The following is a 72,089-nucleotide window of genomic DNA, read 5'->3' as shown; positions in this document are numbered from 1 at the left end:
ATTTAATTATCATACAAATAAATTTTAACAGCATGATATGTAAATTTAAGAACATGATACTACTTCCCCAGATGTGAACTATACCAACATGGTCTACAGGAGGCTCTGGTGGCATTGATTGACCGGTCACTCTGTTAGGCTCTGTGTGTGCATCCACTACTGTATGGCATAATAATAATTGCTAATTATCAGAGTCTGATCGAACTATCTTACAACAAATGTCAGAACACCAATCTATTTGTAAGGAAATAATATGAAACCCATCCCTTGAAGGTATACATACTGATTTGATCTCTATGAAGCTCTGGTTGTGGACCGGGTGAGGTGACTCCGCCTGGCTCGGGCTCTAGTGGTGTGGTGGCACATGGTGGCTCCCATGGATGGCTTGGGGGTTGGGTAGAGTCATCTGAGCTAGCCTAGTCCACATCTTCTGGACTATGGTATGAACTAATCCGAACATCGCGTGGCCGGCGAGCTCGACATGAATAAGGGACAAGTCTTCTACCACGGAATCCTCGGCCTCTGGCCCGACCTCGGACACTGGCTCCCACTGGGTCACCTACATTTCAACCACATTTCATTTGTGTTAGGATCATATCTAACAACCAGTTCATGAGGCGAGGAAAAAATGTTAGCTAGAATATCTACCTGGGCCGTTCATGCTCCTCGTGCTCAACATATCATTAGATAGAATTGCAATGGATTTTTTAAGAACACGACATCAAACTTGTTCTTCCTTCGAACCCAACCTTCACATGGATTAATATTGTGTCATCAATGTGTATCAAGAGACGTGGAATACCATCAAACTGCTCACCTTCTAATAAGATAATGCATTAAATTAATAAGACTGGTCGAGTATTAATTATTTATATGCAGTACCCAAATATTTGGCTTATCAGTATTCTAGTATAGTTATATCGGCTAATCATTTCATTGGCAAGTTGATGCTCGTCCAAAATTTATGTTACAAATTATTCAAATGTTGGCGTTTAAACCACATAGATTTGCATATTCTTTGGGTATGAGAATTAAGTCTTATCGATAAATTGTCAAAAGTTGCCTATTCTGAGTCGGACTCAGAGTCGATTGACTTGTCCTCATCATCTGAATACTCCCAATCACCATATGCATCTCCAGAACCAGATGGAACCATGCTATCATCAATAAAATCACCACCCGACTCCATGTGGTCTCGTGCATCAATATGGGTAGGTTCTATATCAGTCCTACTAAGTGGAGTTGACACAGGACATGCATCACAATGCAAAAGTGGATAATCATATGATGACTCAATCTCTTGATAGGCATCATCGTCACTTGATTTGCCATCATTACCTTCTAAAACCCTGTGCACTAGTGGAATGTCATACACATTCCTATTATTGTACTTCTGCACAACAAACCAGTTCCCTTTCGCCCTTATATCCCTAATGTAAAAACACTGGGAAGCCTGACATGCCAGCACATATGGTTCGTCCTTATACCAAGTCCTATTCATATTGACACTAGTTAAATGATCGTCTACCTGTACCCCTCGCCTTTTATCACCAACATCAAACCAATCACAACTGAACAAGTACACTCTCCGACCTCCCATGTAGTGTAACTCTACAACATCATTTATAACACCATAAAAATCTACATTATCAGTTTCTTGATCACCAGTTACCAACACTCCGGAATTTTGGCTTTGCCGGCGAAGTTCACGGCTCTTGGTATGGAACCGTTTACCATTTATTATGCAGGTAGCATATGTTGCGACCCAATGGTCAGGACCGCAAGCTAACGCATACAAATCTGGGGACACATCAAGTGGGTTGTTGTTATGCTGGTCCACCACCTACATGAAGATCGGGGTAAATGGTGAACTTAAATAGTCGATATACATTGTCATATGCTGGTCGGGTATATTCTAAGTAGATAACTAGCAAGCTAACTTACACGTTGCTTGAACCAATTTGGAAACTCAGTTTGTTGCGTGCGATCAATAGAATTTGGGTTTGACACCTTGCATTTGTCGTAGTGTTCCCTGCATTTGTAGCAAAGAAATGGGGGAAACAAATTTAGTAAGTGTCCCACATTAAATGGTGAGGTAGTTTGTTGAAACATGGAAAGCAGGAGTTAGGTAATGATTGCTTACTCTAAATAAGGTCCAATCTCAATGCAGTTTTTAAGCACGTACCAAATGGCTGCTGTATGGAGTTTATCGTGTAATTGCACACTATTAGCTATACCCAAAGGACGAAGTTTCTGGTTGAAAATTGTGAACCCATCTAGAGTCTCATCTTCTACACCATCAATGTTACGGTCCGGTCGATTAAACTTCGTCTCAACATCTTTGAGATACATTAAGCAAAATGTCAAACACTCAATGTGAACCCAGGCTTCCGCTATTGAACCTTCTGGATGTGCTTTGTTCTTAACATACCGCTTGAACTTGCCAAGATACCTCTCAAACGGGTACATCCACCGATATTGAACTGGACCGCCAAGAATAGCCTCACAGGGTAAATGGACAGCTAAGTGGACCATAACATCGAAAAAAGATGGAGGGAAAATCATCTCTAGTTTGCATAGAATGGTGACGATATCAAGCTGGAGCTTTGATAGGTGATTCACATCTACGGTTCGGGCGCACAACTCTTTGAAGAAACTACTAAGTTCAGTCAAAGCCAATGCAATATCCCTCCTTAAGAACCCCCCCCACAGCAATAGGAAGTAGTGTTTGCAAGAAAACATGATGGTCATGGCTTTTGAGCCCAAAGATCTTGGAATCATGTACAGATACACAGTGCGTGATATTAGAAGCAAACCCATCAGGAAATTTCACCTCAGCGAGCCACTCACAGAATTTATTCTTTTCATCTCCATGTAATGTGTATGATGCATGTGGCATAATAGTTCGTTCACCTTCATGTTTCAGATGTAATTCCTTTCTAAACCCCAGGATCTCTAGGTCACGCCGTGAATTAGTGTTATCTTTTGTCTTGCCGGGGATGTTCATTAAAGTGCCCAAAATGTTCTCGGAAATATTCTTCTCAATATGCATAACATCTAGATTATGTCTAAGCCGCATTGTTGACCAATAAGGTAGTTGGAAGAATATGCTTTTCTTTGTCCAGTTCAATTCTTCTGCTGTGCGTTTTCTCTTCCTACAAGATTTTCCAAATTGAATATCTCCAAGCATTTGTAACTGAGTTATTAGATCTGCTCCTTCAACCAATGCTGGTGGCATGCGAAGATCTTCTTTACCGTTGAACAACCCTTTTCTCGTTCGCCAGATGTGATCGATGGGTAAGAGACGTCAATGTCCCATATAACAATGTTTTCTACCATACTTCAACCAGTTGGAATCTGTACTAGCATTGCAAGATGGACATGCTAATTTCCCTTTTGTTGACCACCCAGACAGATTTCCATAGGCTGGAAAGTCATTAATTGTCCACAACAATGCAGCATGTAACATGAACATTTCCTTAGTGGATGCATCATACGTAGGTACCCCATGTGCCCAAAGTTCTAGTAACTCATTAATTAATGGTTGTAAATAAACATCAATGTCATTCCCTGGTGATTTTGGGCCAGGGATAATGAGGGATGTCATAAAGAATGAATCTTTCATGCATAACCATGGTGGTAAGTTATACGGGACAAGAATCACTGGCCAAATGCTATAAGGTTTTGCCAGATTGTTGAAGGGATTGAACCCGTCACTTGCCAAACCAAGCCTGACATTGCGAGCATCCCTTGCAAACCAACTATGAGCTTGATCAAATGTCTTCCAAGACTCAGAGTCAGCTGGATGTCTCATACTACTCTCATCGATGACCCGCTGCTCCTTATGCCATCTCATGTCACCCGCTATCTTGCTTGACACAAAGAGACGCTGCAATCTTGGCTTCAAGGAAAAATGACGAAGCACTTTTTGAGGGATCACTCGTGACCCGTGTGTATTTGGCTTCCATCGCGATGCCTTACAGATAGGACACTCAGACAGATTACCATTTTCCTTCCAGAATAAGATGAAGTCATTAGGGCATGCATGTATTTTGTGGTACGTGAAACCCAAACCACGCTCCAATGTCCTTGCCTCCTCATATGATTGTGGCAATTCAGCATTAGGAAAGGTTGACCGCAAAAGGCTTAGCAGCATATCAAAAGACTTGATTGACCACCCACCAAGTATTTTAATATGTAACAACTTCACTACGAAAGAGAGCTTTGAGAAATTTGTGCAACCCTCGAACAGAGGCCGTCAGGCATCCTCTAATAGTTGGTCAAAAGTTGAGTTTGGGGAGGATTGAGGTATTGCTGAGTGAGTTGGTGATGTGGTGTTGTCTTGAGGAGCATCTCGGAATGTGGCTGCCCGTATGTCATCTAGCATACCATCTATGTCATCAATGTACACATCTCCACTTTCAACCCCGGGATCGCCATCATCGTCTATGGTGGGGAGTGTTTCCTCCTCCCCATGAAATATCCAGTGCGTGTAATTTGGATCTATCCCTTTTATAAACAAGTGGGACTCCACCTCAAGTATAGGCAAGAAGAGATTATTACAGCATATACGACATGGACACCGAATGCGATCACTTCCCATGGCATGGTTTTGTGCCATTGTAAGGAAATTGCGTACCCCATCAGCGTAAGCAGGTGATAAAAGTCTATCACCCAAAGTCATCCAGCTTTTGTCCATCTAATAAAAAGAATAATGAATGAGTGGGTATGATATTGAAGTTATAATTATCATAAGGTAGGGCAGAGAAGTAACTATCATGTGGAGAATAACCGGTTAGGGGGATAATAAGACAGTAGCACAAACTCTGTGAAAAACCTTTTCACAAAACTACATGTGTGACTCTTAGCATGAGCAGAATATATACTTTCAGAAAGAGCATCAATTATAAGGTAAGTACAGAAGTTATAAATTAATAGGATCATGATGCAGAATGGGTGAAGTTGAGAATTTGTGAATGACCAATAACAGATTTGTTAAATGCTTGCTCCAGGAATTGTGAGCTTCTATCAATGGTCATTGTATGTGTAGAAAGGGTAAGGGATTGAGTGGTTGGCTGAGTTGTGTTACTTGTTTCTAAGGAAAGTAAGAGCAAAGATGACACACTTATCTATCCCAAACTAATTAGCTCAGCATACCCAAATAAGTGGTTGTCATCCAATTCCGTAAAGAGAGGTATTAGAACAAAGGCTATCGGTTACCTATGAGAATTAGATACCCAATGAGGAGAGTAAAGAATAAGTTTCATATTATTTTTCCAGAGTTGGTAAAAAAGCTATAATTCTATGAATACACATTGTGCCAACCAGGATAAATTAAGTGAATACTTTAAACTGTTAAAGAAGAGTATGTTGACACATTTGAGGATAATAATGAAATCTATGGTGAGGGCCTAGCTTAATATACAACTCATTTTATGTTAAAACCTTCACATCTAGGAAGGGTAAGAATCTATTAGATTATAATGGAGTTTCTAATAATATCAAAGAAAACTCTAAAGCTTATAGTAGAGAAAAGAGCTAAGTTAAGAAATACACTAGGGTCTCGAAGCACAAGATACCTTCGGATATACAATGTCATGAGTGCCATGGTTTTGCAAAAAAATCACATTAAGTGCCCTAATTAGAAGAGAACCTGAGATGGAAAGTGGGTCAGCTCATCCTTGAGTAATCACAGTTTGAGTAAACACTCTGTTACTGTGTCTTTGTGAGCTGGATGGAAAAAATGTTAATTCCATGACCTTTGCAGTTATCTATTGGAGATAACTGTGATTCTAGTTGTAAGACCATGAAAGTCTGATTTGAAGCTAGCATATGAAAGTCTCTATGAGGGACGGGTCACGCAAGAAAAATATCAATATTGCAAATCTTAAGAAGCTAGAGTAATGTAAGGGGAGGAAAAAAATACATCACCTGGATTCTTTATATGTTGCTTGTGAAAACATAAAATCTGATATTTCTATGTTCATTGGAACAAAGATAAATCGGTTAATTAGAGAAAGTAATTGTACAGGCACAGTAAAATTCGGCTAATCAGATTTTCTAGTAATACACTTAATATATATTGTTCTCGGAAATCACCATCAACAAGTAGTCAATCTGGGGATTAATTCAGCTTAAGATTTGAAAGTCAAAATTATTTTTCATTAATTTTAATAGTATGAATTTGGCACAGAAATTTGTTTCTCAAATTTGATAGCTTTCAAGATGGCACCATTGAGAGACCGCATTACCACAACAAAAGTTCAGAAGTTCACTTGCCCAATCTGGTGAGAATGTAAAAGAACACAATAATATCAACAGCCATTTTCGAAAGAAAGAAGTACAGAATGGTGAAGAAGAGGGTGGTTGATTAAAAGATAGGAATCAAAAGCAGATGAAGGGTAGACAAGAATCACGAGGAAACAGCAACATTATTAATGTAAGGAAAGAGTACGATTTCCATTTACTCTTTTATTATTATTATTATTATTATTATTATTATTATTATTATTATTATTATTGTAATAATGAAAGCATTAAAATAAAATCAAGGATGCAAGAGGAGAGAGCATGTGGAACACAGCCGAACAAAAAGCCACTGGACATATAGACAACACAATGTGTATAGAAAGAAAATAAAATAAAAAATCGTATAACGTGCAAAAGGTTTAAACCCCATTTGCAGTCGACATTTGCAGTTCTCCATTTTGGGGATTAATTCAGCTTACACTTACTCAAATGCTTGCAGCTACAATAGAAAAAATTGGTACTTTAAAACTGATCAAGTAACTACATATAACAGCATTAACGGAAAAGGGCCATGCTTGTTTAGAAAATGCTCTATTTTTCCAAACACTGGGAAGTTCAAATGGGTTAGTGTTATGATACTACCTCCAAATTTAGAACACCCCGTATAGGAAAAAAACTAAAATTCGTGCGAAAGGAAGAAGATGGGGGAGCATGGAAAAAATGCAGTGTGCAAACAAACAGGCAAGCTGTGAAAAACAACAATTAACGCATGAAGGGGGAGCGACTATCATCAATAAAGGGAGAAGAAAACATTATACCAGCTCAAACAAAGCCTGCCCTGAAAAGGTCTGCTCTTGTCGATTCGCCAAAATGAACCCAACACAGTGAGAAACCAGGCCGAATATACTAGCAATTTCTCTTCCAAACTCGCCGATGGGTCTGAACTACTTGAAGGCAAACTTAGAAAGCCGCCGAGAAACACTAACTAGGGGGAGAAGGGGGTGGAATAAGAGACTCTGAAAAGGAAAATCGCCTCGTGTACGTGTGTGCGTTGTGAAATCTTCAAGCCGAGTGGTTAAACCAAGGAAAATGGAGGGGATTTGCAGAAGGTAATTACCGAAGGTTTTGCAGATGATGGGTAGGGAGTATGGTTTTGCCGAAGAGGAGTCGGGGGAATGATTTGGGAACTCCGGTACTGTTTGGGGCAAAAGTGTTGGGGGGAAATAAAGCAAACTTAGCTTATTTTCGCACCTGACTTTATCCCGATGTATAATGTAGCGCTATAACAAGTTTTTTTTATTTGCAGCGCCATTAGTTGTCGAGACTATAGAAAAAATCGCTGCAATAAAAGTTCTAACCTCTCCCGCTCCCGAACGTTTTAATTAGCGTTGAATATATTGAGCGATGACAAAATCACTGGAAATAATTATCATATGCAGCGAATTTATTCCCAGCAATTAAAAAAACGCTGAGAAAAGCACATTTTCTTGTAGTGATAGCAAGATCAAGAGCTCTAATCAGCTTAGTGTATGTTTAGCATGTATTCCTACCTTAATAAGAATCTCTGATGGGCACCAAGATGAACCTAGTTTTAAAGATCTTTTTCAAGTTTTAGATGAATCAATTACAAGATCAAGAGCTAAGAAAATCAAAGAAGCAATGTAATGATTAGTGCAATCCGCTTGGAATGAAGATAGCAAGAGTCCAACACTTAAGATGGGCTTGAAAGATAGAAAACTGGTTTTTATCCACATGATACAAGGTATTGAAGGCATGACTTAGAGTTACTATTTAGGCCTATTGTTATTAAAGGCTTCAAACTTATTTAATTCATTAAAAGGACTTATTTTATTAGTTTAGAATAATTGGATTTATTATGAGAATGACTTAAGGGGGCGCCTATTCAAAGGCTTGTTGGGAAAGCTATTTTTTTGTTGAATTATGGTTTTAAGAGATGCAATATTATGTGGGATTACAAGAGGGGCGTTGGCCATAGGGTTCTCTTGGGGGATAGAATTTGGCTAGGGCTATTTTTGGAAGACTCTCATTTTGTTTCGCAAGGGTTTTGTTTTGGAAAGCTATATTTAAACCTCTTGTAGCTTTATTTTAAATAGTTTATGAAATTTGATAAATTTTATTCATTGTGAGTTGAGTTTATCTCCTATTTTTTTAATGAACTGTTGAACTTATCAAAGGTAAATCACAACATCTGTGGCGTTTCTTCTTGTAATCTGAGTTCTTAAAACAGATTCTTTAGTAGGTCTAGATTTTCATATAATCTAGTTCTTAAAATGAGTTACTCAACAGGTCTAAATTTTTCATTTGCCTTGATTTTGACTTTCTAAGGTGAGTTTTCAAATTAATTGTAGATTTAAGGGATTCCATTCTCACGAGTTCATATCATTTGGTATTCAGAACAAGATTTCTAATCAAGTATGATTCTACCTTTTTAGTTCTTGCACCTTTATTTTAATTTAATTTTAAAGCTTCATTGTTTTACGGTTGAAAGAAAAAATAAATAAATAATAAAAATAAAGGGCTATCGGAAATTCCTACCATTAGGGGTTTTTTTTTTCTTTTTTTTTAGTGTCGACTGAATTCGTTGTTGATGTGGCTGCTGAAATTTCATCTTTAAGGTTGCCGAAAGCATCATCTTGGAGTTTGATTGATTCTTTTCTATTTTATTGTCAATTTTTGTGTGCTTGAATTCAATTGTTTGATTGTCGCAAATGAATATTGCTGTTTTTTTATTGAATTAGTGAGAAAAGAAAAAAAAAAAAAAAAAAAAAAAAAGAAGAAGAAAAGATTATAGAAAAAAAAAATTGTTGATTGAGCCTTATCATCAATGGGGTTTAATACATCATTATAGTTGATATATTATCTTGTAATTGCTCTTTCCCTCATACAAATTTCTTGAGTGTCATGTTATTTTACTCCTTCGTTATTTCTTGTTCTTTTTTTTTTTTTAATAAAAAACAAGGTGGTATTGTCTTGATTTAGTTTAACTAGTTCTTAAAGAACTTAAACAGGAAAAATTTTGAGGTAAAAGGCAAGAAAGTGTAAGACTATTATCGAGAAAAAATCAATTAAGAGTGAAACATGAGTGAAGTGCCATTATTCAAGTGTAAAGATGTAAGGGAGTGTGAGATTTTTTACTATTAACATTCTTTTTGTATAGCGTATGTCGATGTCTCACAAGAGTGATTCATCATCGAAGGGAATGGCAGATATTTATTCTTTATATTGCAAGCTATGCAACAACAGTTTGAGCGGTTGAATTTAGTGTTGGGGGAAGTAAGTGGTTGAATAAATCGATAAGATAAGTGATTAAAAATTTTCCTAGTGGGAGAGATAGGAGAAAACGTGAGCCTAGAATGAAACATGAGTATGAGAATAAAGGAAATGGTGAGGATGATGAAGACTTAACATCTGAAGTTGTGATGGGTCGGCATATAGGATTTTGGCGTAAAAGATGACTTAGGGGGAATTCAAGGGGTCGGGATGGAGTAGATAAAAACCTTGAGAGCATCAACATAAAAATACCATCATTCTAAAGTAGAACTGACCCTAAAGCTTATCTAGAGTGGGAGAAGAAGATAGAGTTGATCTTCGATTGTCATAATTATTCAGAGGAGAAGAAAATAAAGTTGGCGGTAATTGAGTTCATTAATTATGCTATTATTTGGTGGGATCAATTAATGACTAATAGGAGGAGGAATTATGAGAGGCCTATAGAGACATTGGGTGAGTTGAAAGCTCTCATAAGGTGAAAATTTGTACCTAGCCACTACTATAGGGACCTCTACCAAAAATTAGGAGTTTGGAGGCTTACCATAGGGAGATGGATGTGGTTATGATACAGGCTAATGTAGAGGAGGATTTGGAGGCCACTATGGCTAGATTTTTGTATTGTTTGAATAGGGACATAGCCAATGTAGTTAAGTTGCAGCATTATGCATGTGGAGATAAAAAAACATGGCTATGAAGGTGGACAGTCAACTAAAGAGAAAAGAGACAATAAGGTACACTTCGGTTTTTAGCACTACTTGGAAATCAAAGTGGGACAAAAATGATTTAACTATAACAAAGGGAAAGACCAAACCACCTAAGGGAAAAGATGAGGGAACTAGTAACAAGCCCAAGGTAGAATCCCAACTTTCAAGGAATAGAGATATTAAATGTTTTAACCGTTTGTGTTTAGGGCACATCACTTCTCAATGTCCAAACAAGCGGGTGATGATTATGCGTGACAATAAGGAGGTGACTGAGAGAGAATATTTTCCATACTATATGCCACACTAATAGCAAGGTATGTAGTATGATCATTGATGGGGTGAGTTATACTAACATGGCTAGCACTACTCTAGTTGAGAAATTGAATTTACCTACCTTGAAACAATCTAGACTGCAGTAATTGAATGATTGTGGGGAGATTAGGGTAGATAAATGAGTATTAGTTACTTTTTCAATTGGAAAGTACTAAAATGAGGTGTTTTGTGATGTTGTGCCTATACATACTGGCCATATTTTGTTGGAAAGCCATGGTAGTATGATAATGGGTGACCCATGATGGGTTCAAGAACATGTACAACTTTGTAAATGAGGGCAAAACAATCAAACTTGCTTCTTTAACTCCAAAACAAGTCCATGAGGACCAACTAAAACTGAAAACTGAGGTTGCTCAAAAAAGAAAGAGTGAAAATAAGAGTGATAAAAAAATAAAAATAAAAATAAAAGAGAGAGAGAGAGAGAGAGAGAGAGAGAGAGAGAGAGAGAGAGAGAATGAGAGTGATCAAAAAATAAAGAGTGAAAAAGAGATTGAACAAAAAAAGAAAGAGTGAGTGAAAATAAGAAAAAAATAAAGAGTGAAAAGGAAAATAGAGAGGTGGCTGAAAGTAAAGAAAAAATAAAGGAGCCACAAGAGAAAAAAGAAAGAGAGCTTGCAGAGAGAAAAGGAAACACAAAAGTGAGTTTATATGCAAAAAAGAGTGAGGTTAAAAGGGCTTTCTTAGTAGATCGCCCTATAGCTTTTCTTGTCTATAAAGAGTCTTATTTTAATCTTGATTAAACTAACTAGTCTCTTCCTAGTTTGATTGTTTCCTTGTTGCAGAGGTTTAAGAATGTATTCTCAGAGGAGATGATAAATGAGTTGCAACCCATTAGAGGCATTGAGTATCAGATTGATTTTGTGCCCAGAGAGGAGTAATCTAGAGGAGACATATGAGCTTCAGAAGTAAGTTAAGGATTTGATAAGCAAGGGGTACTTGAGGGAGAATATGAGACCATGTGCAGTACCAATGCTATTAGTGCCAAAGAAGAATGGGATGTGGAGAATGTGCGTTGATTACAAGGCGGTCAACAATATTATAGTAAAGTATCACCATCTCATTCCTAAATTAGATGATATACTTGATGAATTGCATAGTTAATGTCTTTTTAGTCAAATTGATCTTAAAAGTGAGTACCATTAAATTAGAATGAAAGAGAGTTATGAATAGAAAATTGCTTTTAGACTAAGCATTGGCTTTATGAATGGTTGGTTATGCCATTTGGACTTACAAATGCGCCTAGTATTTTCATGAGATTAATTAACCATGTCCTACATGCGTTCATAGGTAAGTTTACGGTTGTGTACTTTAATGATATCCTAGTGTACAACAAGGACTTAAATGAACATATTGAGCATTTGAGATGTGTGTTTGATGTATTAATATGTGAAAAGTTATATACTAATTTTAAGAAATATACCTTTTGCATGGAAAAAGTTATTTTTCTTGGTTATGTTGTTAATATAAAATGTATTGAGATGGATGAAAAAAAAATTAAAGCCATAAGGAGTGGCTAACGCCTAAGAGCGTCACTGAGGTAAGAAATTTTCATGGCTTGGCTAGCTTTTATCAGTATTTGGTTAAATATTTTAGCACCATTGTTGCACCACTCACTGAAGTAATTAAAAAGAATGTTGGGTTTTATTAAAGGGCTAATCAAGAGAATGCTTTTACTACTATTAAAGAAAGGTTGTCCTCTACACCTATGTTAGCATTACCTGACTTTACTAAAACTTTTGAGATTGGATGTGATGCTTTAGGAATAGGGATTAGAGCTGTTTTGATGTAGGATAGACGGCCTATAGCCTTTTTCAGTGAGAAGTTAAGTGGGGCATTCCTGAAGTACCCTACTTATGACAAAGAGGTTTATGATCTTTGTTGAACCTAATGTTTCAAGTTTTATGTAATTATATATCTATACATGGATTTTGATGATAACAAATGAATTCAAAGAATAAAGAAGTCTCAAGCTCAAGTTGTCTACACAATGGAATCAAGCACATCAAGGAAACAAGCATGAGCAAGAAGGGAACAAGTTCACATTAAAGTTATAGAGTAATGTTGTAAATCTCTTAAAAATTCAAAATTAGGATTAAGGCTCAAAATTAATATTTTATCATAAAGTATTAAAATACATTTTCTACATGTGCATGAATATTTTGAAAATTAAATTTGAAAATTTTGAAAGATGATTGATTGTCATCTTTCACATGTGCATACCTTGATTAAAGGGCTGAATTTTAAAAATATTAAAGATGATTGATTGTCATATTTCACATGTGCATGTTTTATTTGAATATTTTCAAAAGTGATTAATGCTTTTTTAGACTTATACAAAAGGTAGATGATTTTGTTTGAAAAATTTGAAAAGTAAAGTGTGCTCCTTTTGTCATATACAAAAAGTAAAAGATTAGGTTTGAATTTTTTAAAAAGGAAAGCGTGTTCCTTTTGTCATATGCAAAAAGTAAAAAATTAGGTTTGAATTTTTTGAAAAAGAAAGTGTGCTTCTTTTGTCATATACCAAAAGTAAAATATTAGGTTTGATTTTTTTGAAAAAGTGAATAATGTTATCTTTGACATGTGAATCTTTTTAAATTTGAATATCAAGTCTCATATGCCTATAAATAGATCATTTGAAAAATTCACATTTACAACATTCAGAGCATACAACATTCATTCAAAGTTTTCATTCTCTCTTCTCTAAACATTGAACCTTAATTCTTGTTCATTTTGAGAGATATAGTTTGTGCTGTATTGTTCTTATTCCACTCATTGAGGAGTGTTTTCTGATAACCTACCCACTATCAACTCTTGTATCAGTAAAAGGGTGTGTATAACCCTTGTGCGTGTAGAAAGTGTTCTACACAGGGAATAGTTGAATCACCATGTGTAAGGTAATTGTAAGTGTAGAGGGTGTTCTACACGGATCCTTTGTAGCGATGTTGTTCAAAGGTGTAATAGGTTTCTATCTCCACCTGAAAGAGGTTGAATAGTGAATTTGAGAATTCTCAAGGGGTAGCTTGAGGCGAGGACGTAGGCAGTGGGGCCGAACCTCATTAACATACTGAGTTTGCTTCTCTCTTACCCTTACTCTCTATATTTATTGCTATTTCGTATTTTGTTTATATTTTATATTATATATTTGATTTATAATTATTATTTTTCTTAATACAACTCAATTCACCCCCCTCTTGTGTTAGTCATCTGGGCAACAATCTTGTTTGTGCTTTAGAGACTTGGCAGCACTACCTGTGGCCTAGGGAATTTGTGATCCACATTAATTATAAATTATTGAAGCATCTCAAGGGTTAAGGTAAGTTGAATGAGAGACATACTAGATTAATAGAATACATTGAGGTCTTTCTATATGTCATCCATTACAAGCAAGGTAAGGAGAACATTATTGCTAATGTTTTATTACAGAGGTATGTCATTCTTACTTCTATAAGTGCCAAAATGGTTGGATTCGAATATGTGAAAGACATGTATGCTGATGATGCTGATTTTTTTAATGTGTATATGGCATGTGATAAGACGGCATTTGGTAAGCTTTAAAAGCATGATGTTTATTTATTTAAAGAAAGCAAACTGTGCATGCCTAGTTATTCTATGCATGAGGTATTGCTACATGAGGCACATGATGGGGGATTAATGAGACACTTTAGTGTCAATAAAACCTTAGACGTTTTGCATGAACATTTCTTTTGGCTTAAGATGAAAAGAGACGTCAATCACATTTGTGGCAGGTGCATTACATGTAGAAATGCCAAATTTAAGATTCTACCATATGGGTTGTATACACCCTTACCTATTCCTAGTGAGTCATGGGTAGACATATCTATAGACTTTGTTTTGGGGCTGCCTACGACAAAAAAGGGTGGAGATTCTATTTTTCTGGTTATGAATAGATTTAACAAAATAGCACATTTCATTTCATGCCATAAATTTGATGATGCCACAAATATAACTGACTTGTTTTTCAGAGAGATAGTACGACTTCATGGTGTGCCTAGGAGTATTGTTTCGGATAGGGATGTTAAATTCCTTAAGTACTTTTAGAAGGTGTTATGGGGGAAGTTGGGTACTAAGCCCTTAGTTTCAACTACTTATCATCCACAGACTTCCACAGACTGACGATCAGATTGAAGTAGTTAATAAGACTTTAACTTAGTTTTTACGCACTATTGTTCATAAGAATTTATAAACTTGGGAGGATTGTTTGCCATCTATAGAATATGCATATAATAGAACCATGCATACTACTACTTCATATTCTCCTTTTGAAATTGTTTATGGATTTAATCTACTTGCTCCTTTAATGTAGAGTTAATGAAGTCACTTATGAGAGGGTACGGCTTCAAATTGTTCAAAAGAATGAGACGTTTGCTTCCCAAGCCAATAAAGGGTGAAGGCATGTCATCTTTGAACCAAGAGATTGGATATGGGTTCACATGCATAAAGAAAAATTATCAACCCATAGAAGGACTAAGTTACATCCTCGAGGAGATGGACTGTTCTAAATTCTTGAGAAAATTAATAGTAATGCATAAAAAGTGAATCTTTCAAGTGAGCATAATGTGTCTGCTACTTTCAATGTTTTTGATCTTTCTCTTTTTGATGTAGGTGAAGATTCGAGATCGAATCTTTTTAAGGAGATGGGAAATGAATGATACAAGATGGACCTAATTTTAAAGATCCTTTGCAACTTCCAAATGAGCCAATTATAAGATCAAGAGTTAAGAAAATTAAGGAAGCAATGCAAGGATTGATACAATCCACTTGAGATGAAACTAATAAGAGCCCAACACTTAAGATGGGCTTGAAAGAAGGATAACCAGTTTTGATCCACTTGATACAAGTTATGGAAGACATGACTTAGAGTTATTGTTTGGGCTTGTTGTTATTGAAGACTTTCAGCTTGTTTAATTCATTTAAATGACTTATTTTATTAGTTTAGAATAATTAGGTTTATTATGAGAAGGACTTAAGGGGGGTGCTTATTCAAGGGTATGTTGGGAAAGTTATTTTTTGTTGAACTAGGATTTTAAGAGATGCAATATTGTGTGGGATTACAAGAGGGGCACCGACCATAGGGTTCTCTTGGAGGATAGAATTTGGCTAGGGCTATTTTTGGAAGACTCTCATTTTGTTTTTCTAGGGTTTTATTTTGGGAAGGCATATTTAAACCTCCCGTAATCTAATTTTCAACAATTTATGAAATTTGATAAATTTTATTCATTTCAAGTTGAGTTTATCTTCTCTTGTTATTGAATGAATTTTTAAACTTATCAAAGGTAAATCACAACTTTTGTGGCGTTCGTCCTTGTAATCTAGGTTCTTAAGACATGTTTTTCAACAGGTCTAAATTTTCATATAATCTGAGTTTATGAAACAAGTTTCTCAACGGGTCTAAATTTTCCATTTGACTTGATTTTGGCTTTCTTGGGTTAAGGGATTACATTCCCGCAAGTTCATATCAATCTCCCTTTCTACTTTATATGATGCTCTTCTTTTAAGTCTTACAACTTCCTTCATATCCTTGAAGTCTTTGAATGTTAGCTTTCTTGATCTTTCAATAAGAAAGAAGGCCTGAGTGTTTATTGTGTTATTTAAGTTCTTGCACACCCCATTGTGCCTAATACATTTTTTGATTAAGCTCTTGCACACCCCATACTTATTGGTATTCCTAGTAGAAGGGTTTTTCATCAAATGAAAGAATATGTATGATTCAAACTTTTGCCTCCAAGGTAACTTGGCAAACAAGATACTATCATCATCAAAGAAAATGCGGTGGACTTTAGGAGCACCCTGGCTAATACTACTACTGCCTATCATCCTTTTATTTCTTGTAGCTATCTCTAATAGAACAAGCAAAAAGACTGAAAAATAGAGTTAGGTAAGAGGTTTATATGGGCTGGGCTTGGGCCCAAAATGGTTTGCCTTCTAGAAAGGGTTGGGTTATGACGAACAATGCTAATTGGATAGAGGTTGATTTTTAATGGAACATAATCAATTTAATAGCTATATATGGTACATAATGTTTATTTTCGAGAATTAAAAAGATAGTTTTAGCACTTCTTAAGAAGAATCATAGCATCAAATAAACAAATAGAATGCTCGTAAGGAGAGGAATAACTTGTAAGAAAAATAAAATAAAAGTATGAATGCATAGGGACCCGAGTGATAAAAAGAAATAAACTTTTTGCTTTTGTGAAAGGAAAATTCTATATACCATATTAATATTATATTCTCATCTCATCATATAAGATGTGGTATATTTATCACCATTAGATTATTTTTTATTAGTTGATTCATACGTAATGAGATGAAAATGTGGTATATATCATTACTTTTTATGGAATCATGCACTATTTTGATATTCTTGTACAGTAAATAATCAATTAACTCAATCAACATAAAATCGTTTAAAATCTAACTTATTGGGCCCAGCAATATTCTTTTACTTAGCAACAAGGGAAAGTGAGTAGCAACCAAAGTATGTGATCTTAATCATGCTATTGCTCATGAAAAGCCATTGATTCATGTGTTGATCGTTAAACCCAAAGTGTATATGTCACTAAAGAATAAAAAAAAAAAAAAGTATATTAAGCTCTCTTAAATATAATTTCAAATCTAGCTGCAAAATTAATAATACTTTGTTTCAAATCGTCAGTGTCTCATATATATATATATATATATGACGCTAAGTTCTCTCTGTCTCTTTTGAAACGATGAGAAATATAGTACTTTGGGTTTTCATTGAGTCGCCATAGGGATATTGGGATCTCCACTATTCCTTTACCGTGGCCGTTTTTCTAGCATTTGAATTACAAGAACGGCCCCCGATCGAACATCTTGCAAAACTAAAAAGAGAGAGTTTAATCCCTACGTACATTAAAGCGAAGTACTTGAAGAAGCTGGCTGAAGCGCATATCTCCAAAGCGAGGAAAAGGTACAAGGAAAAAAACTGTAGTGAGCATCAGAATCTTGCTATCGGAGCAAGCAAAGTCCGGAGCAAGCTAGACAGACAGGAACGATCCAGGTGAATAGTGTTCATATATTTGCAATGTTGACCATGATTTAGGAATTTTAAAACAGTGTTTATTTTATGCTTTTTTTAGAGCATGAGATAGCCGCAACAATCACAGTCATATATAGATCTATCAGCAATATGCTTAACTTCCTTTATTCCATTTATATATATATATATATATATATATATAAATCAACAATATACATTAAACAACCAAAAATACCAGAAAATTAATTGTGCCAACTAGTGAGTACTCAACCGATCCTATGGTTTCTTCCATTGTGTGGCCTAGCTAAAGCGATCGAGACATTAATGTGAGATTTTAATTAATTTAAAATGATAACAATATTTTAAACATAAAATAATGAAATTTTATTGAAAAATTGGACTTAATTTTTTATATGCAAAAATATATTATTGGTTTGCTAATTAATCATTATATATATAAGGATATAAAAATTTAAAAGAGAATCCAATTTGTATTTAATTGGAGTGCTATCTCCTATGCGTTGGTAATACTTCCTTTAATACTTCATTTTGAAAAAAAAAAATCAAGGTCATCAGTACCAAAATACATACATATATATATATATCATATTTTAGAAAATATTCAAAAGTAATACATCATCATTTTTTCATTTCTATTCTATTTTCATCATTTTTTGAACATTTTTTACATTTTACGTAACATTTTTTTGAGTAAAACTTCTAAATTTACTGATTTTTTAACCAAAAATTACCATTTTAGGTAAGATTTTCCCACCTTGTATCTAACCTATCTCTTTTCTGTAATTTCTATTTTGAGGGTGATAATTTTTTTTTTTTTTTTAAATTATGGGGCCCTTGGTTGCCTAGCTCTAGCTCAACTTCGTTTCTTGACTATGAAATCTAACGAGTAATGCTAGATATAGTCTCTTAGGATATACAAGTACCGATCACTTCTTTTAAAAAGACTAGAGTATACAGTTAAAAGAATAATTTTTTCATGTAGGTACTAAATTTACTCACTTTTTTAAAGAAAGTATGCGGGACTTACGAACTCTAAAATTACAAATATCATTTCTCAAATCTAAAAATTTGCTGACTTTGGAGAGTTCAAAGATGGCAAAATATGCTATCTTGCTAGAATTAAGCCGCTATTTTGCCTAATGTGGGTTGGAAAATTCAAAGAATTAGAATCACAAATGCTGTTTCTATATGATTTCTTTGAAAGAAAAATGTTGCACTGAAAGATAAATTCTTCGTAAATAGTTATATGGAAAACCACAGGCCCACAAATATTAAAGGTTTGCATCAAAACATACATAAAATTCACAACAAAAATTGGTATGATAATTAATCTCTCACTTCTGATAAGATGGATGCTTACAATTTCCCAACGTTGGTTTATTTTTCAATGAGGAGACACTTTATTTTAGAGTAAAGTCCCATCATTCATGGGCTGGAAGGCATGCAAACCCTTCTGTATGCATGACTACTCATGAATTGTATACCAAACTTAAGTTGGTGAACATTTGTCAAATGCAGTGTAGCATCTGATGCCTTGCATGTTTCCTCTCTCACCCTCTTTATGTGGCGTGTCTTTCTTTCTCACAAGCTGGGATCCTCATTCATTGTAAAATACTATAAATAACAGCACACATTGGCTATCTATTTTTGTATCCCATTCCTAAGTCTCTAATTGCTTGCTTGTATTAGTTTTCTTTCAGCCATTTTTGCACATTTCATCTTAATAAAATGTCAAACCAACCAACCCGTACATTGTTCCGTTTACCTACCCTGGTCCGCCCCCAAGCCCCGGCTGCCACTGCCCCTGCTGTTCCGGAGCCACGCCCACAATTAGTTCGGCCTGCGTTCAGGCCATTGGCCCCGTCTCAGCCAACTCAATCTCAAGAACCCGCCCCACCACCATCTACTGCTGCTCGTCCGGTAATCCCAGCGGTTTCCTTGCCGCCGCCGCCACCACCAGCACCACCTTCCACTGCAGCCCCAGTTCCAGCTGCCACTACTCGCTCAGTTCCATCTTCTCCAACTGGGAGAGTCTCCGCTCCATCTGCATCAGTGCCTGTGATCAAACCGGCATCTTCAGTGCCATCATCACCTAAAGCCAAAGTTGCTGCTCCTTCCTCCTCAGTTCCAACCTCTCCAGTTGATAAAGCACCACTGCAAGCACAGACTATCTCCTCCACCAGATCTGTAATTCCAAGCACTACCACCACCACTGCTCGTGTGCCAACCCCTATCCCACCTTCCCAAACCATTAACCCTGTGGTTCAAACCACACCCAAGTCACCAAAGCCCAGGCCCACTGCCCCACCACCCTCTCCTCTAATCCTTCCGCCTTCCCAATTGAAGTCCGGGGTCGAGTCTGAGCAGAACATCCCAATGCCGCCAGTCGAGCAGAAAAATGTGCTGTTCCAAAAGACCATCGAGAAGCCTAAGCCGTGGCTTGGTGGGAATGGGGATTCGCGGAGGGAAAATGGTGAGGAAGCGTCGAAAGAAGTTCAGACCAAGGAGATAAAGGAGAAAAGTAACGGGAAAAAGAATTGGGATTCAGAAGAGATGGGTATGAGGGTTATAACAATTGCTGGCGAAAACAAAGGCGCCTTCATGGAACTCATTCGATCTCCAAAGAAACATGAAGCTGTTGCTTACAAAAAAGGGAATCATAAAACGCAAAGCAATGCAAGTCAGTCGGAAATCACTAGTGGTAGCGATAAGGAGGGGAATCCAGAAAAGGAAAAGGGTCAAAATGGAAAAGAAACAGGTTCAAAGCCTATTAGTGCATTCATGAACAGCAATGTGCAGAGTGTCAACAACTCCCTCATCTACAATAGTTCATGCACTCATCATGACCCTGGGGTGCACCTTTCTCTCTCTAGGAAGCACTCCGCCGAGACCTACGTAAAGGATCGCGTTAATGGCAATCATACTTAGAGAAAGACAGGCAGAGAGAGAGAGGATTTTCTCTTTGTTTTGTGCTTGAAGTTATGCTAAAAATACTTTACAACTGAATAAGCCGGAGTGATTAATGGAGTGTTTGATAATTATTAAACAGGGCATGGATTCTAATTCTTCATGGCTAGGTTCCACTTGCAGTGGAGTGTAGCTCAAGATTCTCCATCGCCATTGTTGGCAATAAAAGGGTTGGTTTGCTATGTATGTACGAATAAATATGTAATATGAATTATATGGACCAGTAATATCACCTTAATGAAATTTGTCTGTTGATTCCATTTGACCACTAGCCTATAAATTAATGTCACTATTATATTCGATCATGATCTGTTCATTTGAGGAACGTACGTATGGTCGTTCATAATTTATTGCAATAAGAAGGGAATTCTTATATATATGTTGATAGGAGAGAGTGACTACTTAATAGATCATGAGTATTCCACCAACATTCGTCTTTAGTGATGTGGGCTGAGAATGATCAGATTCTTGTTTCTTTTTTGGTCTTTATTAAAGTTACACGGTCTTTATTCCATTAATTTTTAGGATGGTCGAAAAGACTACATATATATATATATATATATATATGAGAAATATTTTAGATACAAAAAGATTATATAAAAGTAAACTTATAAATTGATGTGGTTTGATGTGATATATATCAGATTATAAAGTTATTTTTATTATAAAGTAGATCTAATAAATTACATAAAACTACATCAGTTTATGAGTTCATTTAGTATAACTTTTTTGTGTATGTAGCAGTTATATAAATATAGCAAACGGCTTGAATTCACAATAGTATTGGATCAAGATCTTGTAAGTTTTGGTCTGAATTTGTGGACTTCGGGTGGGAGAGGGTGACACAATAAACGGATCTCATTACAAGAAAAACGGGACTTTGCGACCAATTTATAGCAACGAAAAGACTGTTAGCAACCAATTTTGGTTGCTAACAGTCTTTTCGTTGCTATAAATTGGTCGCAAAGCCCGTTTTTCTTGTAGTGTCTTACGACATTTATTACTTCTAGTATAAATATTTTAATTAATATTAAATGAGTAATAAATGATATAGAATCTATTTTAGCTGTCATTTTCTCTCCAATTAATTAAGGCTCCCACTTTAAATCAAGAATTTGAGGAGGTTTTTTCACTCATAATAGCTTAAAAAACTACGCTATGAACATGATCGTATTAAAAGTTTGACCAAGTGAAAGATTTCCAAATATTGAAATATATTGTCGAAGTAATAGTATTTTCCTTCTATGATTTTTTCAGTCACAAATGTTTAGAAATCGATCATACTTAACACCTAAGAGAAAGGAGAGAAATAAATAAATAAATAAATAAAAGTTTGAGAGGAGTAATTAGTTCGTAATACATCCGTATGTATATATATATACCAAGTATGATGGGATCATATCATAAAGTCAAATCTACAGAAAAAGGTTTGATTAAGAGATCAACTTTGAGAGAATATATATTTTGCTAACGATAGTAGTTATTCACAAAAAATTCTGTGACTATATATATCATGAATTTATTGTCAAAGAATGTATGAAATGGAAAAGTCAGCAGAATCGTTTACAATAGGTAGGTAATGTAAGGAAGTCCTCAAATGCAACATTTAGGTTTCACAACGTAGCAAGCTGGGATGGATGCGTGATAAATTAATGCTATTTTCACACTCATGTATATATTGATCGAGTGTCTCTAAATAAACGATACTACTCGATAGATCCCTTGAATTCGACTCAAATTTTTTTTTTTTTTTCTTTATAACCAAACTTCAAACTTTCATTAATCAAAGGAGAAGATTACAGACATAAATCAAACCATAAGGTTTGAGATAAAAAGTCCGGAATACAATCCCACCACATGGTGATGTTATCAATATTTTTACCAAATTGGGCTAGAGAATGAGCAGCCCTATTTGCTTCTCTATAAACATGTTTAAACAAACAAACCCCAAAAAGAGAAGACAGCTTCTTAATTTCAGTGTAAACCCCACCAAAATTAGAGTTGGACATACTATCTTGATTTAATGCCTCAATCACTATTAAGCAATCACTTTCCACTTGAATATTAAGAAAGCCCATTCCTCACAGAGCTGCAGCCCTCGAAAAATAGCTAATAACTCAATATGCTCAACCTCATCCATTGCCGTTTCTGGTGAAGATGCTGCCATCAGAATACGACCTAAACTGTCATGCAGAATGGCACCCGTACTAGCACGTCTTGCTTCAATACACAAAGATCCGTCCACATTCAGCTTGAAAAAAATCTGGTTGGGGCAGCTGCCATTTGTATAAAATCTGACCTTGCCCTCTATGCTCCTTATACACACAACTTTATAATTTTTCAGCAAGGACAAAGCATGTTCAGCTACAATAAGAGGCGAAAGAACAACATCTTCATGAAGCAATTTATTCCGCCTGTACCAAAACCCCAAGCCACTGTAAAGGAAAGAGATAAAGTATCCCGTTGTTTATCTTTGCATATTTTAAAAGCAATATCAAGAATATTTGAGGAGCTCACTGTAGACAGACTTGGTAACACTTTAGACCAAATATCCGCTAAAAACTTGCAACCCACCAAAGCATGAAAGATGAATTCTTCATGGTCATTGCAAAAGCTACAAAAACCATTTAGAGGAACATGCTTTAATAACAGATTTTTCTTAGTAGGCAGACCATCCTTGCACGCACGCCATGCAAATATTTTGATTTTGTTAGGAACCAGCATCTTCCAAATATTTTTCCAGATCAGTCTATGATTACTAGCATTTGATGTTTCAGCTTCATAAGGACCTTGCTTGTTCATAATTAAATGATAGCAGCTTCTAACAGAAAATAAACCACTCCTTTCATGGTCCCATACCCTTATATCTCCACTATTCTCAGCCCCAAAAGGCAATTTCAGAATATCCCAAACTAAACTTGGATTAAAGAGAGCTCTAAGCTTATCCATATCCCATGATCTTGAGTTTTCAGAAAAAAGAGAATTCACACTATCCAGTTCTGTCCCCTCTCTGATCTCAACCCCTTCCTTCACTAAAGCATTATGGCCTGGAACCCATTTGTCTTGCCAAATATTCACAGAATTTCCATCTCCAATTCTCCATCTACATCCTTCTACAGCCCATTTTCGTGCTTCCCAAATCCTTCTCCAAGAAAAGAAGGTGCCCTGCCCAGACCAGCTGCCATGAAATTTGAAGATGGGAAATACTTAGCCTTTAACAACTTATGAAGAAGAGAACTCTCATCTTGAAACAACCTCCAACCTTGTTTAGCTAACATAGCCAAATTATGAATCCTCAACTTCTTAAAGCCCAAACCTCCCCACGATTTCATAACACACAATTTATTCCAACTCAACCAGTGTATCTTCCTTTCATTCTCTTTTTGTCCCCACCAAAACCGAGCCATCATAGCCTCCAGTTCGTCACATAAGCTAGATGGAAGAAGAAAACAACTCATAGAATAAGATGGAATTGAGAGTGCCACTGCTTTTATCAAAATTTCCTTCCCCCCTTGAGAGAGCAACTTTTGTTTCCAGGATTGCAATTTCTGCCATACTCTTTGTTTGATGGACTGAAAAGCTCGATTTCTGGATCTACCCACTATGGGTGGTAATCCAAGATACTTCTCATACTGCTGTATGTCAGAGTTACCCCATAAACTTTTAATCTCTTCTCAGGTTCTAGTTGGCACATTTCCACTAAACACCATCGCTGTTTTTTCACAATTTATCCGCTGTCCAGAAACTAACTCATATCTTTTCAAAATTTCTTGAACCCTTCGGTTTTCTTCTAACTCAGCCTTGCAAAAAATCAAACTATCATCCGCAAATAGTAAATGGGTGATATTAGGAGCCCCTCTACAGATTTTGACCCCATAAATTTGCTTCCTAATGCCAGCTTCTTGTAATAAAATGGTTAACCCCTCTGAACATAAGAGAAATAGATAGGGGGACAATGGATCCCCCTGTCTAAGACCTCTAGATGGGATAATAGGCCCCTTGGGGTCACCATTAATAAGCACAGAAAAAGAAACCGAGCTAATACACTGCATTATCAACTTTACAAACTCATCACTTCCATAATAGATTTTAAGAAACCCCACTCCACTCTATCATACGCTTTACTCATATCTAATTTCAAAGACATGAAACCATTATTTCCTGTTTTCTTCAGCCTCAGATAGTGTATTAATTCATAGGCTATAAGAACATTGTCGGTTATTAAACGCCCAGGCACAAAAGCACTTTGGCATTCCCCAATAATACTTGTTAACACCAACTTTAGCCTATTAGCAATGACTTTTGCAATCAATTTATAGGCCACATTACATAAGCTTATCGGTCCATAGTCCGACATTCTAGTAGGGGACTTTTTCTTTGGAATCAAAGAAATAAAAGTATGATTTAGAGAGGATGGGAAAGAACCTGAGTTGAGAGCTTTCAAAACTACCGCTGTCACTGAACTGCCCACCACATGCCAATATTTTTGAAAAAAAATTGGCGATATTCCATCCGGACCCGGGGCCTTAGAAGGATTCATCTGTTGCAATGCTACCTTGACCTCCTCTGCAGTGTATAAACTGGTTAGAGCCTCATTCATGTTTGGTGTGACTCTACCCCTTAAACCATTCAGAAAAAGAAGAGACTCATTCGGACTTGAAGTAGAAAATAAATCTTAAAAATAATCCAGAATGACTTTATCCATGTTATTTCTCTCATGCCACTACCCTTGATCATCTTGAATTCGCCTCAAACTATTTTTTTTCCTTCTTTGAGATGCTTTCATATGGAAATATCGTGAATTTTTATCCCCTTCTCTTAGCCATAAAACCTTAGATCACTGCCTCCACATTACTTCATCTTGCTCCAACCATATCTGCACCTCCTTTCTAGCCTCATTTATAGCTGAAATATCAGTCCCTCGACCATCATCATAGACCTATTTCAGTTTCAATTTAGCTTCTTGAACCTTCTTTTGAACATTCCCAAATTTATTTCTATTCCATAGCTGTAACTTCAAACCACTTTCCCGAATCATCCCCTCAACATCCTCCATTCTTGAGTGAGCACTACCCATACGCCATTGCTTTTGAATTAAAGCCTCACAATCAGAATTTCCCAGCCACATTTCCTCAAAATGAAAAAGTTTTTTCTTCTTATGAGAAATCTTGACCTCACCCTCTATATCTATCCAGATTGGTAGGTGATCAGAGTAAGCCACAAGCCCATGAACAACCTTTGCATTCGGATAAAAGTTCCACCAAAGTGAGTTAGCAAGGAAACTATCAAGCCTCTCATTAACACATAAATTACCTTCCCTTCTATTTGACCATGTAAATTTATAACCATTAAAACCCAAATCTCTTAACTCACACTCTTCAACAACATCCCGAAAAGCTGCCATCTGACTCTCTGGTTTAGGATTCCCCCCTTGTTTTTCATGTTGAAACATGATTTCATTTAAGTCCCCCATAACTAACCAAGCCTCCCCAGTTCCACGTTTTAAACTCCTTAGAAGATCCCAAGATCTATAGCGCAAATTAGGTTCAGGAAAGCCATAAATCGCAGTTAAAAACCACTGTCCCCCAACTATAGAATCATCACTCACAGCAGCATCAATATGAAAAGAAGAGTAACTAACAATAGAAATAGCTACATCCCTTCCCCAATATAAAGCAATACCCCCTTTTCTACCATTAGCACTCACGGCTAAACAATTCGAAAATCCAAGTTTGAACTTACAGTATTCAGCTTCACGTACACAAAGTCTGGTTTCTTGAAGAAACAGAACATCGGGCGCTTCCCTCTTCATCAAGTCGCAGAGGGTATGAATGCCTCGTGGGTTCCCAAGCCCACGGGCATGCCAGGCTAAGAGTTTCATTGCTGCCGGCGATGCTGCTCAACAGCCATCGCCGATAATGTTGAAGTTGCCGCCTGCTTAGCCTCATCAAAACTGAGAGCCATCCTTCCTGAAACTGGTTCATGCTTCATCCGCACCTTCCGGAGTGTTTCTGGTTTACCACTCCTCTGTTTTCACTTTTTATTTCCTTCCAGAGCTAAAGCATCAGAACAGAAATTTGGGCTGGTCGTTTCTTTCCTAAATGACAGCCTTCGACTCCATTTACGGCCATTGAAAGAGTCGGGTTTAGGCCATTCATCTCTCTTCATGTGGCTCAGCCCAGATGCAACCGGGACCTCAAAAAGCCCATCCTCTACAGCCTCTCTAGCAGGCCCATCCATTTCCTTCGTTACCCCATTAAGAGCCTCTTGATAATTAGCCCGTATTACCACGTCTCCATCAACTACTTTCATTCCCCCATTAACAACCTTCTTTCTCCCCGGTGAAAATGTATCCGTTATGTTCCTATTAATGGGTACCTTTAATTCCTGAAAATCAGCCTTCATTTCCGCAGCACTCCCCTTCAGTAAATCTGTAACTGTAACTGCCTCTCCATCACCAGAACCACCATCCACAGACATACCTTCTGCCGTAGCTGGAGTCTCCACTGCCAATTGACCGGAATCTTGTACCGAAACAAACAGTGTAGAAGGACTGACTTTAACATTCCCCTTCAGAGGCCCAGAATAACGATCTTGTACTGGAAGTTTTCGATCACTAAAGCTTACCGCCCGTAACCACGACCCATACGATTGTATTTCCTCTTGAGATTTCATTTCGGCGCTAACCTCCCTACTTTTGCAGTCTTTATCAAGATGGCCCATCCTTCCGCACCAGTAGCAAAAATTTGGCAGTCGCTCATAAGAGAAACCGAATCCAAACCGAATCACCACCTCCTATAGATAGCTTAGTTCCACGTAACAATGGATCATGCACATTAAGCTTCACCCTCACCCGCAAGTATTCGCCCCATTCCACTCACCCTTCTCCAAATCCACCTCTTCTACAGACCCAATTTTTTCACCAAGTTTCTGGCCTACATGAACATTGCGAGCCATGATAGGGAGATCATGAAGTCTAACCCAAAAAGATGCCGTCTCCAATTTAATCTATTGAACTTGGAGCCGTCTATCCGCCTCAGACACCAAAACCAGGTGCTTATCAAAAGACCATGGGCCCTCCCGCAATACCTTCTTCTTGTCTCTAATGTCTTCAAATTCGGCTAAAATCAACGTTGCAGAAAGATCCCGGAACCGAACACCCATTACCGTCCACCATATTTTCCGCATCGTACCCTTAAACACTTCCCGATTGAAATATTTCTCCGTAAAATGCTTCATGAACAAACATCGTCCCCCACGAGGCAATATATCCTCCAAGTTTTCTGAATCGATAACCACATCCTCACTTTCCTTATCCGTTAACGATAGCTTCATGTAGAGCACTGGAAGATCAACTTCTAGATTCATTTTTACCAGGCTAGGAGACGAGCCAACTGCACCAGGGCAGTAAAAAATCCCTACAAAGGAAACCCTAGGAGAGGAAATCTCACGACAATTCGACTCAATTTTTAAACCATACGCAACCCAAATAAAACTCTACTCAACTCATTTATATCTCTATTTATAATCATGAGAATATTTAAATAGATTTGAGCAAATAGCGTTTCTTATAATATAAATATATTACTTGAATCTTTATGAAAAGTCTATTTTGTTTACGTTGGTGAAATTACAATAATATAATAAAAATTACAATAAAGTTAAAATTAAAACGAAGCTAGTATGAACTGAGACACAGAAATCTCGCTTTCTTTAAAGAGATCCAAGCCTCTACGGTGTACAAATTCTCAGATCAACCGGTGCAGCAAAACTTTTCTTGACTTGACTCATCCAAAATACAACAGTCCAATTGATCTTCGTATAGCCCAAACCAACTCTACACAAGTGGTTGAGTCCAAAACTTCACTCAAAGAATACTTTTCTATAGTTTGTAAAATCTCTCTAAAATATTCACACTTTTAACTCTCTTTTTTTCTTCAAAAAAAAAAAAAAAACGTTACTAACAAATATTATTTATTAAAAAATACCAACATTCTCCCACTATTTTTTGAATAATAAAAAATAATATAAATAAGAGAGATATTTCCTGACAAAGAATGATTATTATGCATCATAAAGATGTGCTCTGCATTGAACCTTCACTTAGTGAAATAACAACATTTACTCCAGAGTCAGTAATGGTCTCATACTTGAACTATGATTTCTTAAGGGAAATAAAGAATTATTACTCACACATAGCAATCCAGGTGTTGACATGAGATTTATTAGCCAGCACATTATGACCTTGTACTAATCCCGATTTCATGAGTATATTTGAGAATAAACCCACTTTCATAAAGAGCGGCTCCACTCCCACACTCATATAGTTGAAATCTATCATGAGTGCTACTATAATTCTTACACCTTACTCATAAGAGCTACAGAATTTCATTAAGAATTTCTCCAAAAACTCATCCTCCACAATATTACAAGATAAATGCACTCACATCATAGGAATGAAAAATAAAATAAATAGTGAATTTTTACGATCATTATATGATTCATTTTTCCGATTAAACCCGGTTCTCAGGATCTCTGGTTCCCAAGTTGGGTATCCTCATACATGACTCATGAATTTATGGGCTTTAATCTCATTCTCTTCGATGTATTCCAGATCATTTCTCTTGTCAAGGTTTTGGTTAGTGGATTTACAAGTCACAAAACTTAAGATAATCCACATTAATAACACAATTAGTAAAAAAAAAATCTCACAATACTGTGTTTTTTCTCCAAAGATCTGGATTTACTGTTACAATAACGGTTTTGCACTCTACCAATTATACTAGTACTATCACAACAAATCATTTATATGAATGAAACTAATTTTTCACATAAACGAATAAATCTCTCAACTAATTTGCTTCTTTATTGAAGCCAAAGCATTTCAACTACATAATTGACCTAGGAAAAAATACGGCAGCCAAGCATGCAATAAAGCTCTTAAATTCTAAAACGGCTTAAGCAATAACATTACAACCAAAACAGTCCGAAGATTAACAGTACCATATACGTTTTAAACAAATCCAATAAAGATAATAGATATATGGATCCCACATAAATATTAAACCATTTGGATAAGCTTCATCTAAATGCACTAAAACGTATAATACCAAAATATTAATAACACTCGGCTTTATTAAGAAAATCTTCAAAAAAAAAAAAAAAAACTGAAGAAAGACTTACAAGCCAAAAATCCTTGGAAATTTTTTTTCTAAAAACTTGATCGGCCGCCACTAATTTTTTGGATTTAAAACCAAATTTTCTTTTCATATAAAAATAATACACCTCACTCAAAAACCACTTTATTCCAATATAAAAAAATGGACTGCTATTTTTTATTCCACATGTAAGAAAACTAGAAGACGACGTGGTTTCATAGAATTAAAAAATGCATTGCGACTATAGAAGTCAGCCATCCGATCCTTCATGCCCATTTTTCAAATGATATGATCGCATTTTTAATATTAGGCAAATAACCTTTGTCAGATTTGGAAATTAATCAAACTTTAGTTGCGATTGCAACATATCTACTATTAATATCACATAAACATGCATGCCAAAAAAAAAATTTAAAGAACAATGCATATAAAGAGAAACATTCTAAGCTTTATTTTCAATACTCAATTTAAACATTCCATCACAAGCATAGCATTTGCCCACAAAAATTCCATTTTTTGTAATTACATATTAATCAGATCCCATTGTTTGTTTGAAGCTCGCTTTGTTGAGTACAAAACTTGACATCAAATTATTTCTCATAGACGGTGTATAGAATACATATTTGAGCATCAGTATAAGTCCAGAGGTAAATTTCAGCTCGACCTCACCACTCTCAATGACCTTGGTTTTACTTGAATCACCAAGCATAATAGTCTTCTTTTCTTCAAATGGAGTAAAATTTTTAAACCAATTTTTATCATATTAGACATGCCTATTGGCACCAGAATCTGTCCACCACCCTTCAACAAATTCAACCATATTAATGTCTGTAATCATAATTATAAAAGATTCCTCAGTTAAGTTAACTTGAGTATTATTTTCTCGCTTCTGAAATTTGCAAATTCGAGCAAAGTGCCCACTTTTGCCATAGACAAAACAAGCTTGATTTTGTGAAGGGGGTCCTTGGTTCTTATCATTTAGGCTTTGAAAGCCCCTTTTGTGAGGTCTACTAAATTTTTTGAAATCTTTTCTTTGTAGATTCAAATAACTATTTCTTATATTTTGACTTTAAAAAAATCTTCACAACCTCCCAACACCCGAACACCCCACTTTTTTTTTAATTTTTATTATTTTATCTTTTATCAAATATTTAATATATAAATAATGAATAAAATAATTAAATTAATTTAAAAAGAATAAATTAAAAAAAATATTAAAAATTTGAAAAAATGTGGGGTTTTGGGGTGTTGGGAGGTTGTGTAGCAAAACCCTTTGACTTTTTGGCAAGCTATCATTTTCAAAAATTAAATTTACCTTTGTCATGGAATCCTTATTACCATTTTGAAACACCAAAGCATCTTAGCCTCTAGCTTCATCTTCTACATGAATACGCATGATTAAGGTCTCCAAGGAAGTCTCCTTTTGTTTATGACACATCGGCTTTTGAGACTCTCTCCACGAAGGTGGTAGCTTGTCAATGATGCCACAAATAATTAGAATGCCTCCAATCTTTATGCCTTTAGATCTAACTTCTGCTACAACCATTTGAAAATCTTGAGCTTGTCTATGACCAACTTTCCATCAATCATTTGATATCAAAACAAACGACTCGCCACATATTTCTTCGCTTTGGCTTCTTTTGTATCGTATTTACTCTATAGATCCCTTGAATTCGACTCAATTTTTAAACGATACAACCCAACTAAAACTCTACTCAACTCATTTATATCTCTATTTATAATCATGAGAATATTTAAATAGATTTGAGCAAATAGCGTTTCTTATATTATAAATATATTACTTGAATCTTTATGAAAAGTTTATTTTGTTTATGTTGGTGAAATTACAATAAAGTTTAAATTAAAAGGAAGCTAGTTTGGACTGAGACACGAAAATCTGGCAATCTTTAAGGAGATTCAAGCCATCTGCGGTGTACAAAGTCTTAGATCAACTGGTGTAGCAAAACTCTTCCTGACTTAACTTCTAGAGGATACAACAGCCCAACTGATCGTCATATAGCCCAAACCAACTCTGCACGAGTGGTTGAGTTCAAAACTCCACTCAAAGAACACATTTCTATTGTCTGTAAAATCTCTCCAAAATATTCACACTTTTAATTATCTCTTTTTTTCTTCAGAAGAAAAAACTCTACTTTGGTACGTAGAAAAATAATTCTAGAAAAAGTAATCGCCACACATGATGCCAATATGACTTCAATTTAAACAAAAAGTTGACTTGTATGCGAAGAATGTTTTTCAACGGAATGGCAATTGAAAGAAAGAAATAAAATGCCAACATTAATACTCTAAACTGAAAGAATAAATCAGCCACCACTAACGGATATTTTAATGAGCTTTAACACACCAACGGCTAAAGACTATAAGTTGGAAAATGGCTATAAGATCACCTTTTATATACATACATGCACCCAAAAGAAGAGAAATAAAAATTGAATTAAGGAAGTAATGGTAATAATCTCTTAAACAAAAACGTTACTAATAAATATTATTTATTAAAAAATACCAACAGTTTATCAAAATCTAAGATAAAGTTATAAAATAAAATATATACAATCTATTTTATCTAAATGAAGCAACTCGTGAACAAGTTCAAACTCAAATATTAAATGAGCTATTCATGAACATAAAATCCAACCTGATGAAGAGTCTAAACTCAACTTCTTTTCCAATAAAAATTAAGCAGACGAGACTTGACTATACTTTTTTTTTAAGAAGATGTGCCAATTTTATTAATAAACACTCACTTGTGATAGAGGAATACTCTGTACAAAAGGTTACAAATGAAAATCTCAAAATTGAGGCTCTTATGAAATGTGAAAAGCCATTGTTAAGAATAAACTAGGATGAAATTGCAAGAAGAAACTATGAGGATCAAACTAATGCCGAAATTTGGGGATACTTGCATGGTCCATATGTTTAGGAAGTTCAAATTAATATAGAAGAGAAACTTACAGTGCTAGCCAAAGCTCCATGAGGAGCGAGATTATCTGCTAAAGTGTTCCCTTCTCTATAAACATGTGTAACGCTAAAAAGAAAAAATGATTGAAATGTGAAATATCAACCCAAAGATCAACCGTGAGGGTTCGGCTAATGCAAGGGGTAGATCAACAATGTGGCTGAATGGAAAGAAAGATGAGAGACACTTCATTGGTTGGTGAAGAAAATTATTACGGGTGCTGCAAAGTACAACTATTCCGACATACGGGTGAGCAAGCACCTGGTAGACATACTGGCAGATATGTCCCAGAGTAAGGTGGAGATGAGATTCTCGCCCCATGGTAGACAAGTTAGAAAAGTCACCTACCATGCAAGTGAGAACAAAGGGTTAAAGAGGCCAGTGGCTCTGATGAGACAAAGTGCTACTCATCCAAGGCAGGCAACGATCAAGGACAAAATATTTCAGATACAGGTGCCTTCAGAAGCAACACAAAAGATGTTCAGAAGAGTGGCAATGCGGTACGGAGTATCCCACACTCCACTTGAAGAATCAAATATGGAGTGAGTCTACTAGAAGGATTACAAATCAGGAAGTCATATCCTCTGAACCTAAACATATGGCTCGACGCCACATGGAAGACCCTCATTCAAGGAAAGATTGAGGAATTGGTAGGCCGTAAAGATGTGCAGACCCAGGTTGTCTATCTTTATCATCCTGCACTATAACAATCATGGCAACAGGACTCCTATTCAAACATGCCTGGATTTAGAGATAAGTCAAAAAGACATCTAATAGTCTTGCCCTATAAAATGGATTTGGACATCAGACAAAATCTCATTTGTATGATCTTAAGCACTTGAGACCTCGTGGGGTTGAAGTCTTCAAAGAGAGTTAGGAAGGAGTGACGCAACTAAGTAGCGAGCTCGACACTATGAGGTAGTTTAGCTTATAAGACAAGACTAGGGAATTTGGGGTGAATGTAGTATGTAAGAAGCATTTGCATTTTCTGTAACCTTTCTCTTTCTGACATGAATAAATCTATTTTAGATCATTATGTTTATCTTACATTCATTTATTGTTTTTCGAGACTTTGAATGTGTTTTCTACTTTTTTCTGACTCATGATCCTTTTGTGAATATCTATATCTCCACGTGAGTAAGTGTATCGTACATCACTCTTCATGGAACATGACTGAAATCCCCACTCATTCCAACGAGATGTCACCATGAGCTTCAAACGGATAAAAGGGTTCATGTAAATGATTGGAGTGGAGCAGTATTGTCTTGGCCTCACCAAATAGTCAGAATGCAGAATCTCCCTACTTATCATGTGTTGGTGTCTTTGAGGTTGCTTGGTTGGATAAACATTCCCTGGTGAAACATGTTATCTCTGTGTGAGAGTCGACTTCTGTTATCGTACAAGAGAGTTGGCTTGCACCATGTCGATTAGGTAGAAGGGATTTTCTAATGTCAAGTGGTGGAGCAACTCAACCCTCATTTTCCCATCAGGTGAATAATGTTTCTATGATGATTATTTATGTATTGAACCTCTCTGTGTTGGAAGTTATACAAGTGAAATCGATATGATTTTATGGATTTGACTTACTAGAGCGACAAGTGATTCCTTGCCTAAATAATACTCATGCTTTAAAATACAATGCGTAATAGGGTAATTTCTCTAAAGGTGATTCCTCACCATGTTTATATAAGTATTTGTTTCACTAAGTGGGCAATTCCTTGACAGTCTTTACTGGCCTGTGTGTTTATGTGTCAAAGGGTGGTTCCTTGCCAAAGCAAACATATACGTGTCCTTTTGCTATTTACATGAGTTTTTCATTGCATCTTCTAGAGTATTATCTCTCAATAGTAATTTTTGTCATAGCTATCAAACCAACTACATCAATCTAACCCCTATTAGGCGAGGAATGTGTCATTTTGGGTTGTATGTAACTTTTTGTTAATGTTTTCAAAAATGATAGTAATGATTTATGGAACATCTTTTAGACTTTGGTATCACAAAGTCTAGCTATATCCCACACGTGCACTTCTACCTAGATCCAGCACCCCAAACCTGGTCAAATCTTGTGAGTTAACCACTTGGCTGGCACACTTGGCACCACAGAACCTCGCCAAAATCTTACATGAGGGAAAGGGCACCACAGCTTAGTATCAAAGTGCGATAGTATGAGACTCTGGGTAAACCTATGGATTGTGTAGGACAATACCATAAATGTAGGAGTTGATTTTAGTGTTTTAAGCTTGGAAATTTAAGTATCCTAGGTTTGATCTACATTTATAAATGAGCGATGAGATAGAAAGAGATGGGTTTAGGTTATATGACATGATTTGATTATGGTGTGATTGAGAGCCTCTCGAGGAGAGCAATCCCCTAGTAGTCACGAGGGAGGACCTTCAAGAGATGGAAGCAATGAGGATCTAGCAGAGTGTTAAATTGGATTTTGGAGGTGTTGAAGCAGCAGTAGTGTGCTCGACATCTGCAAGTTAAGTTGTTAGAATCTCCTTAAGGAGAGCAAAGGGGAAGTATGTACAAGTGATTCTTGGCACATCGCTACCCAGGATTCTTTGATAATGAGGGTCTGATGAAGGCAGAAAGGTGGATAAAGGATATCGAGAGGACTTTCGAAGTATGTGGATGCACAAGAATTAAAAAATATTGTGTATGCAAGTTAATTACTACAAGGAGAGGTGGCGTTATGATGGGGTAGTTAAAGACAGTTAATTACCACAGAGTCAAAAGTCATGGAAGAAATCCTGTGAGAGAGATATAAGAAAGCATTTGATCGGTACTTCCCAGCTATAGTAAAGAAGCAAAAGTTGAAGGACTATACTAGCTTGGTCTAGGAGAATATGACAATATGCCTCTCACTACAAGAAAAATTAGTTTTTCCAGCTAAGTATGTTACCGGCGGGTAAAATTTGGTCTCAAATATACTGTTTTTCAATTTCAGAAAAAATCTTGCATCAACTTGAAAGAAAATAGCCGGTAAAAATCATTATTTGCGGCGAGTTTAGTGCATTACAAATACTCTGGCCGCAAATAACCCCGTTGGCCATTCTAAGGTCGACTTAATAGTATTTTCGTTGTTATATGTTTTTTTTACAGCGACATTTTCTTACTTATTAAGGCGAGTTAAAATCTTACTATTATTTTCCCACGCTCGATGCATTTTCTCTCTCTTTTTCGCTCTCTCTCTCTCTCTATGTGTGGCTCTCGAGTTCTACAGGAAGGTTTCCGTTCAAAATCCAGCACCGCCGTCTTCTCGCCGGTGAGTTTGTCTTTACAACTTCTAGGCTCTATTAATCTCTCTCTCACTCTCTGTAACCTTCACCGATGCGTTGATTGTTTCTCACTTCATTTTCCTTGTCGATCTCAACCGAAGTTATGAAGATCTGGTAGGCCTAGTTTGTCTAGTTTTGTTACCCCTCGCTCTTTCCATGGGAGTTCATATTGTTAAGTACAACATAAACATCGAGAGATATATCTATTATCATGTAAAATGCTGTCCTAGATTTAAACCTGAGTCCCACTTAGCCATCCATTGTAATTTAGATATAACTTGAGTTTTTTTTTTGGGACCAAAGAACTAAAATTAGAAGCGGATTTTGTTTCTGCAATTCCAAAAGTAGCCCAAAATCTTACTGAGCAGACAAAAATGAGCTCAGTCTCGACCTTCTGATTAGACAAAAATGGCTCAAGGAAGTCTACAACATAAGAAGCCTCTCAAGAAGATTCTTCTGAAATTACCTAGACTAGGCTAATACCTACTCTCTAGGTATGACTGCTACTGTAATGAATTATGGCTGACACCCTTGTAAGTTTGTAACAAGCTCTGGTGAAATAATGTAATTGTTTCTGTAATGCACAGCAGGTGCTCGAGAATATTGCTTTGTGAAAGTTGTTAAGTTTATTTTGCATATATACACATTCTTGTACACAGAAAACTTCAATGAAAAATATACAAGTTTTTCTAGCCTCTTGCTTTCTCTACGTTGTTCAAGAAGTTTTTAATTTTGATAAAGTAAATTATTTATATTATATGTTTTAATTTTATCCATAAATTTTGACAGACCATCTTTGGAGTATTGTAAATATGTTTAAGGTTAAATACAAAAAGCTGTCCCTACAGTTGGTCTCAAGATTAAATTTCTAGGCCTCTAATTTTACTGCAATTCCTCCGGTTTTGTTGCTGATTCAAATAATCAAAGCTGTGAGGCTATTTTTAAGGCAATACTCCTTTTCACATTCTGTTTCATTTTCCCTTTGTTTTATATAACCAGCACATAGTACCCTAACTATTTAGATTATTTCGGATTAGATGAAGTTTGGCCTAGTAATGAGTGCTGGGAGTTGTAGATTGTTTGATCACGATGAACGTAATGTTAAATATTATAAGGTATTGATATCAGAATTGCCTCTTTGTATACTCATTAGATTCAACAACTAAAATGTTCACAAGTATGAGTTTGTGCATGCCTTTTTATTAAGTGTAGTCAGCTAGTTGCAGGGATGTCATTCACATAAACCTTTACAAGTATGAGTTTGCCATTAAAGCATGGATGTTGCAGGCTGTTTTGAATGTTGTTTTGGTCCGTTTGTGGGCTATTGTTTTTTCTCAGGACTAATTCCCAATTTTGTTCATAGAATAGTTAATTCTTAGTGAAAGTATTATTAATACTAGATACAGTTATATTATTTGCTTTGGACTTGAGCTTTCACTTCCCTGTTCCTAAAATTTCACTCCCCTGTTCTTGCTGCTCTGTTTTTTTGAAAATACTATGACTAGTGCTCATTGACTTTTATTTATATAACTAGTTGCCTCTGTGCCCTAAAAATTTTCTGCTTTAGGCATTGTCCATCTCTTCTTCCGAAAAACTTGAAAATATTTTTTTTCGTGAAGTAGTTAAAGGTTTTTCTATAACTTGTTGCTACCAACACCAAACTCTTTGATCATTAGTAAATAATGATACACCACACTGAAGAGCGATGAGCAATATCAATGCATTTCTAAACTGCATTATATGGTTACTGCATTATATCAATGCATTTCTAAACTGCATTATATGGTTACTGCATTATATCAATGCATGAATAAACTGCATTCTACAAACTGCATGAGCATCAATGCATGAATAAACTGCGTTATACAAACTGCATTATACAAACTGCATTATAAATACTGCATGAATAAACTGCATTATATCAATTTTCGGTTGAAATAAACGGCAACCCAATCTTCAAATTCAATATTTATATGAAGTATGAACATACACTTATACAAACTACACCAAGAGTACAAAAAATTCACCCCACCCACCACATTTACAAAAAATTTCTGCATTAGGCATTGTTCATCTCTTCTTCCGAAAAACTTGAAAATATTTTTTTTCCTAAACTAGTTAAAGGCTTGGACCAAATCAAGAAGTGAAAAAGGTGCATATCTATGATTCTCTAACCTTATATATATATATATATATATATATATATATTTATATCTAAAATATTAATTAGTCCCCTTAATATTGCTCTTTTTCTTATCATATCACAGAATTGCATGTTTTTTGTGATTTTCTAAGTACCTTAATGATTAATATGACTTACATGATAGGATGGAACCATCACGTCATCTAATACTGATGGACTATCTACAAGTAAAGATAGATGCATTCTTTAGATATTGAGAGGAAGCTACTTTAATCAAATGGATTTTCAAGGCAGTTGCAGTTGTATACTTATACACACTTATGAATGGCTAATGGTAGTCCATTCATAAAATTTGATTACTTATATACACTTAGAAAAGCATTGTGCATTTCAAAACATAGAAGAAAGAATTCGCTATATAAAAATTATTACCACCACGATTCTTGTGTTGTGCTCTTTTTTATGTGAGTGAGATGTGATATGAGTAGAATTATGACCATATACAGATTTTTATCACCGGTACACTACAAAAAAAATTGCTTTTTCTGGCTCATGTTATTTCCAGCTATCAAATTTGAGACGCAAATAGCCCAAAGTTACTGTTTGAGAAGAAAGTTCTAGCGGAGTGCAAAAACCATCGCTAAAGTAACTTATTGCGACCACATAAAATCGCTGCAACAAAGTTTGCCACAAGAAGCTTGTTATTATGACTGTCAATGACCTTATTGCGACACTAATTTAATCTTGCCATAGAATTGATTTTGCTTCATATTTTTGCAGCGAGTGTTGTGCCGCCATAACAAAACTTAGTATATAATGTTAAACTAAATTTTAGCCCGCACCTTATTTTCCCTCTTCCCTCCCCGATACACTCTACCTCTCTTCTATGTCGTCAAACAGCCATTCTCTGTTGCTTACGTGCACCGTCCAGCCAGTTGCCATGCCTTCTCGCCTCCACTAGATGCCAGTGAGTCTGTGGTCTCGTCGCGTAAGGTATTCTCGCTATAAATTGATTTTGGTTGGGTTAGAGTCTTTTGTTTTGGTAAAATACATTGTCCTACAACTTTTTTGTGGTGGGATTAGATGCATTTTTGTATATAGTTTGCCCTAAATTACAATGTGTGGATTTTGTTTGCCCTAGATTTCGACTGGCTTACAAATGTAGTATGCCCTGATTCGATTGCTTTTTCCTATTTCACTGTAAATGTTGTTCCTGGTTTGCTAATCAAAAGCAAATTCATCAAAGTGACTTAGACTATGGAGTTAATGTCCAATCCTAGTAGTGGCCTTTGAAGTAGGATGTCTAGCTAAGTTGTATTGACTTTAATTTAAACAATGTGAATGCATTTTCTGAGTCTTATTACACATCAATTCCTTATTAAAAAAAAAATGTCTTATTACACATTAATTGTCATGATTGATGTATGAGTACCTTCACTCGTTTTATGTTCAAAGAAAGAAACCGAGTACTTACTTTCTTCTTCCCAAAATCTTTTACTCTTTAGGCTGGTCCTAGGTGATTCCTTATATGAAAATTTAGTTGGCAGGCTTTAGAGGTATAAATGTATGCCTTCTTGCAAAGGGAGTACCTTTTCTAAATAAAAGAAAAAATATGGGGAAACATGAAAATTTAGTTGGCAGGCTAGATTGTGGTTGCAACTGTTTAAGAAAAGTGAAAAGATATGGGGAAATCTTTCTTTCTCGTGACTTTTCTCTCCAACTTGGCTTATATATGTGGATTGCTACTTATCAAAAAACTTGGCATATATATGTATGCCTTGTGATATTCAATGGCTTTTTCCCAATTCTGTTCATAGGCTTTTTTGACTGTTGATTTGGTCTGTTTGTGGGCTATTGTCTTTTCTCAGGATTAATTCCTAATTCTGTTCATAGGCTATTGTTAATTCTTAGTGAAAGTATTGTTAATACTACATACAGTTATATTGTTTGCTTTGGGCTTGAGCTTTCACTCCCCTGTTCTTGAACTTTCACTCCCCTTATATAAATTATATCAATGCATTCCTAAACTGCATTATATAAACTGCATTATAAATACTGCATTATATCAATGCATTCCTAAACTGCATTATACAAACTGCATTTACATCAATGCATGAATAAACTGCATTATACAAACTGCATTATAAATACTGCATTATATCAATGCATTTCTAAACTGCATTATATGGTTACTGGATTATTTCAATGCATGAATAAACTGCATTATACAAACTGCATTATAAATACTGCATTATATCAATGCATTCCTAAACTGTATTATACAAACTGCATTATAAATACTGCATTATATCAATGCATTTCTAAAATGCATGGATTAGTACTGCCTACCCGAAAACATGGACGAGGAGCTGCAAAGAACCTCGAGTTTGACAAGATTCGAAAGTTTGGGCCGATAGCGCTAATCATAAAGGATGGTGAGACATCACCATGTTGTGAAAACTATACAATATTTACAAGTAGATGGTTGGTGACGCACCATGTCGACTTGAGTCACTCGAGCTGGCATGATTTACCAGATAATGAGAAGGAAGAGTTGATTGCTCGTGTCCAGGTAATATAACACAAACTCATTCTAGCACATGTTCCAGTGTATTTTTAGTTATTATTTGTGTTACCAGATAATTACTGTGTTTGTTGTTTGTCTCTAGGCCGACTTCGTCCTTGACTGGATGAAGATGAATCACCGCGACACAGTAACAAAGATACTTAGGAAGAGGTTCAATCATATTCGGTATGAACTTCACAAAATATACAAGAGTTACAAGACAAACGAAGAAGCTCTTGCGAATATGCCAGAGTTGGTGACAGCAACTACTTGGGTGAAGTTAAGCGCTCGATGGTCAAGCGTGGAATTTATGATAAGTCTAATCGATGTTGATTGTGCTATTTTTTATATGTTTATAATCTAGTTGTGTTAATACAAGTATGTGAGTTGTAGATGATATATGAGAAAAATAAAAGTAATAGAGCGAAGTAACAAACAAACCACACGGCTGGACGAACCTCCTTCGTAAGACTAATGCAAATGAGGGTACGAATTTTATTCAAATTTGTACATGTATTTGCTGATTTTAACCGACAAATGGTATTAATCCCTACTTGTATTTGTAGTCTGAGAGTGATGAGCACCTTATTGATTTCTTTAAAGAGGTGAGGTGGAGTAAGAAGAAGGGTAAATTTGTGACTCCAGCGACGGAAGAGAAACATGTGAGTGACTTTGAATGAGTCCGTGTGTACGTATTATTTACCTTGTAGTTTTGAACGAATCCATGTGTACATATTAAAGTGTGATTTCACTTCCTTGAATAGAATGAAATGGTTGCCAAGTACTCTAAGTTAGAGCCTGAGAAGCAAACTAAAGATGTTGCTGCATCAATCTTTAGGGAGGTACTAGGCCACAGGCTAGGGTATGCAAGGGGTTAGGGGAGATGGTTATCCCTGAGTCATCTAGACAAAACACTGCAAAAAAATTTATAGCGTTAACAGAAATGCAGAGAGGCATGAGAAGGATGCTGAGTATTACAAGAATCAATTGGAAGAATTACGGGGGAATGTAGAGAAAGTGTTGGCAAAGCAAGTCGAGTATGACAAATTATTAAGTTCATACATGGAATCACAGATGCAAACCCAAGGAGAGTTTCATAGAGAAACTCAAGGACCTGCATAGGCAGTTCCATTTTTAGTCAATAAGTTTTTTGTGCGTTTTTTGTATGACTTCGGTTTTTGTAGGCTGGGACCAAATCAATAAGTGAAAAAGCTGCATATCTATGATTCTCTAATCTTATATATATATATATATATATATATCTAAAATATTAATTAGTCCCCCTAAATATTGCTCTTTTTCTTATCATATCACAGAATTGCATGTTTTTTGTGATTTTCTAAGTACCTCAATGATTAATATGACTTACATGATAGGATGGAACCATCACATCATCTAATACTCATGGACTATCTACAAGTAAAGATAGATGCATTCTTTAGATATTGAGAGGAAGCTACTTTAATCAAATGGATTTTCAAGACAGTTGCAATTGTATACTTCTGTTTTTTCTCCCATCTTTGCACATAGAGTTATAAAACTTACCTCTCTGAACTAATTCTTTATTTATAAACTTATAGTTCACATCTTTTGGACTTTCGAGATTCCTACCAGTATTAAGGTTATTTATATATAGTTGTTAGAGAGTAAAAATATGATAGACCCAAATGGCTAATGGTAGTCCATTCATAAAATTTGATTACTTATACACACTTAGAAAAGCATTGTGCATTTCAAAACTTAGAAGAAAGAATTCGCTATATAAAAGTTATTACTACCACGATTCTTGTGTTGTGCTCTTTTTTATGTGAGTGAGATGTGATATGAGTATAATTATGACCATGTACAGATTTTTATCACAGGTAAGGAATTTATGAAATAGGTAGGCTAAAATACAATGATATGTTTACCCCACAATTTCTCTTCTTTATCAAATATATATATATATATATATAATGATATGGGTATACATTATATTTTAGTTTTGGAAGTCCTTTCCTAATTTTGTAGTTGCAATTTAGATTTCTGTTGGGCTTTGGAAACTAAAGAAAAATTTGTGAATCTAAATTGTTGCAACTTTGAGATCAATGAAGGAGGCTTCCAGTTTTTAGATGAAGAGATACCTTTAGATTTTGAGATGAAGAAGGCAGCTTCCATGATGATCAAGACTTGCTTAGAAAATCCTTGTTATAGAATAAAGTTGAGGTGTACACATGTAAACTTACATTGATCCATTAATGTGGGATGCTGGGTTGAATTTCAAATAGCACTTTTTATGATCAATGAATGATATATCGATACATGTTGGGGATATTTGAAACATCTATATCATGTAAACGATTAATTCATGATATTGTATGCTTATTACGGAATATGTTGATCTATTATATGCGTTGGCTATTGTCTAATGGGGGACTACAAGTGTTTAACAAAAAAAAAAAAAAAAAAAAGAGGCTGAAATGGTAAATAATTGTAAATTAGAGAATTCAGCCAAAAATTTTTTTGGGGCAACCTATAGTCGAAGCTAATAACTTATTGCGGCGAAAAATTGCTGCAGCAAAAAACTAATTTGTCGTCGCAAAAAACCAATTCTACTTTGATATCAACAGCTTACATAAATCTTTTCCAACGCACTATTAGAGTTTTAGTGGCCACAATTTGTCACCGCTAAAATGTATTTGCCGCTATGGTAACTCGTGCCGTGATTTTTTTTTTCCTCACTTAAAAATTGCGACGAAATACCGGCGGGGGAATAATAGTAGTATTTGCGGTGACTTATAGATTTTTTTATAGATTTTTTGGGCGATATAAGGTCGCTGGAAATAGTGACTTTTCTTGTAGTAGATCTAGGTGTAGTAAAATTGTCTTGAACATAAAAAAGTGAAATAAGTTCATGAAAAACACAGTAACCAGAAGCAATATTACACCCTAATTGCAACATGATATATATAATGTACGAGACAATTGTTTTCTTGCAAAAAGTAAATTATAAGCAAATAAATATTCCAATAGGAAATAAGAAGCGCGGAAAACTATGTATATAACGACTGATTAAGATATAGAGAAATGATATTTACAGTCGTAGTTGTGCAAGCAGCGTGCAGTCGCTTTGAAAAAAATGAATTAATATGGGACCCACATAAAAAAAAAAAAACTAACTTTTTAATCATAAACCTCACTCTTTTTCAAAGCGATTGTGCGGCGTTTACAATTCTACGACTGTATGTAGCATTGCTCTAAGATATAAAGCAAACAATATATATAACTATCGATCTCTATTAAGATCGAAGCATGCAAAAGCAATCTGCTACCAACTTCACCCAACCAAATTCAGGGTACGTATACGTAGGTTTGAATACAATAGAGATATGGCTGCTATGAATAGTTCTAAAACCTTTTAAAAATAAAATTTTAAAATATTTGATGAATAGTAAGTAATAATTTATTTATTTTAATATAATAAATAAAATAAAAACAAATTTATTAAAAGGAAAAAAAAAAGTTTGGTAGTTTTTATGGGCGCTTAGCCAATACCCAGTTAGCATTTATGTGCCTGCCAAGACCACCAGCTAGCAAAGAGTTTGGCCACCATGGGTGGCAAGACTCTTGGCTGCAACGCGGCTCTCTAGATTGGGCCTCCTTTCACAGCAAGAGTGTCTGCCACCAGCTAGTGAGATTTTGTCACCTATGGTGGCAGATGAAGGAGCCCCGGGGCCAAAACATATTTCTTTATATATAAATATGATTTGAAAATGAATTTGTTATATTTTTAAAAAATTTGAGAATGTGATGAGATGAGAAATCTCATGGTTTTGGTTATTGGAACATGAATTTTGATACCCTAAAATTCTTGCTCGAACTCTTGGGTATCAAGTGATAAAGAGATAAATACATAATATGAGTTCCAACATATTTATTAATGAACATTAAATGTTGTCCAATAAATTCACTTGTATAGCTATAAATATTACAATAAATCTATTCATCATCCTAATTCTTATCATTTTCTCATCATCTTATGATGTAACATTAGATTATTAAAAACTTTATTATCCCATAGTATGATATTAGATGATTGGTTCATAAATAAAAAATAATAAATAATTTCTAATAATCTAATGCCACATCATGGGATGATGAAAGGATAATGAAAATTAAGATGATAAGTAGCATTACTTATAAATATCATGGAATTCACACTATAAGTTTCTCTCTCTCCCACTTTAGAAATCTAAAATTTAGGCAAAAATTCTAAGAGATCAAAACCAGCTAAGGTGTTATAAAACTAGACATGCACCAAATGAAGATTCTTTCCTACATGGCAACATAATTCTAGTACCGACATTATAAAGAGAGCGGCTAGCAGGACATGAACATTGCCCTCAAAAAGAGATTAACAATCCCAATCAGTAGAATAAATTCTATCTGCCAGTGTATGCCATGCATGTTTTTACCTTTCAAAGTTCCAAAGGAGTGGTATTGAATAAATCTTAATAAATAAATAAAAAATTAGTATCCTAGTAGATTTTTTTATTGTTAATTGTAACAAAACATTGACGAAAATGAAGAATAAAGGTGATCTAGGTGCTTATACTCGAACCTCTGGCTTAGCTATCTAAAAATAGCATGCGCGGCGACATCATATTTTAAAAAAGCATTTATATATTTATATATATTATATATGCAATTTATTATATATATTGTTTTAAACGACAATCCAGAAAAGGGAATAATAGAATACGGAATTCTCTTAAATTTCTAGTTATAACTAACTTGTCAAGAAGGAAAAAGGAATTGTTATTCCTGAACACCGACAGAAAATAATATTGTTTTTGTTTTAAAAAATTAAAATCACCTTAATTCAATATCTAAATTATGATATTCCATTTAATTAATACCGATATCAAAGGTTTAATTTATAAAATGGTCAAACGTGAGTAGTCATGTACTACAAATATTTTAGCCGTGCAATGGACAATTAGGTGCGGTTGTCGCGACTGTGATGGGATGGTTTTAAAAGAAATTTGAATAAGATATTATATATTATTATTATTATTTTAAAATTTAAAAAAAATTGAATTATTTATTATATTTTTTATAAAAATTTAAAAAAATTATAATAACAATACGAGATGAAACACTTTTATTATAACTGTCATTGTGCTCTTCAATATGCTAAAAAACTCTTCGATGTGAAAATCGCACGTTTATTACCAAACATATATGTATATATGTATATATATAGGTGGCCATCGACAATCTCGAACTACCTACGTACATACACTTTAGTAGCTAGAAGTGGAACTAGCTATCATGATTTAGAACCCATCCCTTGTTTAATAACCAACACTCAAGTCACCCTTAGCTTATTCTCTTAGGTACATACCTTAGCCTAACAACAGACACTGCTTAACCTCTCTTATAAGTCTTCTCTAGTTCTGAACCTTGACATCGAACTCGCGCGGCGTAGGGCTTCCTAGTTTGAAGAGAAATCAAGGTGCACCCCAGGATCATTGTGAGTGCATGAAGAATTGTAGAGGATGGAGTTGTTAATGCTCTGCACATTGCTGTTCACGAATGCCCTCATGGGCATTGAACTTGTCACTTTTCCTTTATGACTCTTGTCCTTCTTCAGATTTCCCACGGCCTCATCGCTACTAGTACTGTTTTCCCAGTCATTTCCATGGCTTTCTGTTTTGGGATTTTCATTCCTGTGAACAACTTCATGTTTCTTTGAGGCCGACTGGATTACTTTCATAAAGGCGCCTCTGTTTTCTCCAGAAATTGTTATAACCCTCATACCCACCTCCTCTAAATCCAAAATATTTTTGCAACTACTTTTCACCATCTCCTTGGTTTTATTTTCTTTTGAAACTTCTTTCTTTCCGATGGTCTTCCGAACCACCACATCTTTCTGCAGGACGTCCGTTGGGATCTTCTGCTCAAGCTCACCCTGCGACTTCAATTGGGAAGGCAAAATGGTCAAAGCAGATGGTGGTGGAGCCGTAGACTTGGGCTTAGGAGATTGAGGTAAGGGTTCAACAATAGGTTGAATGGTTTTCGGAGGTTGTATAGGGCTAGGAACGCGAGCTGTGGCAAAAGTGGCGGAAGGAATAGGAGCAGAAGCTCTTGGAGTTGGAGATGATGGAACTAAGCTAGTAGGGGCAACAGGAAGTGTTGCTCCTACGGCAGGTACTTGTGCTATCGGGGCAGCACCTCTGGCTGCTGGACTAACAACCGCAGATGGTCGTGGGGTGGGTTCTTGAGATTGTGGTTGTTGAAGCGGCCCGGCCGGTGGCCTTACGGATGGAAGCCAAACCATAGGTGGGCGTGGCTCCGGAGCAGGGGCAGGGTTCGGGATTGGAACTGGGGCAGTTGGGCGAGCTATTGTAGGTAAACGGAACAAACGACGAGGGCGGGGGTCCTGGGTCTCCATTATTAAGATGATTTGTGCAGAACTGAGTCAAAAGAAGAACAACGAAACAAGAAACCTCGGAATGGTCACAAAGATAGATGGCTCGCAAGTGCTGTTATTTATAATTCTACAATGAAGATCCAGCTTGTAAGATATAAGACGCTAGGAATCTCAAACAAAAATACCCACACAGAGAGAGAGAGAGAGAGAGAGAGAGCATTAATATGAAAGGCATCGAATTCTGTACTACATTTTACAAGAATTCAAAAGATAAGATTCAGATAGAATCGAGTTAGCGGAAGAGTATGCCTTTCAAGGCATGATAGATCAGCTTTTCTCATTATGGTATCTTTACTAATTAATGTACAGATGGCCTCTTTTTCATTTTACAAAATATAGGGGTATCCTCTTAATTCAAAGGGTGATGCTAGTCAGCCGCCTAGTTCATTCCTCTTCTTTTTCAAAAAATAAAAAAAAAAATTTATTTCGTAAATTAATATATTAACTTTTTAAAAATTATACAAATTCACTATTAGTAATTCTTTTAAATATTTAAAAAAAATTAAAATATACTAGCTAGCGGTCAAAGCTAAGAAGGCAAGTTCAGGGACAAACAAACTAGCATTTTCCTGATTCAAATGCTCGGAATGAAGATTGCCAAGGAATTAAAGTAGAGGTCATCTCACTATTCTTATGCCGACTCGATGAAAACCCAAAGCATCTCAACTATAGTTCCAAAACAAGGGAAAGGAAAACATGGGGTGGAGCATGTTGGAAACTTGGAACACAGAACATTTCTCTTTTTGGTAATCTATTATATATTTTATAATTAAAAGTTTATGCGTTTTAATTAACTACTCATATTATATATATGGATGATCAGAATTTTCATCATTCTAAAGGTACGTACGTCACCTCACCTCGCAGAATAAAAATATTTTTATCCTGCGAGGTGTAAAAAGGAGTGGAAAACTTCTACATGCATCTCATGAGTTCGTTCACTGAATACTTATTCTACGTTCCCCCAACTAAAGAAGCCAGGAAAGAAACGGCCGCCTTCTCCCGGATCGTTGATAGCCTTAGGACTTTTTGCGAAAGGAGAGAAGACTTTAGAAGTCGCGCGTATTAATTGCTTCTAGATTAGTAGCTAGATCAATGCAGGGCATCGAATATTTTGAGAAATGCACTTTTTCTTTCCAAGCATTCTAGGTTAATGCTTGACCCTAATGCTCAATATATACCATGCATTCATGCACCTTAACTTAATGCATGCAATGAATGATGGCTAAAGCAGAAGTGAACAATTACTTTAGTAAAAAATGCAACTAACTAAAAATAGCTGAAAATATTCAACTGCAGCAATTATGTGAGATTTTGGCGACGATTTTGTGTATTGAAAAAGGCTTGATTTCTTGTAGTGTAAGCAACTAATAATTCTAAGACACTGAAATTTTGAAATAAATTATGATTGTTTTGTAGCTAAATTTGGATTTATATTTGATATAATTAGGCCTGTTCATCTAGGTTCCGACTCGGGAATCCGGGTAGACCCCAACCGAAACCCGGATTTCAAATCCGGACCGAGTTAGCCCAGGTCATAAACGGGCCAGAATCCGAATAGATCCAGGTTTTAAAAACCCCGATTCTGGGTTCCGGATTGAATCCGGGTCTTTTTTTTTTTTTAACCTATATAAAAGCCTAAATTTATATCTAATATTTTCACATGTAGTTCTGATTTTTTTATAAAAAACAAAAGAATAAATTTAATTCTATACTTTAGAGGTTGAAAAATATAAACTCATGTATCAAAATTCCACTTAATTTGCCTCCAATAAAAATGCATGTAAAACCAAAAAAAAAAAAATCCAATATTCATCTATACAAGTATGCATGCATTACAATACAATCCACTTCATATTATATTATTTGTTATTTATACATTACATTACAAAATAATAAATTACAATATATGAATTACAAAATCAGTAATTTAATTTCCCCACATATGGCTCCAAGGCACTGCATGATGATGTAGAATAGAGCTCTTGTGAGAGAGAGTTTCCTTGCCAAGAGGAGTCCAAAGGTCACAGCAGGATTGATGTGTCCACCTGTTGCAAAACGAGCACAAATATTTGGTTACTAAACATTTTCCTTGAAAACATTTAGCTCCATGGCCTTTCTCCAAGAAAAAGTCCATAGCAGCTTGAAGAAAGTCATACTCACATTACACATAGCAGGAAAAACCCATTAAAAGGAGAGTTGGGAAAGCTAACCTGAGATACCGGCCGTGCAGTAGACAAGGGCAAAGATCATACCACCAAAAGCCCAAGCAATTCCTTGGATACCCACACTTTTACACTTTTCAGACTTGCCCACACCCATAACAGTCAAGATGGTGATGTAGAGGAACAAGAACGTAGTCACGAACTCTGCAATTCCAGCCCTATAGAAGGACCATGAGGAAAGCTTCCCTGGCTCAAACAAAGGAGCTGGGGGTGGCTCCTTGTAGTCTTTGTCTGTCTGAGCAGCTGTGCCCAAGTCTTAAAACTAGTAGATCCTCAAGTCTTAAAACTTGCTACTGTTTACATATAAGAGAACTAGAAACTAGATTATGGAAAAATTATGTCTTTCAACTTCCTTCAAGCTATGAGAACTAGCAACTCCCCCTATCACTACCATACTTCTATACAATCACCCCCCACAACACTCCCTCTTCCATATGAAATCTCCACAACCCCACTTCCCCCAACAATGCCTTATTAAAACTACACAAATTACGAATCCCCAAACCTCCATCAACTATAGGACAGCAAACTTTATGCTTTTTTAGGAGTTATTAAGACTTCATCGTAATGTTTTTTAGTAACTATGCTCCTCCGTTTGGAGCTTCTTAATTTCTTTTGTTTAACTAGTTTACCCAGTGCCATTCTTGTGGATTGCTAATGTTATAAAATAGAAAGAAAAAAATAGAAAACAGAATCCAAACAATGAGCTGATAAAATTATAACTCTAAGTGTCTCAGAAATCACTATCAAGCTAGCAAATTTCAGCCTTTGGCTCGAGGGATTCCATATCCTACACCCTCTTAGATGCCACAAAGCAGGCAGCATTCCTAAATGCATTTGATAGAGGAGTATTTAAATCATTTACAAAAACACAACATTCGACCCCTCTATTACAAAATCATCACAGATCTCTAAAGATGATATACTTTATACCCATGTTCAACAAAAAAAAAAAAAAAAAAAAAAATCCAGATCAATCAAAATAATGGCATATACTTTATACATGTTTAACAAAATAACAAAAGAAACCCAGATCTACCAAAGGTTCTTCTCCTTTTCATTTTCTACAAAAATGTTACGAATAAATTTTTTTTTTCCTGGTTCAAAGAGTTCGATTCATACCTTTTTCTTATCGTAATAAAACAGGCCCAAATCTAAAACATACCCAAATCACAGAGAACAAACCTTGAGGTCGAGGATGATAGCGAGTTGGCGACGACGATGATGGGTCACAGGATGACTGGGTTTCTTCGACCGGCACTGAGGGAGGGAGGCTAGGGTTTCTTCGATCGGCACTGAGGGAGGAAAGGAGGGCTATCTTTTCTTCGATCGGCCGACAGCAGTGAGGGACGGAGGCTAGGGTTTCTTCGGATTGAGAGAGAGAGAGAGAGAGAGAGAGAGAGAGAGAGAGAGAGAGAGCGAGAGAGAGAGAGAGAGAGAGAGAGAGAGAGAGAGAGAGAGAGAGAGAGAGAGAGAGAGAGAGAGAGAGAGAGAGGCGGAATGACCTAGAGGGATGGGAGAAAGGCGTCGGGCGATAGATGATGGGTAGGGTTTCATTTTCTACTTTATACGAACCCGGTACCCGATGTTTTAAAAGGAAACCCGCTTTTCATACTGGATCCAGACCGCATATACTCGGTTTTCATAATATGGGTTTCAGTCCGGATTTAATCCGGGCCGGAACCCGTAACCGGAAATCCGGTTATCCGGGTTCCGGACTGGGCCGGGTTTTGAACACCCTTAGATATAATTAACTAATATTCCTTGTTTTCATTCGTCAACTAATTAGTTAACTAATTATCAAAGGGTACTCATAAAATTAAGTGATATTACCTTACGTCTAGAATGAGGTCTTGGGATGATCAAAACAGCCACTAGCCTTTTATTTAGAAGCAATAAAATCAATTATTACATACTTTTGTCGATATAATACTTAGTTAGCCTCTCAAAAAAGGATAAACTTATAAATATTTTATAATTATCATATAAGTACTCTATTTCAAATGGATGGTAACTATGTAAAATTAAAAACTATTTTAAATGAAGTAATGTGCGTAGTTACATTGATAAGTTGTATAATGAGTTATAAAAGAGTTATAGGTATATCATTACTTTAGGATTACACTTGGCTCTCATAAGTGCATACTGCATGGAAATCAACCGAATGTTATGAGTAAGTATTAGGTACTCCAAAAATGCAGATATGTGATAGTCTCAATATCCTATCATGGAATGTCATGTCAATTAGAATTGATACTTAGATAAAAACACTTTGTCACATGACATGTTGTGATACAATGAGAAGATTACATCATCAGTAATTTGAAAGTACCTAATAATTTTCAACATATTAGGTGAATAAACTCAAGGTATGTATATGCTTAATTCCACAGTAGTCCTTTCGAAGCATAGTCATAGGTGGTTAATAGGGCTAGCCATATATATATATATATATGACTCAAGATAACGAGGTTTAGGTTTGATACAAATGATTGATACTTCAAAACATGTTTACTTAATAAGACATGGTTAATTAAACGGGTCAATTGTAGGTAAACCTGTGAAACCCTTACTCAATCCCTATAACCAGAATAATTCTATTTTATTCTATAAATATCTATTGTTATATTCATCTATTGATGTCGGGATGTAATATTAATAGTATTTGACTACTTAATATCTCAAACTATTAAACTTTTTTTTGTTACTATGTAATTTTATTTTTTGGAGATTTAATTTTCTTATATATATATATATATATATATATATAATTGGCTTAGATATTGATCATCAAACACTTTATCATAAATGTAGTTGTAGTTTTGAACTATTTATATAGTTATCCTTGTATTATGTATGACATTATACTGATGGGGTTAAAATAAATATACAGGTTAGCTCAAGTCATTTATATGGAATAGGATATATGGGTCGTGTTGTGTCCTATTACCCATTATTTATACGAGGTTTTTAGGGTTTCAGGGTTTGGCCCATTTAATTAGACCTCAAAGGGATATTCCATCTCAGCCCACTCAGTTGGGTCTTGGTTAGAGCTAAGGCATGTCCTGGATTGGACCATCCTCTCATACAATCCAACAGTTGGTAAAAAGGCTTGGCCCACGAGTCCTGTCAGTATGAAGAGATCACATCGTGCGAGAAATAGGTCGAAGCAGACAGATGGATGTGCCAATCCTAACACTAGCTTTCCATGATCACCATTAAAGGGTCCACACCAACAAGTGAATGGGAGACAAGGGCTACTCTCCATTCTCTAATGATGGGAGCTAGAAGTGACCGCACCGATTGCCAACCATCAAGACAACACCCGAGAAGCCACACCGCAATAATGACGCCATCTCAGGGGCCACGCCACATTAATGGCACCACCATAAGCGTCATGCCACACTAAAGGCTAAGACTAGAGCAGTAACGGGCATGACGCAAACCTCTGACACCAGGTACAAGAATGTTCCTCTGGAACATTGTATAAAAGCTATGGCCCAGGTACGAATGACTCTCTTGAAACTCAATTATCCTCCTGCACTTTACTAAGACAACTACTAACTTTGGTATAGGAGGCTCCCTAGATCACCCCCAAGCAACTGCTCCTCAGCCAGGCTGAACTTGAGGAAACCTTGAATATGTACCTATCAATTTCTCTGCATACAGTCAACTCAACCCTGGCACGTGATTTAAAAGGAACCCAAAAACCGATATATTACACCAACCAAGCTTTCTGAGGAGCAGAAGAGAGGTACCCCCATATGGATCAACTCACTTTCGTCAATGGCTTATCTTGCCAAGTTGGAGGGGGAGTGGGGTTGCATATTGTCATAGATGCTAGAGAAGAGCACGACTGCGCCATCAAATTGGCAATAAAACCACCAACAATGAGGCAGAGTGTGAGGCACTATTAGCCAACATAGAAATCGCAGAGTCACTAGGTGCTGGGGAGGTGGAAGTAAGGGCCGACTCCTAACTCGTCGTTAATGAAGTACGGGGGGAGTTTACCATGAAGAGTGAAAAGTTGAAGACATACTTGGCCACTTCCAATACTTCTAGATCCAGTAAATACAAAGAGTTGAGAACCAGAAGGCCTACAAGCTGGCCCGAGTTGCATTCAGAAAAGAAGACTCACCCTTACTAGAGCAAACAGTGGTCAAGACGGTAAAAGTGCCTGCAATAAAGGTCGAAGTCTCAGAAGTAAGGCTAGGAGCTCCAGAATGGGTTATGGACATAATCAAGTACCTAGATACCAATGAGTTACCTGACAATAGGTGGGAAGGGAAGAAGATCAAGAATAGACAATGTAGTTCACCTTAATCAACAGAGTCCTATACATGCGAGTGCAGGTTCTGGGTAACTTCATTCCCCATTAGGCTCAAACAAACAAGTCTGGCTCTGGGCAACTTGGCCTCTCCCACGAAGGAGTGTGGGTCCAACCTCTTGGCCTCTCTAGGTCCTTCAACTATTAGGCCTCAAGCTTTTCAAATTACACTTCAATGACTTGGAAAGCAATGTGCATTGGTTTTTAGCCAATTGTATGATCAAGTGTCGAAGTTGCATTGCCTCTTCAACTTTAAGTTCTCCTCCTTAATCTCCCAGGCAACCTCATTCAATTCATCAAGCTCTTCCGCTTGGCAGTCTGACAAGTCTTAAGGAGTGTATCGTGCCTCCCTTCTTAGCTTTGTCTTGAGGCAATGCTAGTCGGCCTCCTCCAGCGACTTGTCAAGATCAGACCTCATCCAAGCCATCCGAGCCATTCAATGACAGAGCCTATCGATCATTTTATGCTTTCATCGATAGCTAGACTCCACCTTTGTAAGGGTCTCCACCAGCTCCTCTCTTTCCTTAATCACCTGGTTGGCGTGTAATCTAACAAGGCTGGAAAGAGAATAGAGGGCCTAGTTCTACTCCTCTAAGGCCTCCCAGTCATCCATGATAAGAGTTGTCAACTGTTCTACCCCCTAACAAATAAACGAGTCAAGTCAGCAACAAGAAAATGAAGTAGAAGAAATAAAAGGATACACCAAAGCTTACCCCAGAGAAAAATGCGTTAAGCATGCCCACCATCCTCTATATGGACTCGGCACAAGCTCTCTCAAACCCATACCTAGCTCGTGGCATCTCACTCCCACTAGCTTCAGAAGATGACTCCACACAACCTAAGTGTAGAAAAGGGAAAGTGTCACAAATAGGAGAACAACTCGGCCCCTCAGGCAGGGGGCCAAAAGAAATCCTGGCATGGCTTGTCACGTCACGTCGAGGGGCCACAACAACCTTCTCCCTGGCACCAACTAAGAGACTTGTCCTTACCTCAACCTTTAGGGAGACGATAGTGACCTCCACTACTCCGCTGCTACCATCTCAACCTCAACCTCTAGAAGACCACAACTAAGGTAGTGATGGTGTCACTGAAGGCCAGGGCGGTCTCAACCTTGGAAGAGACCACCAAAGCCTTATTGGCCTTCATTGACGCTTTCAAGACCTCAGCCTCGAGCAAAGCCGCCGAGACCTCCTTCACCTCCTTTACCATCACCATAGGATCCTTGCCCATCTTTAGGGCCACCACTAGGGAAGTCTCCATCGAAGTCGCTTCATGTTTAGGAGAATAGTCTAAAGGGGGCTAAGGGATAGATCTTCACCTAGATCGACAACATCCCCGCCCTCTCCTACCTATACCTGTTCCCCAATGGAGGGAAACTTCTCACCCTTTGCGGCGTGCTCTCTCTCTAGAGAGGGAATCATCTCAATGATGACTTCAAGTAGAGAGACAATGATCTTGGACTCTCTTAAGGGGAGTTCCAAGAGGGCCTTGTAGAAATGCACCACCAACATCTCTTTAGCCGAAGTGAGGATCACGGTATTCCAAGTGTTGCCTAGCAGGGTAGTAGAAGGAACGACCTGAGAAACCAAAGGGGGGATCACGGGCCTAGGGGCTTCGGCCACCTGAGAAACAACCTAGAGCCCCTATTACTCGCCAATGACTACAGAACCACTCAGCAGGGTGGTAGGCCACATAGTCTTGGAAGCAGCCCCCATAGCGCCAAAGATGACCTCGGCCGCCCCCATAGCGCCCAAGATGGCTCGACGCTTTTTCCTCTTTCCCTCCAACGGTGGGTTCAAGGGCCTCTTTCATCCCTAAGGGGCTGTGGGCCGCATGGGGATGCGACGATCATCGAAGCGAGAGTCCGTCGTAGGGCCCAAATATCGCCTTACACTAGCCTCATCCTAAAAGGCCTTAGAGTAAATGTCCTTTGGGTCCAAATCAACCCAAGCTCAAACAATCTCCAAACGGCTCTCCTCTACTCTGGTGAGCATGGATCAGACCTTCTTGTCCTCCTAGATGACCCCTCAGATGGCAGGAACGAGGAACTCTTGCCGAGTAGTTTATCTAGCTAAGAACTCCCACCCCTTGCCAGATAGAAAGAAAAACTGCCAAGTCTAGTCCTTGACCTGAATATACCACTACTCCAAATGGTAGCACAAGTATTCACCTTCTGCTTCAGGATGTTATGGGTCAGAAGGAACTCCCGGGCAGTTAGATTTGGGTGCCCTAGGTTGACCTCCTCAATGCTTGGAGCCAAACGACATAGCAACATGTTATAATCCTCCAGGCATTGGGGGTGAAGCTATGTAGGAACTAGATGAAGGAAGTCCAACACGTTGCTAACCAGCTAGCAAAAAGGAAGTCATAGTCCGCTGGTAAACATGCTAGGGTACAACACCATCCTTGAAGCATAACCTTCGGAGTCGACAGCCCCTTCACAAGCAGCAAGAACCTCCAAGATTAAAGACTCTGGGACTCTGAAAGAAGCCTTCAGCGACCTCAAAATGTTTGAGTAGCCTCTGAACTCCAATTAAACCAATCAAAATGCTTGGACAACTTTCAAACCTCCAGAGGATCCATTCCCCCAAGTGTCCTGATAAGTTTAAAAGGGTGAACAAAGCTTGAGGTCTGAGAAGCTATGCGGGAGGCATTTTTAGGGGCCATGGAACCAAATGACTAGTGCAAATTGAGATTCAAAGAGATAATTGAAAAAGGCAAGGTAACATGAAGCACGAAAGGTAAAAGCAAACTGACCAAATAAGGGAAGGGATTGGCTTTATACACTTGCAATGCTTAAAGTTCCCAAAGCCACAAACTAACACACGCCATGATGGAGCGAGTGAATGGGTACCAATCCCGCGACACTCACAGCACAAAGCGACATAGGAGGAAAATCGTTAGCCATTGTTCAAACAAAGGGAGTCGAATGGGCACACTCAATGGCAAATCAATCTACAAGAGATGTGCTACAGTAGCGTCCTCATAAATAAAGGAAATGCCACTGAACATGTTAGGTAAGACTTGGTAGGATAACTGAAAGGGATATTCAATCTCGGCACACTGGGTGGGGCCAAGGTCAAAGCTAAGGCCCCTCTTGGATTAGACCCTCCTCTCAGAAAGCCCAACAATTAGTAAAAAGGCCTAGCCAACAAGTCATGTTAGCAAAAAGAGAACACATTGTATAGAAGTAGCTCAAATGAGACAAACGGGACGTGCCAACCTTGACACTAGCCTCCCATGATTAGCATTAAAGGGTCCACGCCGACAAGTGAATGGGAGACATGGGTAATCCTCCATTCTCTGACAATGGAGGCCAGAAGTGACCGCACCAGTTGCCAACCATCGAGACAACACCTTAATTGCCACATCGCATTAATGGCACCACCATAGGCTCTGCGCCATATTAAAGGCTAAGACTAGAGCAATTGGGGGCGTGACACAAACCCCTAACACCAAGTACAAGATTGTCCCCCGAAAACCCTTTGTATAAAAGCTATGACCCAGGTATGAATAACTCTCTCAGAACTCAATTATTCTCCTACACTTTACTTAAACAATCTAACTTTGGCATCAGAGGCTCCCCAGACCACTTATAAGCCACCTTCTTTTATGTGTTTGCAGGAAGGAAGATTTTGACCTGAGTTGTAGGAACCTTACACAGGCCTACAAAACAGGAGTTTAACTAGACGGGTCAGGATTGGGTTAACTAATATAGTCGAATACTCATAACTTAATACGACACAAATATGACTCTTACTAATTAACATTTTTCTTAACGCATGCATAACTACTCAATAGAGAGAACTGGACAAAAAAATTTTGTCCTGTATTGTTAGATAAGTAAGGATTTAAAAAGGATTTATCACTTTTTCTTTCTTTTTAAAATCAAAGATTAAGTATCACGTGCATCTATTAGTTGATTGAGTTTGATTTTAATGTACGGGGTCAAGACTGGCCTTTTTTCCTGCGAAATCCTTGCGTAAAGAAAAAAAAAAAACACACATCGATTGTTTATTGGGTGTGGATTTCATAAGTAACAATTACATATGTACGTAATTACTCTAATTGAACGAGAAATCCTATATTTTGCCTAACTTTTGCGTCGTTATTATCTTTTAGAATAGTGAATTATTTGTTTAGTTCTTTAAAAATTATTGGTCAGCATGATGTAACACCCTATTTTCCCCACCAAAAAGAAAATGAAAGAGAGGAATTTTAAATGAAGAAATTTAATACATATATATATATATATATATATATATATATATATATATATATATATATATATATCTCTCTCTCTCTTCTACTGATCTAAACTAATATCAAACTTGCCATGACTTGATCTTAATTTTGCTATGTAAGTATAACTTATCTCATCATTGTCTATGATCACTACTTAAAGGGGAAAAAAAACGAAATAACACACGGTTTATTAATGCTTTTTTTTTTTTTTTTTATCAAGGATTTCATTGAATTAAAATTAAGAATAAAAGAGGATGGGATGGAGGAGAAAAATCCCGTCGCAATGGATTTAATGCAAACATAAAATGTTTATATAAAAATAAATAATAAATAAAATAAAAAAAGGAAAAAAAAAAGATGGGTAAAAGATTGATCAACAAATTGGATATGAGACTATGTTCCTTACACCACAAGAGAATTGGTTTTTTGAGACAAAAAATTTTGTCTCAAAAAATTCAAATTTCGTCCTTAGAAGTTTTTGGAAATAAAAAATTTTTGTTTCTATTTTGTCTCAGAAAAACGTCTCAAGAACTTTTTGAAGACAAAAATTAATTTTCGTCTCTAAAAAGTACTTTTAGGAATGAAATTAGACGGAACTAGTCGAAACCGTTAAAATGGAAATTTTTTTTTTTTTTAGATAAAAAAATGTAGTTTCAGAATCAGGTTCGAATGAAAAAATTTCTGTTCGAATAATATGAAATGTTAAATCGAACCAATAACCATATTCAACCAAGGCCGTTCGAACCAACACATCTTTAAGTGACTTTTGCTCGAAGAAAAATATTAACTATTCAAACAGACAATCTATTTTTGAAAATCTTATGTTCGAATGGAGTTTTGGAAAATAATGTTATTCGAATAAATATTTAATTGTTCAAACGAACGCACGGATTGTATTTCTCGATACATTCAAATGGTTTTTTTTTTGTTCGAATGGATCTGTTTTTGTTCGAATGATTGTATAAATGATAATTTGTCATCCGAATGGGTTATTTAAAGTTCGAACGGTATTGATCAAATAAAATGAAATTTAATTAAAAAGAATATACTAATGCAAATTGTAATCGATATACATCAATTGTTCAAATGTTTACAAACATCATAAATAAAGGCAATTAAAAAAATTAAATGAATTATGATTGTAGTGGTAGTGGTGGCATAGAGTTTTGGGACATCATTTACTGGAATTGTTTAAACATTTTTTGGTTATTTAATTGTAGTTTCTCTTCTAATCTTACCTCTAAATCTGCTGCTTGATCTAATCAGGTCAGCGACTTTTTTTACTTCGACCTCAATCCTTCTATCTCAAGTGCAGGTTCTTCTAATTTCTTAGTTTTGTCGTCATTCGATCTGGCTTTAAAAGAGGATGAGGATATTGAGGAAAGATTCACGCAACATCCTAAACTTCTCAAATATCTAGAACGTAAAAAAAGATTTGAGCATTGTTGACAGATAATTCATCAAATGGATCCGCAACAATTTCTTTAAGAGATCATCTTGTCCTACAAAAAGAAAAACATTAAAATTAGTATAGGTAACAAAAATATCTTTAGACAATGGAATTAAATAAACTTAAACTTAAACTTAAATAATTTGCCTCTACCTCAAGATTGGTCCAAACATCATCACGGTTTTATGTACTTTAGCATACAATTAGGTCAGATTATAGTATACAATTGGATGCTGGCTCGGATGATAGTGAGAGCGGCGATGAGGTACCTGATGATGGTCTCACAGATGATCAGGTTCATGACCTAGTGCAAGACCCTTCAGCTCTTCCATATGATGGCAGTAAAGTGATCTAACAGGCTGACTGTATAGCATTTTTCAGAATGCTTAATCTGATTGTCGGGTATAACATTGATTCAAAAAAATATAAGACTGATTTCACGATCAAGCGGGCCAGATTTTTGTTACGATTAGCACATGGGGAGCTAATTGATCTGGCATTATATGTCTTCCTCCGCATTTGAGTAGAGTCACGCTATTCAGTTGGAGGTAGTCTACCATTTGCACTACTGATATCTTACCTCTTACTCCAATCGGGGGTTACAGTGACTTCGACTGAGCGAAAGTCGCCACAGATGGGGCCCGTTAACAAGATCACATTCAGCAAGAGCAAGGATTACTTGCTGAAGACTCATGCAGTACAGGATTAGCCTCCCTCTATTGATCCAACTTCTACTATTACTGCCCCTGTTGAGAGACAGCCTGCTGGGGTTACTTCGGATAAGGTACGAGCTATATTGGCAGAGCACTGCCAAATGATATTGAGGGACTTCATTCAGCCCATCATGGAGAAGTTTAAGGACCTGGAAGGACGCTTACATACCTTACAGGGGGATTTTGATTTACTTAACAAATAGATATTGTTAATTATTATTTTACTTTTTTTATGTTGTATAGAACATCTAACTCTTTTTAGGATGTAATTAATGTATGATTTTTATTTTTAGTGTTTGCTAGCCACTTTATTGTTAATTATATTTTCTTCTCATTATACTTAATATTCACGATAATAGAAAAAATGACGCAATCTTTAAAGTAATATTTATTTAACTAAAATATTTTTAAATTAATTACATAAAATTAATTTATGAATTCGTAAATATTTTAATTCATTGTAAATCATAATATATAATATATAGACATTTGTATTTACTTTGAAAATGATAAAAAATTAATAGAAAAAATACATATTATTATAATTTTAACAATATATTATTACAATTAAATAATACTGTTCGAATAAGGTAATACTCATTCGAACCAATTATATTACATTCGAATAGATTAATTAGTTGTTCAAATTAAATTTTATTAGTTCGAAGGGTTTAGACTTTTGGATACAATTTAATTCGTCTCAGAATCTCCGATTCGAACTAATATGTATTAATTCGAAATGATTTATAAGGTTCTCCATGTTTTGAGACGAAATTTAAATTTCATCTTTAAAAATTATTTTTAGGAACAAAATTTATTTCGTCTCTAATAAATTTCATCCTTAAAAATTAAATTTCTTGTAGTGCTCAGCCAAGGATAGAATCACTAAACAGCAGAAATAGTACAATTGACAGACTATTTGGAAACTGTTTGAAACCTCAATCTACAAATTAATAAGCATTGCAGTCTACTGTTCCAATGTTAGCGTTAATGAAGGTCACAATATCCTTTTCCTTCAGACTCTTAGTTTGAAAATCACTAACATTTTTGGAAAATGTTAAAATTACTTTTTATTTACAATTTGTATACAACTATAGAAAAATAATATTATTTTAAATTTTATTTTGATTTTATTGATGATTTGATGTGTTTAAATATAATATAAAAATATTATTATATTTTAAATTATTTATAAATTATAAATGGGTTAGTGGGGTATCATTATCCAACATTTTCACTGTAATCAATCGGTCCAAATCCGCAGAGGCACGTGTAGGACACTAATGGCAGTGCCGCCACATGGGGCTCACGTGCCGGCGAGGTGTGGTGACAAGGGCTAAATTTGGAACTGAGGAACTTAAGGGTGCTGCTTGTTTAGTTTGTAGGTGATGAAATAGATAGCTGACATATGAAACTCACACCCTGCATAAGCTATATTAATTGAGGCTCACACACTAGCTAGTCTTTTGGTTGCACTTCCACGGGGGCTTTATAGACCAGTGGCCGACGAGCATGAGTAATGCTTGCGACGATTTGGTGATCGGAAACTGATTCATCAAACACTCTCTAACATAGTTGAGAAAGAATAAAAGGAATTAATAAGAAAAATATAATGGGTCAACATACACAACAATACTCTTGTGGGGAGGGAGGGAAGAGATCGAGGGAGGAGGGATATGCATGCATAGAGAAAAGCGGCCGGGGGTTGTTTTTGTCTTTCAGAGAGAAGTGAGAATTCGTTTTAGGGAGAGGATTGGAAATACAAAATTTTAATATGCTTGAAACTAAAGGTAAATTATGTAAAAGCAACATTTGTGTAATTTTATATACTATAAGTTTTTTGGGTTGAACCAAGGACATGAAATCTGTATTGCTACAGGTAATTAATTAGTAATTCGCTATCATGAGGTATTTGCTACAAATTTGAGTAAGTTTTAATATATAGGTGACTCCAATTTCTCAGAGATTATGAAGGACATCACACCCTACCTTTGTGGACATTATATGTAATGAAGTTCTTATTGTAATGTAAATTACTGAGATCTTTTTATCTTTTCATTTGGTGTCGTTCACGCATAATGTAAGCAAAAAGAAAAATTATTATTATCATTACATATAATGTAATTTATGAATAAAGTCAAAGGAACAGGTGAAAGGATCTTAATAGATGTCTACCTCATTAATATAATATGTATAATCCAAAATACATGTAAAAAGAAAAATCATTACCATTATCATTATCTATAATGTAATTTGGAACAAAACCAAATAGATAGGTCATGAAAAGATTTTGATAGATGTCTATTTAGCTCATTAATGCACAATGCGTAATGCATAAATGTTCCAATAGCAGATACAATGAGGGAAAACTATTACAAACGACAACCAAGACATAAAGCAAACAATATAATATATATATAGTGCTTATACTCGAACCTAGCATATGCATATATATATATATATATATAAAGGACAATATTCGAGGTTCTACGAATAATACGGCGACATCATTTTACAATAGCAATAATAAAATGCCATGGGGACGGCCATCATGAGTCATGATATTGTATATACATATATAGTGGCATACCCAGTAAACCGCCGCCATATATTTATTAATTTGCACTAGCGGATGAATCGATCGTTGTGTTGTTTAGATTCTGTCGTTTTTAGGAACAAAATGCTGCCACACGTTTCAACGCTGTGGTTTGATGTTTCGGCGTACAGGGTACGTTCAATTAAACCGTCATTGTAACTAAAAATAAATAAAAAAATCATTGTCAATTGAGTGTAACTCACATGGCATTTTTTGTAAATTTATTTTATAATAAAAATAATATTATAATCTAACGTATCACAACAATAAAACACGTTATTATTTTATTTTTATAAAATATTTTTGTGATTAAATTATATTGAAATGCCAGTTTAATCTATTTCTAAATGGATGTATGAACACTACTGTTTTATTAAACATGCTCTGCCTCTAACTAAAAATAAAAATAAAAAATAAAAAACAAGCTCTATCTCTTAAACTGGATTTCTTATTTTTTAGTGTTTTATTAAACACACAAGAGTTAAAAAAAGAATGAAAAATGATAAGGTTACAACTCTCCTACTTATTGACAACTTACAACTCGGAAGCATTAAAAATTATGATGATCAAAAGAAAGATAAGGCATGCCTAAAATCTTACATTGATAAGGTGGCATATCCTCACAATTGAATTAATAGGGAAGCATTTTCACATATCTGTTATCTATTGGTGGAGAGAATTTGAGTGACAACAGAGTTATAAGTTCAACTTATTCAAACTAAATGGGAGTCCAACGTGTGATACTTCGTATTTGTGTATATTTTTATTGAAAGATTATTTTATTTTATTTAATATTGACTTTCTTGTTTTAAATTTAACATATATATTTCTCTTTGGATTTATTTTATGATTTTTAAGTTGTGAGATTTAAATAATGTATTTTCTTGATATTAATAATTATTTTACATTTAAATTAATCTCTAGGTTGAATTGTTTTATTGTTGAGTTTTAACTATTTTATTTTATTAATATTGAGTTGTAGTGTTTTTATTTGACTTTTATTTATTTTTTTGTGCTCTTTATTTTAAATTAGTTTATTGTTGAATTTTATTATTTTATTCTATTAAGTCACTGCATTTAAATTATTTGATTTAAATTGCCGTCTTAAAATCTATTTCGTCATATTCATTTCAAAACTCATATTGTAAACATTGTAAACTCATATTCATTTTCTTTCTATTTTTTTCCTATCTTTCTTTTTTCTTTTTCTTTATTCTTTTTTCCAGCCTTCCCCATGTGCCAGGCCCCCTCCCCTCTTCTCTCTTGTGCATCTCTCTCATTGCCATTGGTGCCGCCGTGCACAACCATCCGGCATCACCGCCCAACAACTGTCTTCCCCACTCACTGGTGACCTCCCCTATATCGGCCACCAACCCCCATACCCCTCCCTCTCTCTCCTAGCCATGTAGGGCCCGAAATGGCCATGATTTTTTTGGGACGCCATGCAAAGCCCAATAGCGACACCACTACCACCACAGCCTCCCTTCCCACCAGCCAACATACTCCACCAAGCTCAACACCTAATTCACCATCATTCATGGCAAGAGTGTCTGGCCACCAACTGGCGAGATTCTGTCACCTAGAGTGGCACCCAAAGGAGCCACTACAAGTCCAGGAGCTAAAACATATTTCTTTATATATAAATATGATTTGAAAATGAATTTGTTACATTTTCTAAAAATTTGAGAATTGGATGAGATGAGAAATCTCATGGTTTTGGTTATCGAAACATGAATTTTGATACCCTAAAATTCTTGCTCGAACTCTTGGGTTTAGAGTGAGAAAGAGATAAATAGTCTCCAACAATCTAATATCATATTATGGGATGATGAGGAGATAATAAAAATTAAGATAATAAGTAATATTACTTCTAAATATTATCGGATTCACTCTATATAAGTTTATCAATCTACACTTTAGATTCTAAAATTTAGACAAAAATTCTAAGATATCAAAACCAACTAAGGTGTCATAAAACTAGACACCAAATAAAGACTCTTTCCTACATGGCAACATAAACCTATTACCGACGTTATAGAGAGACCGGCCAGCAGGACATGAACATTGCCCTCAAAAAGAGATTAGCAATCCCAATCAGTAGAATAAATTCTAGCTTGCCAGTGTATGCCACGCATGTTTTTACCTTTCAAAGTTTTAAAAGAGTGGTATTGAATAAATATGAATAAATAAATAAAAAATTAGTATCCAATTGGATTTTTTTCTTATTGTTAATTGTAACAAAGCATTGACGAAAAGGAAGAATAAAGGTGATCTAGGTGCTTATACTCGAACCTCTGGCCTATAGCTATGTACAAATAACATGCGCGGCGACATCACATTTTAAAAAATCATTTATATAAATATATATATATATATATATATATATATATTATAATACGCAATTTATTATATATATATATTGTGTTTTAAACGACAATCCAGAAAAGGGAATAATAGAATACGGAATTTTCTTAAATTTCTAGCTATAACTAACTTGTCAAGAAGGAAAAAGGAAATGTTTTTCCTGAACAGTACCGACAGAAAATATTTTTTTGTTTTAAAATAATAAAATCACCTTAATTCAATATCTAAATTATGATCTTCCGTTTAATTAATACCAATATCAAAGGTTTAATTTATAAAATGGACAAACGTGAGTAGTCATGTGCTACAAATATTTTAGGCATGCAATGGACAATTAGGTGCGGTTGTCATGATAGTGAGATGGTTTAAAATGAAATTTGAATCAAATATTATATATTTAAATATTATTATTTTAAAATTAAAAAAAAAAGTTGAATTACTTATTATATTTTTGTCAAAATTTGAGAAAATTATAATGATAAAATGAGATCATACACTTTTATTGTCCAAAATGTGGCTGTGCTCTTCAATATGCTAAAAAACTCTTCGATGTGAAAATCGCACGTTTATTACCTAACATATATGTATATATATAGGTGATCATGGACAATCTCAAACTGCGTACGTACACTTTAGTAGCTAGAAGTGGAACTAGCTATCATGATTTAGAACCCATCCGTTGTTTAATTACCAACACTCTAGTCACCCTTAGCTTATTCTCTTACGTACATACCTTAGCCTCACAACAAGCACTGCTTAACCTCTCTTATAGTCTTCTCTAGTTCTGAACCTTGACATCGAACTCGCGCGGCGTAGGGCTTCCTAGTTCGAAGAGAGATCAAGGTGCACCCCAGGATCATTGTGAGTGCATGAAGAATTGTAGAGGATGGAGTTGTTAATGCTCTGCACATTTCTGCTCACGAATGCCCTCATGGGCATTGAACTTGTCACTTTTCCTTTATGACTCTTGTCCTTCTTCAGATTTCCCACGGCCTCATCGCTACTAGTACTGTTTTCCCAGTCATTTCCATGGCTTTCTGTTTTGGGATTTTCATTCTTGTGAACAACTTCACGTTTCTTTGAGGACTGGATTACTTTCACAAAGGAGCCTTTGTTTTCTCCAGCGATTGTTATAACCCTCGTACCCACCTCCTCTAAATCCAAAATATTTTTGCAACTACTTTTCACCATCCCCTTGGTTTTATTTTCTTTTGAAACTTCTTTCCTTCCGATGGTCTTCCGAACCACCACATCTTTCTGCAGGACCTCCGTTGGGATCTTCTGCTCAAGCTCACCCTGCGACTTCAATTGGGAAGGCAAATGGTCAAAGCAGATGGTGGTGGAGCCGTAGACTTGGGCTTAGGGGATTGAGGTAAGGACAATAGGTTCAATGGTTTTCGGAGGTTGTATAGGGCTAGGAACGCGAGCTGTGGCAAAAGTGGCCGAAGGAATGGGAGCAGAAGCTTTTGGAGCTGGTGATGATGGAACTAAGCTAGTAGGGGCAACAGGAAGTGTTGCTCCTACGGCAGGTACTGGTGCTATCGGGGCAGCACCTCTGGCTGCTGGACTAACAACTGCAGATGGTCTAGGGGTGGGTTCTTGAGATTGTGGTTGTTGAAAAGGCCCGGCCAGTGGCCTTATGGGGATGGAGGCCAAACCATATGTGGGCGTGGCTCCGGAGCTGGGGCAGTTGGGCGAGCTATTGTAGGTAAACGGAACAAAGGACGAGGGCGGGAGTCCTGGGTCGCCATTATTAAGATGATTTGTGCAGAACTGAGTCAAAAGAAGAAGAATTAAACCAGGAACCTTGGAATGGGCACAAAGATAGATGGCTCGCAAGTGCTGTTATTTATAATTCTACAATGAAGATCCAGCTTGTAAGATATACGACGCTAGGAAACTCAAACAAAAATACCCACACAGAGAGAGAGAGAGCATTGATATGAAAGGGATCGAATTCTCTACTACATTTTACAAGAATTCAAAAGATAAGATTCAGATAGAATCGAGTTAGCGGAAAAGTATGTCTTTCAAGGCATGATAGATCAGCTTTTCTTATTATGGTATCTCTACTAATTAATGTACAGATGGCCTCTTTTTGATAGCCTTAGGACTTTTTGCGAAAGGAGTGAAGATTTTAGGAGCCGTATTAATTTTGCTTCTATATTACTAGCTAGATAAATGCAGGGTGTTTCGGATATAGGAATTGATGTATTCATTTCTCATTGATCGAAAATGTTTACACGGTGCTCTTATTTATAGAGAAGAGCACGTATGCAGCAGATTGGTTTTCTAACAAACAAATGGTGTGCAGGTTGCCTACGGCCAGCTGTCCAATAATGCTAGTAACGGAAAGGATGCCTTGCAATACAAAAACATAACCAATATTCTAAAAGAATCACAAAACAGAATTACAAGGATGTATTTCCAGAAGGTTCTTGTAGCTGGAATGGCTTGATGTCCTCGTGTGCTGCTGAGCTTCTAGCATTGTTGCTTGATGTGCTGAGGCGTGGCTGAGCAGTCTTTATTTAAAATACTATCACCCTCCCGCGAGTCCATCATGGGAACCATGGTGAGACTTGATCTTAATGTGAGAAACCGAGATGAGAGGAGTGGTTTTGTGAACACATGAACAATCTAATCACGGGAAGAAATGAAAGTGACATGTAATGTTTTTGATGCAACTCGGTCACGTACAAAATGGAAGTCGATGTCCATGTGTTTTGTTGTTGAGTGGAGAACTGGATTCGTTGAGAGATATGTAGCCCCCAAGTTGTCACACCAAAGGGTCGGGGGATTGGAGAGAAACAATCCAAGTTCTTTGAGTAGTGACTGCAACCAAAGTAATTCAACAATGGTATTGGCAATGGCCTTGTATTCAGCTTCAATACTTGATCTAGCAACTGTTTGTTGCTTCTTGGATCCCCAAGAGAGATGAGATTTGATCCAAAGAAGACACAATAACCCCCTGTGGAGCGGCGATCATCTGGGCAACCTGCCCAATCCACATCAGAAAATTCGTGTAGATGGTAAGAAGGAGATTGACAAATGCGCAAGCCATAATGGGCTGTGTGTTTGAGATACCTCAGTATTCTCTTCACAGCCTGCCAGTGTGGAAGTTTTGGGACATGCATGAACTGACAGACTTTGTTGACCGCAAAGGCAACGTCAGGTCGTGTGAGAGACAGGTATTGGAGACTGTCAACGGTGCTTCTATAGAGAGTGGGGTCAGGAAAGGCTGGACCATCAGTAAGAGAGAGATGAGTAGAAGCTGCCATTGGGGATTTTACGAGTTTGGCCAAGTCCATATTGGTTTTCTTTAGAAGATCACATATGTATTTTGTCTGAGATAAATGGAGGCCAGTGGGTAAAGAATTTATTTCAAGACCAAGGAAGAATCTCAATGGGCCTAAGTCTATGAGGACAGACGAGATGGCATCCAAACTGGAGCCATTGAGGATGATGTCGTCTACATACACTAGAAGAAAAATTTTAACAAAGCTGTGTTTGTAGATAAACAAGGAGGGGTCAGCAAGAGATGATGTAAAACTGAGTTCAAGGAGTCGGGTACTCAAGTTTGAGAACTAGGCTCATGGTGCTTGTTTCAAGCGATAGATGGCTTTGTTCAAGTGACACACATGATTGGAGTAATCTAGGTTGATAAAACCAATTGGCTAACATATAAGAACTTGTTCTTGGAGGTCCCTATGAAGGAAAATATTGTTAATATCTAATTGCTGAAGGGACCAGTTTTTAGACACAGCAATGGAGAGAATGGTGCGGATGGTAGTGGGTTTAAAAACTGGACTAAAAGTTTCAGAAAAATCAATACCTTCATGTTGATGAAATCCCTTTGCAACCAAGCAGGCCTTGTACTGTTCGACAGAGCCATCCGAGCGTCTTTTGGTGCGGAAGACCCACTTGCAACCAACTAGATTTGTGATGCTGAATGAGGGAACTAGAGACCAGGTGTTTGTCTGCAAAAGAGCTTGAAATTCGTCAGACATGGCTTGTCGCCATGGTTGATATTTAGCCGCCTCTATAAATGAAGTGGGGGATTCGGGAATGGAGCTAGTAATGGTAAGAAAGCTACGGGGAGGAGGCCATAGCACTGTCCCGTCCGTAAATCGGCGAGGACAGAGAGAATTTGTCCCTGATCTAGTGATAATGGGTGCTAGAATTTGTGCTTGATCTAAAAGCAGAGGCTGCGAGAATGAGGATAGAGCAAGGGATGAGTCTGGAGAGAATGAAGAAGAAGGTGGACTTTGTGAGGTTGTAGTTCGAGACACTAAAGAAGATGAGGTAGAGGTCGTGTTTTGTGAAGTAGATGGGCTTGTTGAAATGGGCCTTCTTGGTGTGCTAGATGGAGTTACGGAGCTTGAGGGATGTAACTGTGGGTTAGGAGGTGGGCCGAGAATAGAAGGGAGTTGAGTGGATATGGGCGTGGGACCATGTTGTGAATTAATGGAGTTGGTGTTGTTGGCAAGCGGAAAAAGGTTTTCATCAAAAATGACGTCCCTAGAAACATATACTCGTCCATAAGGGAGATGAAGGCAACGATAGCCTTTGTGGGAGTCACTGTATCCAACAAATAAACATTATGTGGAGCGAAGATCGAGTTTGGGACAATTGTATGGCCTAAGATGGGGCCAACAAGCACTGCCGAAGACTTTGAGCATTTTATAATCAGGTGGTTTGGAAAACAATTTTTGAAAGGGTGATTGATGATGAAGAATGGGGGTGGGGAGATGATTTATTAGATGAACAGAAGTGTGAAAAGCATCAGCCCAAAAATGTTAAGGAAAAGATGCATGAGCCATGAGTGCGAGCCCGGTTTCAACGATATGACGGTGTTTCCTTTCCACAGCACCATTTTGTTGGTGCGTATGTGGACATGACAATCTGTGATAACCCGCTTTTAAGTGTATTTTCGCTGAAATAATTGTTTTTATTTTAATTAATATATCAGTTATTTTATTTTAATTTATTTGCGTTTTAAAATTGGTTTTTGATTTAATTTAATTTATTTGAGGTTGTGTTTTATTTCCTTAAGTTGTTTTGTGGTTTTAATCTTTTTGGCGGTTTGTTTCGTTTTCCCGGAGTGAGGATTGGACCTCATCTCTTTTCACATCTGTTTCCTTTTTTTCTCCTTTTCTTTTTTTTCTTTTTCCCTTCTTTTCCTTTTTCCTTCTTTTTCTTTTTTCTTTTTTTTCTTTTCTCTTCCTCTCCCGCGTTCGGACCCCCCCGTGCTCTCTCTCTCTCTCTCCTCCCTCTCCCCCGCGCCGGCTCTCTCTCTCTTCCAGCCCATCGCCGTCCGGCCACCAACCGGACCCCCACCGGTCCCAAAAGTTCCCCCTCCCTCCGGCGCACCACCCCTCCGAAAGCCACCCCCAACCGGCCGGCCATTTGGCCGGAAAAAGCCCAACAAGGCTGCACAGATTTCACTCCGATCCGCCGCCGTCGCTCCACCTCCGGCCACCATTTCTTCACCACTTCATCACCGGTCCCTTGCCGTCCTAACCCACCCATTTCCGGCCTCCAACGACCACCGGAACAGCTCCTACGAGCTTGTTTTCTGATTTGCTATTTTCGGCCATTTCCGGCGATTCCGCAGCCACCCACGGCCGTCTGTCGCTTCCAATAGCTTCACAACCATCCCTAGACCATTCCCTATCAATCTCGTGTCCTAGTTTGTCCCTGTTCAAAAGTGGGTTTTTCAGACCCACGGCCACAGTGAATTTTCACTGTGACGTTGCTTTTCCGGCGCCGTTTGCAACGCCGCTTGCTTTCTAAAATTGCCATATAGCGCTGTAAGTATTTTCCAAACCCTATTTTTAGATTTTAATATATATTGCTCATTCAATTATTTACTGTTGTTGGTTGTTGATTCCGAACTGAGTTCGAGGAGTTTCGGGGGTCGGATGGATGGAGGACGGAGTTGTCTGTTTATTTGTTTTATGTTGTTTGATTATTTTATTATGCATTGATATGGAATTTCATGGTGCATGCACGTGTGTTTGTGGATTTGTGTGAAAAGCCTGTGTATTGGCGTGAGTGGTTTTACGGGTGCGTGTGTATCACGAGCCCAAGCCGGGATGGGTTATTATCTCAGTGGAGCTCCTCTGGTCACTCGGAAGCGGAATAAACTGAGTGATGTCCCCTGAGTTGTCGAGAGAGATGATGGGAGCGGGGCTAGGGGATGCTTGGCTACGAACGCGCCGGGCGCGGAACCGGGCATCGCCCTACTCACCGACTCCGTGACCCTTCGCTGGCGAGGGCTAGAGGATGCTTGGCTACGCACGCGCGGGGCGCGGAACTGGGCATCGCTCGTTAGGTGTCACATGCGTGGTGGTACTCTACGGTGTGACACTGGAGCCAGGGTGTGCGGATGACCCCTAGGGGAGGTCATGGTGCATACGGTTAAAATTGGATAATGGTTTATGAGGCCAAATGGGACTTTTGGCGTGGGCCAGATGGACTTCTGGCGAGATATTGGGTTAGATGGACTTCTGGCGAGATATTGGGCCAAATGGACTTTTGGCGGCCAAATGTGACTTTTGGCGTGTTTTTCAAAAATGATATGCTTTTGGGCCAAATGGGTTTTTGGCGTGTGTGGAAAACTTGGGTTTTATGGGCTTTGTGCATTGGGCATGGTTCATGCATCTTGTTTGAGTTTTATGTGTTTTTATCTGGTAGTGTTTGGGTTTTACTTACCTGCGGTACCATTCGTGGTTCCGTAGCTTGTGGTGCAGAGTTAGAAGACGAAGAGGAGGAGGCTGAGCCCGAGGATGCGGCTCCGCCGGGTTGCTGATGCTATCTTTTATATTTGTTTAAAACTGTATTTGTGTTTGTAATATTTTATTTATGTATGTTTTAAACAGCTTGTATTACGTTAAGAAAATTCTGGTACTTAGTTATGACTTTCGTTATCCGCTGCATGTTTCTCTGTACACATCTGTTGCCTTGCACACACTCGGCACCCG

At 36.7% G+C, this 72,089-nt stretch overlaps 5 protein-coding genes across 5 annotated transcripts; 2 read left to right on the top strand and 3 right to left on the bottom strand.

Annotated features, from left to right (window-relative positions):
- Positions 1-19,347: 19,347 nt before the first annotated feature.
- LOC122301683 (vegetative cell wall protein gp1-like) lies at positions 19,348-20,547 on the top strand. Its single transcript, XM_043113078.1, has one exon. The coding sequence runs from the start codon at positions 19,348-19,350 to the stop codon at positions 20,545-20,547; it is 1,200 nt and encodes a 399-aa protein (XP_042969012.1).
- Positions 20,548-25,525: 4,978 nt separating this feature from the next.
- LOC122301682 lies at positions 25,526-26,467 on the bottom strand. Its single transcript, XM_043113077.1, has one exon. The coding sequence runs from the start codon at positions 26,465-26,467 to the stop codon at positions 25,526-25,528; it is 942 nt and encodes a 313-aa protein (XP_042969011.1).
- A 6,536-nt stretch (positions 26,468-33,003) lies between these two features.
- LOC122301681 lies at positions 33,004-43,083 on the top strand. Its single transcript, XM_043113076.1, has 5 exons — positions 33,004-33,263; positions 35,313-35,347; positions 35,849-35,989; positions 40,485-40,717; positions 40,815-43,083. Exons 1-5 carry the CDS (start codon positions 33,004-33,006, stop codon positions 41,073-41,075), a joined length of 930 nt encoding a protein of 309 aa, XP_042969010.1. The 3' UTR covers positions 41,076-43,083.
- A 2,819-nt stretch (positions 43,084-45,902) lies between these two features.
- Positions 45,903-47,246, bottom strand: LOC122300068 (vegetative cell wall protein gp1-like). The gene has a single exon (XM_043110446.1). The coding sequence runs from the start codon at positions 47,145-47,147 to the stop codon at positions 46,188-46,190; it is 960 nt and encodes a 319-aa protein (XP_042966380.1). The 5' UTR covers positions 47,148-47,246; the 3' UTR covers positions 45,903-46,187.
- Positions 47,247-49,100: 1,854 nt separating this feature from the next.
- On the bottom strand, positions 49,101-54,968 carry LOC122301680 (probable aquaporin PIP-type pTOM75). The gene is made up of 4 exons (XM_043113075.1): positions 54,827-54,968; positions 53,550-53,678; positions 49,400-49,666; positions 49,101-49,234 (listed from the first exon to the last, which is right to left on the bottom strand). The coding sequence occupies exons 1-4, from the start codon at positions 54,966-54,968 to the stop codon at positions 49,101-49,103; spliced, it is 672 nt and encodes a 223-aa protein (XP_042969009.1).
- Between the last annotated feature and the right edge of the window lie 17,121 nt (positions 54,969-72,089).

Source organism: Carya illinoinensis, chromosome 2 (assembly GCF_018687715.1).
Source record: "Carya illinoinensis cultivar Pawnee chromosome 2, C.illinoinensisPawnee_v1, whole genome shotgun sequence".
Taxonomy (NCBI): domain Eukaryota; kingdom Viridiplantae; phylum Streptophyta; class Magnoliopsida; order Fagales; family Juglandaceae; genus Carya; species Carya illinoinensis.
This window is presented reverse-complemented; position numbering and strand designations above follow the sequence as displayed.

Bases quoted from the DNA above. Each gene is read 5' to 3' on its own strand.
- LOC122301683 (XM_043113078.1), top strand. From the start codon at position 19,348: ATGTCAAACCAACCAACCCGTACATTGTTCCGTTTACCTACCCTGGTC.
- LOC122301682 (XM_043113077.1), bottom strand. From the start codon at position 26,467: ATGAAACTCTTAGCCTGGCATGCCCGTGGGCTTGGGAACCCACGAGGC.
- LOC122301681 (XM_043113076.1), top strand. From the start codon at position 33,004: ATGTCCCAGAGTAAGGTGGAGATGAGATTCTCGCCCCATGGTAGACAA. The intron at 33,264-35,312 runs GTGAGTCTACTA...TGATGAAGGCAG, and splicing joins CTTGAAGAATCAAATATGGA to AAAGGTGGATAAAGGATATC. The intron at 35,348-35,848 runs GTATGTGGATGC...TTACTTATTAAG, and splicing joins ATATCGAGAGGACTTTCGAA to GCGAGTTAAAATCTTACTAT.
- LOC122300068 (XM_043110446.1), bottom strand. From the start codon at position 47,147: ATGGAGACCCAGGACCCCCGCCCTCGTCGTTTGTTCCGTTTACCTACA.
- LOC122301680 (XM_043113075.1), bottom strand. From the start codon at position 54,968: ATGGGCAAGGATCCTATGGTGATGGTAAAGGAGGTGAAGGAGGTCTCG. The intron at 53,679-54,826 runs GTGACACCATCA...ACCTATTGTCAG, and splicing joins TGAGACCGCCCTGGCCTTCA to GTAACTCATTGGTATCTAGG. The intron at 49,235-49,399 runs GTTAGCTTTCCC...GTTTTGCAACAG, and splicing joins CTGCACGGCCGGTATCTCAG to GTGGACACATCAATCCTGCT.